This window comes from Nyctereutes procyonoides, unplaced genomic scaffold, assembly GCF_905146905.1.
Source record: "Nyctereutes procyonoides isolate TBG_1078 unplaced genomic scaffold, NYPRO_anot_genome, whole genome shotgun sequence".
NCBI classification, from domain to species: domain Eukaryota; kingdom Metazoa; phylum Chordata; class Mammalia; order Carnivora; family Canidae; genus Nyctereutes; species Nyctereutes procyonoides.
Genome location: NW_026575024.1, coordinates 35,580,495 through 35,652,583, shown reverse-complemented (window position 1 = coordinate 35,652,583; position 72,089 = coordinate 35,580,495). Strand labels below are relative to the sequence as shown.

General features: G+C 39.9%; 2 protein-coding genes and 1 long non-coding RNA gene across 3 annotated transcripts in view; all 3 read right to left on the bottom strand.

Annotated features, from left to right (window-relative positions):
• LOC129496670 (uncharacterized) overlaps positions 1-23,426 on the bottom strand; it is a 29,317-nt gene extending 5,891 nt beyond the window's left edge. Inside the window, exon 1 of the long non-coding RNA XR_008661826.1 lies at positions 23,211-23,426. This is a non-coding gene — a long non-coding RNA (uncharacterized LOC129496670). The remainder of the gene's footprint in view (positions 1-23,210) is intronic.
• An 11,926-nt stretch (positions 23,427-35,352) lies between these two features.
• ANKEF1 (ankyrin repeat and EF-hand domain containing 1) lies at positions 35,353-59,684 on the bottom strand. The gene is made up of 10 exons (XM_055303959.1): positions 59,448-59,684; positions 53,411-53,800; positions 47,188-47,387; positions 46,084-46,233; positions 44,911-45,034; positions 40,576-41,398; positions 39,417-39,643; positions 38,072-38,235; positions 36,524-36,661; positions 35,353-35,687 (listed from the first exon to the last, which is right to left on the bottom strand). Exons 2-10 carry the CDS (start codon positions 53,754-53,756, stop codon positions 35,529-35,531), a joined length of 2,331 nt encoding a protein of 776 aa, XP_055159934.1. The 5' UTR covers positions 53,757-53,800; positions 59,448-59,684; the 3' UTR covers positions 35,353-35,528.
• A 3,526-nt stretch (positions 59,685-63,210) lies between these two features.
• LOC129496013 (E3 ubiquitin-protein ligase TRIM13-like) lies at positions 63,211-64,725 on the bottom strand. The gene has a single exon (XM_055303895.1). It carries the CDS (start codon positions 64,708-64,710, stop codon positions 63,487-63,489), a length of 1,224 nt encoding a protein of 407 aa, XP_055159870.1. The 5' UTR covers positions 64,711-64,725; the 3' UTR covers positions 63,211-63,486.
• Positions 64,726-72,089: the final 7,364 nt, after the last annotated feature.

The window sequence follows — 72,089 nt, the reverse complement described above, 5'->3', positions numbered from 1 at the left end:
TTCCACCACCCCTAGTTCGTTTCCCAGAGTTAGGAGTCTTTATGTTCTATTCCCCTTTCTGATATTTCCTACCCATTTCTTCTCCCTTCCCCTCTATTCCCTTTCACTATTATTTATATTCCCCAAATGAATGAGAACATATAATGTTTGTCCTTCTCCGACTGACTTATTTCACTCAGCATAATACCCTCCAGTTCCATCCACGTTGAAGCAAATGGTGGGTATTTGTCGTTTCTAATGGCTGAGGAATATTCCATTGTATACATAGACCACAGCTTCTTTATCCATCATCTTTCGATGGACACCGAGGCTCCTTCCACAGTTTGGCTATTGTGGACATTGCTGCTAGAAACATTGGGGTGCAGGTGTCCCGCGTTTCACTGCATCTGTATCTTTGGGGTAAATCCCCAACAGTGCAATTGCTGGGTCATAGGGCAGGTCTATTTTTAACTCTTTGAGGAACCTCCACACAGTTTTCCAGAGTGGCTGCACCAGTTCACATTCCCACCAACAGTGTAAGAGGGTTCCCTTTTCTCCACATCCTCTCCAACATTTGTGGTTTCCTGCCTTGTTAATTTTCCCCATTCTCACTGGTGTGAGGTGGTATCTCATTGTGGTTTTGATTTGTATTTCCCTGATGGCAAGTGATGCAGAGCATTTTCTCATGTGCTTGTTGGCCATGTCTATGTCTTCCTCTGTGAGATTTCTCTTCATGTCTTTTGCCCATTTCATGATTGGATTGTTTCCTTGGTGTTGAGTTTAATAAGTTCTTTATAGATCTTGGAAACTAGCCCTTTATCTGATACGTCATTTGCAAATATCTTCTCCCATTCTGTAGGTTGTCTTTGAGTTTTGTTGACTGTATCCTTTGCTGTGCAAAAGCTTCTTATCTTGATGAAGTCCCAATAGTTCATTTTTGCTTTTGTTTCTTTTGCCTTCATGGATGTATCTTGCAAGAAGTTACTGTGGCCGAGTTCAAAAAGGGTGTTGCCTGTGTTCTCTTCTAGGATTTGATGGAATCTTGTCTCACATTTTATTATTTTTTTTAATTTTATAAATTAATTTTTATTGGTGTTCAATTTACCAACATACAGAATAACACCCAGTGCTCATCCCGTCAAGTGTACCCCTCAGTGCCCGTCACCCATTCACCCCCACCCCCCGCCCTCCTCCCCCTCCACCACCCCTAGTTCATTTCCCAGAGTTAGAAATCTTTATGTTCTGTCTCCCTTTCTGATATTTCTCACGCATTTCTTCTCCCTTCCCTTATATTCCCTTTCACTATTATTCATATTCCCCAAATGAATGATAACATACACTGTTTGTCCTTCTCCGGTTACTGTGGCCAAGTTCAAAAAGGGTGTTGCCTGAGTTCTCCTCTGGGATTTTGATGGAATCTTGTCTCACATTTTAGATCTTTCATCCATTTTGAGTTTATCTTTGTGTATGGTGAGAGTGGTCTAGTTTCATTCTTCTGCATGTGGATGTCCAATTTTCCCAGCACCATTTATTGAAGAGACTGTCTTTCTTGCAGTGGATAGTCTTTCCTCCTTTATCGAATATTAGTTGACCATAAAGTTCAGGGTCCACTTCTGGGTTCTCTATTCTGTTCCATTGATCTATGTGTCTGTTTTTGTGCCAGTACCACACTGTCTTGATGACCACAGCTTTGTAGTACAACATGAAATCTGGCATTGTGATGCCCCCAGCTATGGTTTTCTTTTTTAAAATTCCCCTGGCTATTCAGGGTCTTTTCTGATTCCATACAAATCTTAAAATAATTTGTTCTAACTCTCTGAAGAAAGTCCATGGTATTTTGATAGGGATTGCATTGAACGTGTAAATTGCCCTGGGTAACATTGACATTTTCACAATATTAATTCTGCCAATCCATGAGCATGGAATATTTTTCCATCTCTTTGTGTCTTCCTCAATTTCTTTCAGAAGTGTTCTGTAGTTTTTAGGGTATAGATCCTTTACCTCTTTGGTTAGGTTTATTCCTAGGTATCTTATGCTTTTGGGTGCAATTGTAAATGGGATTGACTCCTTAATTTCTCTTTCTTCAGTCTCATTGTCAGTGTATAGAAATGCCACTGATTTCTGGGCATTGATTTTGTATCCTGCCATGCCACCAAATTGCTGTATGAGTTCTAGCAATCTTGGGGTGGAGGCTTTTGGGTTTTCTATGTAGAGTATCATGTCATCGGCGAAGAGGGAGAGTTTGACTTCTTCTTTGCCAATTTGAATGCCTTTAATGTCTTTTTGTTGTCTGATTGCTGAGGCTAGGACTTCCAGTACTATGTTGAATAGCAGTGGTGAGAGTGGACATCCCTGTCTTGTTCCTGATCTTAGGGGAAAGGCTCCCAGTGCTTCCCCATTGAGAATGATATTTGCTGTGGGTTTTTCATAGATGGCCTCTAAGATGTTGAGGAATGTTCCCTCTATCCCTACACTCTGAAGAGTTTTGATCAGGAATGGATGCTGTATTTTGTCAAATGCTTTCTCTGCATCTAATGAGAGGATCATATGGTTCTTGGTTTTTCTCTTGCTGATATGATGAATCACATTGATTATTTTATGAGTTGAACCAGCCTTGTGTCCCGGGGATAAATCCTACTTGGCCATGGTGAATAATTTTCTTAATGTATTGTTGGATCCTATTGGCTAGTATCATGTTGAGAATTTTTGCATCCATGTTCATCAGGGATATTGGTCTGTAATTCTCCTTTTTGGTGGGGTCTTTGGTTTTGGAATTAAGGTGATGCTGGCCTCATAAAACGAATTTGGAAGTACTCCATCTCTTTCTATCTTTCCAAACAGCTTTAGTAGAATAGGTATGGTTTCTTCTTTAAACGTTTGATAGAATTCCCCTGGGAAGCCATCTGGCCCTGGACTTTTGTGTCTTGGGAGGTTTTTGATGACTTCTTCAATTTCCTCCCTGGTTATTGGCCTGTTCAGGTTTTCTATTTCTTCCTGTTCCAGTTTTGGTAGTTTGTGGCTTTCCAGAAATGCGTCCATTTCTTCTAGATTGCCTAATTTATTGGTGTAGAGCTGTTCATAATATGTTTTTTTTATTTTTTATTTTATTTTTATTTATGATGGGCACACAGTGGGAGAGAGAGAGAGAGGCAGAGACATAGGCAGAGGGAGAAGCAAGCTCCCAGCAAGGGAGCCTGATGTGGGATTCGATCCCGGGTCTCCAGGATTGTGCCCTGGGCCAAAGGCAGGCGCTAAACCGCTGCGCCACCCAGGGATCCCCATAATATGTTTTTAAAATCGTTTGTATTTCCTTGGTGTTGGTAGTGATCTCTCCTTTCTCATTCATGATTTTATTAATTTGAGTCTTCTCTCTCTTCTTTTTAATAAGGCTGGCTAATGGTTTATCTATCTTATTAATTCTTTCAAGAACCAACTCCTGGTTCTGTTGATCTGTTCCACAGTTCTTCTGGTCTTGATTTCGTTGAGTTCTGCTTGAATCTTTATTAACTCTCTTCTTCTCCTGGGTGTAGGATCTATTTGCTGTTTTTTCTCTAGCTCCTTTTGGTGTAAGGTTAGCTTTTGTATTTGAGTTCTTTCCAGTTTTTGAATGGATGCTTGTATTGCAATGTATTTCCCCCTCAGGACTGCTTTTGCTGCATCCCAAAGATTTTGAACGGTTGTATCTTCATTCTCATTAGTTTCCATGAATCTTTTTAATTCTTCCTTAATTTCCTGGTTGACCCTTTCATCTTTTAGCAGGATGGTCCTTAACCTCCACGTGTTTGAAGTCCTTCCAAACTTCTTGTTGTGATTTAGTTCTAATTTCAAGGCATTACGGTCTGAGAATATGCAGGGGACAATCCCAATCTTTTGGTATGGGTTCAGACCCAATTTGTGACCCAGTATGTGGTCTATTCTGGAGAAAGTTCCATGTGCACTTGAGAAGAATGTGTATTCAGTTGAGTTTGGATGTAAAGTTCTGTAGATATCTGTGAAATCCATCTGGTCCAGTGTATCATTTAAAGCTCTCGTTCCTTTGGAGATGTTGTGCTTAGAAGACCTATCGGGTATAGAAAGCGCTAGATTGAAGTCACCAAGTATAAGTGTATTATTATCTAAGTATATCTTAACTTTGGTTATTAATTGATTGATATATTTGGCAGCTCCCACATTCGGGGCATATATATTGAGGATTGTTAAGTTCTCTTGTTGGATAGATCCTTTAAGTATGATATAGTGTCCCTCTTCATTTCTCACTACAGTCTTATATCCTTCTGATATAAGGATGCTACCCCTGCTTTCTTTTGAGGACCATTTGAATGGTAAATGGTTCTCCAAGCTTTTATTTTCAGGCTGTAGGTGTCCTTCCATCTAAAATGAGTCTCTTGTAGACAGCAAATAGATGGGTTCTGCTTTTTTATCCAGTCTGAAACCCTGCGCCTTTTGATGGGGTCATTAAGCCCGTTCACGTTCAGAGTTACTATTGAAAGGTATGAGTTTAGTGTCATCATGATATCTATTCAGTCCTTGTTTTTGTGGATTGTTCCACTGAACTTCTTCTTAAAGGGGAGTTTTAAGAGTCCCCCTTAAAATTTCTTGCAGAGCTGGTTTGGAGGTCACATATTCTTTCAGTTCCTGCCTGTCTTGGAAGCTCTTTATCTCTCCTTCCATTTTGAATGAGAGCCTTGCTGGATAAAGTATTCTTGGTTGCATGTTCTTCTCATTTAGGATCCTGAATATATCCTGTCAGCCCTTTCTGGCCTGCTAGGTCTCTGTGGAGAGGTCTGCCGTTACCCTAATACTCCTCCCCATAAAAGTCAGGGATTTCTTGTCTCTTGCTACTTTAAGGATCTTCTCTTTATCTTTGGAATTTGCAAGCTTCACTATTTTTTTTTTATTCATTTATGATAGTCACACACACACACAGAGAGGGAGAGAGAGAGAGAGAGGCGTAGAGACACAGGCAAAGGGAGAAGCAGGCTCCATGCACCGGAAGCCCGACGTGGGATTCGATCCCGGATCTCCAGGATCGCGCCCTGGGCCAAAGGCAGGCGCCAAACCGCTGCGCCACCTAGGGATCCCCAAGCTTCACTATTAAATGTCGAGGTGTTGAATGGTTTTTTATTGATTTTAGGGGGGGATCTCTCTATTTCCTGGATCTGAATGCCTGTTTCCCTTCCCAGATTAGGAAAGTTTTCAGCTAGGATTTGTTCAAATACATATTCTGGCCCTCTGGCCCTTTCGGCGCCCTCGGGAACCCCAATTAAACGTAGGTTTTTCTTCCTCAGGCTGTCATTTATTTCCCTTAATCTATCCTCATGGTCTTTTAATTGTTTGTCTCTTTTTTCCTCAGCTTCCCTCTTTGCCATCAACTTGTCTTCTATGTCACTCACTCGTTCTTCCACCTCATTAACCCTCATCGTTAGGACTTCTAGTTTGGATTGCATCTCATTCAGTTGATTTTTAATTTCTGCCTGATTCGATCTAAATTCTGCAGTCATGAAGTCTCTTGAGTCCTTTATGCTTTTTTCTAGAGCCACCAGTAGCTGTATAATAGTGTTTCTGAATTGGCTTTCTGACATTGAATTGTAATCCAGATTTTGTAACTCTGTGGGAGAGAGGGCTGTTTCTTTCTTTTGAGGTGAGGCTTTCCTTCTAGTCATTCTGCTCAGTGCAGAGTGGCCAAAAACAAGTTGTATTGGGAAAAGGAGAAAAAGAGAGGAGAGAAAGAAGGAAAGAAGAGAGAAAAAGAAAAAAGAAAAAAGGAGAAAAAAAAGAAGAGAAAGAAAGAAAAAGAAAGAAAGGAAAAAAAGGGTGGGGGAAGCAAACAGAAATCAAAAAGCAAAACACACACACACACACACACACACACACACGGGGGAGTATCTTCTGATTCTGTAGACTTTAAGTCCCTTGACTTCCCTGGAACTTGTCCGTCCAGCTGGTCTTCTGGGGGAGGGGCCTGCTGTGCTGATTTTCAGGTGTTAGCACTTGGGGGAGCTGCTCTGCCCCTGCCTGGTGCAGGGCTCAGCGGGGGTTGTTTACCCCGTGGGGCCCCAGGAGGAACAACCGCAGTGGCGGGGCCAGCTCTGCAGCCCTGGAGTCAGCCCCCGCAGTAGCTCCAGAGCTCTCCGTCTGCAGGGCCTGGAGGCTCCGGGGCGGGGCCGCTGATCTGCTCAGCTTGGGGCAGGAGCGTCCTTGCTGTCCTGGGCCCTCCCGGCCTCTGCCTGTCCCGGGGGAGGCCGGATCCTGGGCTGTGTCCCGGCGCCCTGTGCTCCGGGGCCTGCGCTGGTGGATTCGCGCTCCCGCCCCGCAGCCCCCTCCGCGGAGCCGCCCCCGAGCCCCTCCGAGCTGCTCCGGCCCCGCCGTGCGCGCTGCAGCCCTTAGGGAGCTCGGCGCACTCTCCCGGGGTGCAGGTGTCTGTTAGTGTCCCCGGGAGCCCGAGGGCATCCCCGCCCTCCTGGGTCCTGCTCTAACTCCCTGCGGGCCCCTTTCCCCCGGGAAGGTTGGTGCAGCTCCTGCTCCTCCGGGACGGGGCTCTCCTGTCCTGGGGACACTCGCCCCGGCCTCAGCCCGGCTCCTCGCGGGGCCCCTCCCCCTCGGAGGCCTTTTGTTTCTTTATTTCTTTTTCCCCGTCTTCCTACCTTGATAGAAGCGCGAACTCTCCTCACTGTAGCGTTCCAGCTGGTCTCTCTTTAAATCTCAGGCCGAATTTGTAGATTTTCAGGATGATTTGAAGGTTATCTAGGTAATTTGGTGGGGACAGGTGACGTGGGGACCCTACTCTTCCACCATCTCGCCCCTCCTCCCCGGTAAGTCCTATTCTTGATCCTCTTTCACAGAGGGAAACCCAAAAGCAGAGTGAGTTGAAACAACTTCTTCAAGGTTGAGTAGCTTGGAAAAGGTACGGATTTCCACATGACTAATGGCAAAAGGAGATGAGGCACTTGGCAGATGATGCCATCTTCTTCATGAAGCCACATGAATTCTAACCGTAATCCATTTTGGAGAACCAAAGAGCCTCATTGCTAAGATTTTTGATTTGACGTACAAGGGATTTTTCCTGCCTGACAGCCCTTCTCTTCCCTAGCCACAGCAACTTGATTTTTCCCTTGGGAGAATCACTGTCCCTCATCTAAAGCATGTGATTTGAAAAGCAGGTCTGACCCTTTATCTCCAAGGCTGGACAATCAATCAGGCCTGGGGACTAGGTGAGAAATCAGCATCCACCATCCAGACTTTTGTTCAGGCTTTTAGGCCTGCTCTTTCTGGTAGGGATGATAAAGCTGGGATAGCTGGTGGTCATCTTGCCATGGTTGGAGAACCTCTGAGATTTAAAGCAACCCAGGGGGCACTGTTGCTGGGAGACTGAGAGAAATAAATTCCTAATGATGTTTTTTGAGTCCCTTGATTTTTTGTTGTTGTTGTTGTTGTTTTTAAATATTTATTTATTTGACAGAACATGGCCAGAGAGCACAAGCAGAGGGAACCTCAGAGGGAGAGGGAGAAGCACACTCCCTGCTGAGCAGGGTGCCTGGGGCTCAGCTTCAGATCCCTGGGCTGATCATGACCTGAGCCAAAGGAAGACCCTTAACTGACTGAGCCACCCAAGCACCTCCTGAGGCCCTGGATTTAGCCATACTTGAGCTTCTCATTACAGAGCCTGCAGACTTCTTAGTTACTTGAGCCAATAAGGAACGTTCACTGTCAAAGCCAGTTTGAATCAAATTTCTGTCATTTGTGGCAAACCGCCCTGTCTAAAAGTGTACAGATCACTTTTCTGGACCATTCTGCTGCTCTGGGAGCCTCCGTCCTTTCTGCAACAGATCTTGGAAAGTTAGGCTGACTTCCTTTCTCTGAAGCTTCCACCGACATCCACCTATTCTTACATGGAGCTTTGCTCCTTGAACCTTCAATTCCTTATTGACACCAATACCAAGAACAGTTCCTTTTCATTTAAAGGCTGTAGGCTCATCATTTTAAAGAGAAAACAGGTCACATAGAAAATCAGCATACAAAAGTTTGAAAGTGGAAAAATCTCACATGTTCTGACAGCTGTGGCAGTGTTTTGCTGTTCACTGTGGTAGCCGTGAACCATCTCTGTTTACTGAGCACAGCAAATGTAGCCATTGTGAGTTGGAAGCTGAATTATTTATTTATTTAATTTCAGTTAAAAATTAAAGTGCATATTTGATTTAGTTATTGGAAAATATTTTTATGTATGCTTGGAACAACTTGAGTATATGAATTTTTCTTACCTACTGTACTTTGTAAATCTAAATACTGATCCAGTATTTCTGATAAAAATGTAGTATCTGAATTGACATATGGTATAAGCATAAAATACACATAAGATTTCAAAGATTATATTTGAAAAGAAGCAAAAATGTTTAATTTTTATATTGACCACATGTTGAAATATTTTTGATATAGTGAGTTAAAAGTGTTTTAAAGATTTGAGAGAGTGGAGGGGAGGAGCACAGGAAGAGGGAGAGCGAGTGGGGAGTCAAGGGAGGGGCACAGGGAGAAGCAGACCATCTTAAGTCCACTCCACACTGAGCACGCAGCCAGATGCAGGGCTCAATCTCATGACCCTGAGATCATGACCTGAGCCAAAACCAAGAGTTGGAGGCTCAATTAATTGAGCTACCCAGGCCTCCCTAAAAGTATTTTAAAAATTTACATGTTTCCTTTTACTTTCTCAAACATGGCTCACATTATATTTCTATTGGACAGTGCTGGTTTACAGTTTCTGTGTAACCAAATCAGTGATTTGAAGACCCTACTTGTACTATGTAAGGCAGAGTTCACCAAACCTATAGTCATGGTGTTTTGTTCTGACCTGTACTCTGGAAAAAGCATTAAAGAAATGTGTCAGCAACCCCTCTTATGTTAGTCTTCCTATAAAAGTCTAGAACCATCTAAGTAGTTTTATTTTTCATGTCATTATTTGATCAATGAACAAACCTTCTGCTTGTTCTTTATTTGATACTCTTATAGTTAAGGGTATAAAACATAAGTTCCTAAAAAATAAAAAATGGGGTAATATTTAATGCAAAATACTAGATGTTCTAGATTATTTCCAGAAATCTTCCCTTATTGTATTTCTTTGGTTGCTGTTTTGTTAATTTTTAAATTATTTTTAATGTTCATTTTTCATTTTAATTTTAATATTATACATGCCCGATATTTTAATGAAATCAACTGGCAACCCTGGGAAAACTCTGCTTTGTTTCATTTTTTCCACTTTCCAGACATCATCACTTTAGAGTGCTTCTTTCCACTCAAGCTGGAAGATACAATTGCAGCAAAATGGTGAATACGGGCTCAAGCTGCAAGGGACCTGCCAACTGGGAGGCTCCTGGCCCAGTAGGTCCCCTCCTGCACGGCAGAGACTCCCTTCAGATTTTCCTTTTAAGCATTCAAAGATCCCTTGGCACAAACAACAAAACAAACATATGCTCTTCACCCTGGAAAGCTGAAAACCAAAAGATTCTTTGTTTGTTTGTTTGTTTGTTTTTTAAAGGGCTTCATTGTAAATCCAGAATATACCCCTCAAACCATGTGCCAGCCATTTGCCTGCTTGCTCTCTGTTCCATTCTCCACACTTATGCTCTCCTCTGCATTGCAGAAGGCTCCTCCTGCAAGCTACATTTCTCAGACTTTCCAGCCAACTGGCTTCTGGGTCAGTTCAGCCCATGGAAGGTATGGGTAGGAGATAGGAGGGGACAGTACACTGAAGACAGGGAGAAGACAAGAAGCTTATCTTCCCCCCTCTTTCTTTCTGAAGATGTGCCATCTTTGGTAGTGTCTTTTGTGTCTTTAGTTTTCCAGCTCTTGTCAAACAAACCTTTATTCTATGACCTTATACGTAAAAATTTAGAAAAGGCACCTAAAATAATGCTGTAAATTGATTATGGACTTACAGTTAATATTTTAAAAATGGATATGTATACGTGTTGAATTATGATTATGGTTGATGGACTGGATCAGAGAAGGCCACTGGGGGTTAAGATTAAAGGGGACCTGATGTACAACTATAATGAATATTTTATTCTTCTACAAAAAGAAGAGAGGCCATAACATGAAGGAGAAAAGAAAAAACACACTTCTGGACATTTTGGGGGAGAAGAAATGAGCTTTAGCATAATACATTTTTTCTTAAGGTTTTTTTCAGGAATTGTATAAATATCATTAGTTTTCTGTTGCTACTGCAACAAATCACTGGATTTGGTGGGTTAAAACAATACCAACTTATTATCTTACAGTTCTGGAGGTCAGAAGTCTGACCCAGGTCTTATGGAGCTAAAATTAAGATGTGAGCAGTGTAGCCATCCTTTCTGGAGGTTCTAGAAGAGAATCTATTTTCTTCTGTCTCTACCAGCTTCTAGAAGCCAGCCACATTCCTTTTGGCCCCTTTATCCATCTTCAAAGCCAGCAAGATTACACATCTTTGACCATTCTTCTGTAGTCATATTTCCCTCTGACTGCAGCAGGGAAAGTTTGTATGATTTTAAGGATCCATGTAATTAGGTTGGACCTACCCAGATAATCAGGATAATGCCACATCTCAAGAACCTTAATTTAATCACATCTGCAAATCCCCTTTTTGCTATGCAGGGTAACATATCCACAGGTCCTGGGGATTAGGATGTGGACATTTTGAGAGAAAGGCCCATTATTCTGGCTACCATGATAATTTATAATAGAAGATACACTCCATCTGTTACACCAACGGCTCTCTCCATCTGTCTAGCACGGATGTAAACCCCTTCATTCAGCATGGTATTTTTCTGAGAAGGCAACATTTTTATGCATGTTCAAGTCTATAGCAGTGAGGGTGTTCCTTATCTGATTATGCATAGCTGAGCAGGAAACTCGCTATACATTTTTACAATAGAATGCAATGAAAATTTTACCAGTTCGCTAAGATGGTTCTCATCAGGACAGCCAGGCAGGTCTCAAATTAAAGTTATGACAGAGCTGCCTTGCAGATATTTCTCCCAATGAAGAGACAAGCATCACTTGCTCTAATTGTTGCTTTGCTATCGCAAAATCATTTTGCGATAATGACAGACTAACACAGTTCTATGAGATATTACACTTTGTACTAGTTGCAGAGATTCTGCTGAAAATAGGTCAGTTTCTTATGAAGTAAAATTTTGCTGAACTGGTTAGTTGTCTAGAAACTGGGGCTTGGAACTAATTATTAGAAAATGCTCATGTTCATTGACCTATGAGGAGCAAGCCTTCCTTCCCAAGCAGATTAACTTCTCTTTAAGGAGAGAGGTAATGAAATTCAGAACTTTGCAAAGAGATCACAAGTAGACATTTGATTAAGCAAACAAGATAAAGCAAGAAGTTGGTAGATAATCACGAAAACAGTTCTTGTCAAGTCTTTCCACATTTCACTGAGCAATTGCATTCCTCCAGCAAACAAAGGAATAACACATTAAGTGTTCAAGAAGTTGAATTGTGCAGTTAACCATTAGAAATATTCAAGCTGCTCTTCCAGTTTATCAGAGGTTAACTGCTTTTTTTCCTGTCATCCTTTTGTAGGGCTTTTGTATGCTTTGTTTCTGAAAAGTGATTTCAGGAGCTAGAAATTGTTTCGAAACTTAAGATATAAGAAAGGGGACATTTCTCTGACTTCATAGCTCAAGTCAAACATTGTTCATGAATTTAGCAAAACATCTAATCATAGTTATTTTTTTTCCTGGCTGATTTTTCTTTTTCTTTTTCTTGGACTAGTGGAAACCAAGACAAGTAGGGGTATTGCTACTGGGCTGCAAAGACCTATTACCCATCCCAAATTGAGCTGGCAAGTTGTGGGCAGCTGTATTGTCGGCACCTGCTTTCTCTAGGTCCAGCTGTAGGCTGTGAACTTCACAACTGCCCCCAGGATGCAGCGTTCTTGGTTTTAAACTCATTCTCATGCAGCCTCCCTTTTATGGATGCTTCCACTTTTGAGGTATACAGAGTTGAGTCTTCTATTCTCCCATTCTTGAGAAATTCAACCCTGTCCCTGGCCTGGCTTCTCTGTAAGGGAGAAGGTGAAAATTGCCTTTACATTCATTCCATAAATATTTATTCAATTTCATCTTAGATTAGGTTCACTCAAAACTAGACCCAGAAAGAAGATAAAGTAAGCAGTTTTTTTGGGAGGTGATCACAGGAAACACTTAGTAGGTAAGTGGGGAATGAGATAGGAAGGGAGGGCAATGATAAAGACTGCATTACCGGGATGCCTGAGTTGCTCAGTGGTTAGGTGTCTGCCTTGGGCCCAGGGAGTGATCCTGGAGTCCCGGGATTGAGTCCCACATCGGGCTCCCGGCATGGAGCCTGCTTCTTTCTCTGCCTACATCTCTTTCTCTCTCTGTCTCTTATGAATAAATAAAATCTTTATATAAAAAAAAGACTGCATTACCAAGTTAAGTTACCACTGTGGGCATCTGGAGCCCAAGCCCACTGGGGAACTCTGGGAGCCATGTAGAAGACCCAGAGTTGATCTGTCTAGGACAGGGGAGCTGGGCTGTATATCCACCAGTCCCTAAGGATTGTTGGTGGAGGCCTACCAGTAATTAATTTCCCAGACTGTCAGTCAACTGTGCTGAGGCCAGAGTGGCTTTCTGCTGTTTGGAAGAAAGCCCTCTGGCAAAGAGATGCAGATACTGGCAGTTGGAAGTAGAGCAAACTCACATTGTAGTGGTAAAGTTTGAGACAATGAGACAAACAACTTTGTGTTTCAGCCTGAGTAAGGCATTGAAATAAGTGTTGGAGAAAAGGCTAATCTACTCCAACTGGCATGTTAAGCAGGAGCAGCTATGTTTTGCTGTGTGCTCAGAATGATGCAAGGTGCTGTAGAGGAAACAGCAAAAGTAGGAGGCATGGTCTCTCCCTGATTCTGAGGTGCTTATCAAATAGCGAAGATAGCCCTGACTTCATTATGTAATCTGGGTAAACGAGCAAAATATAATGCTGCTATAGGTGTTGGGTAGGATGGGAAAAACTTCATGGAGAAAGCAAGAAATAAAGGAAGCAAAGTGTTTGCAGAAACAGAGACAAAGCCCGTGTAGCTGGAGGAACTGCAAAAAAAAAAAAAAAAAAATTCAGCATGGAGACAAAGTTAGCCTAGTGTGTTGATAGACAGTGAACAAGCCCATGTGATTGGAGTAGATGAGACCTGTTCAAGAATGAGAATCTTCATGCTGTAGGATAGGGCCATCCTGAGAGGTTTGAAGGCAGAACAAAAAAGTCTTGGCTACTATTCTCCTAGAGATGTCTGTCATTGCCTTAAGCCTATAATCCCATGTGAAAAAGTCCACTCATGCCACAGTACTGCTGAAGAAGTGGCTGTGTCTCAGAAGAGGACCCTGCTTCCACAGTTGCATCTGATTGAGATGGGGAAGACATCTGACCTCAGGTGGGCTAATTAGATTCTGATGTTTGGGTTTTGGGGTTTTGTTTTGTTTTTTTTTTCCCCCCTGGTATTTGACATTTGGACCTAAGGCAGTAAGAGTTCGAATAAGCTGGTTTTCTGTAGAATGAGGGCAAGTGTTTTGTTTCCTTAGTAAGCCACAGCCATGTGCAAACAATTACATTAAAGCTTCACAGGAAATACTGAACTGCAGCAAAATGAGTTTATGCATTGAGAGAATCAGAGAAGGGAGGAGACCATGTGGCCCCCAAAATTTACAGATAACTTTCTAATCCCCAAACCCCAAGGCATGGTATATTTCTGTAAACTTCCCATTCAAACTGATTAGAGTGGGTTTCTCCTCCATGGAAATCAAGGACCCTTGACTAAGACAAAATGATAGCCATTAATTTGCATATTGCCAGTGCTCCAACTCTTTAGTCTTAAGAGTTGACCTCCTAGCTGGTGATCCACAGAAGAAAACCTTGAGATGAGAATCATGTGCAAATGGTTTCTTAAAGGAGAGCTCCAGGGAGACCATAAAGAAATAGAGGAAGCAAGGGGGGAGGGAATGAAGTCAAGCAGGGTGTGGATTCAGACTAAGTTGGTGGAGCCTGCAGGAGGTGCTGCAGTGGAAGTCAGGTCTCAGGTTTGCTTTCATCCTTAACCCCAGGCAAGGGTGGTGTTTTCACTCTGCCCTGTCCCAAGGATGCATTTAGGCAAGACCCTTGCCCTCAACTTCTCTGTAGCCTAGTAGCTGGAGATGAACTTGCAAAACACATAGGCAACTAGAAAAATGGCTTCCAGGTGGTAGAGGAAATCTAGACCCAAAGGAAGTTCTCTGCAAACAGTGAATCCTTTAACATCTGTGTGCCCCACCTTCACCCACCCCAAATAGAGAACCAAAGAACAGCATAAGTGTGGCTGATTCCTCCCGGGTACTTTCAGGTTTTCCCTCTAGAAAGCAGGATTTCCTGAAGGATGACTGTTGAAGGAATGTGATAAGGATCAGCCAGAGCCCAGTGTACACTCACAGCCTTGACCCAAGAAGAGAGAAAAGTAAATATTAAACCCAACATCAATAAGACTGCTGTGTGCTTTTCATTTCCTCTTTTCCCTAAAGGCATGTTTGCTCTTTCAAAGACTAGGAACATACTGTTTTAAAAAAATAAACAGGGTCAGGCTGCCAAGAAAGCAGTGGGCATTTGCTTGCAGTAGTGGGGTTTTTACCCAATGTGACCTCTATGTAGGGTGGGAATTGTCGAAGTATGGACCAGAATTTACGAGCCTTTCAGGAGTCTTAAAGGCTCAAACTGATGAAATGTTGAGAGCTTTTTCTTTATTATGAGCAAATGATACACCATATGTCACTTTATTTTTTTATATATAAGCAAGTGCTATATACTAGTAAACTACTATATGAAGAATTCACTATTACTAAACTTTGGAATTCGTATATTTTAGGTAGTACACTATTGAAGTTTACTGAGAACAGTAATTCAGGATTCCAGTGAAAGTCAGCTTCCACTAACTATTTCACAGCTGCAAACAGGTGGATAGAAGGAATTCCCACAAGGCTTGGGGAAACCCTGAGAAGTCCTCCCCAGTGGGATCATTTATAGCTCTTACTTGGAGCAATGCTTGCTTCTTAATCATTAGCTGTTGTTGGCTCAAACTCCTCTTAATCTACTTTCTTTAGCATTTGGCTCATTTTCTCATGTTGTTCTCCCCAAAAGTAGAGTGTGAGATAAGGGTATAAGTGCAAGTAGTTTATATGGAGAGTGGTCTTAGGAAGGTGAAGTGAGTGTGAAGGTGAAGTGAGGTGGTAAGACAAGGAAAGGAGGAAAAGCCATCAAAAGTGTGTTAATGAGCAGAATTAACCATGGTAGGCAGCAGGAGCTCGGGCCTTTGGAGAGATTTTGCATGAGATGCCTCAAAGTTGCTCTACCAGAGAGGTGAGGATTGGGGTATTTACCCAACACTTCCCACTGGCCAGGTCTTAAGAGCTACTTCTGGAGGCATCAACTCACAGATACTTCCAGCCTTCCTTGCACACTGGATCGTCCTCCTGCAGCCAGAGAAAGCCCTTAGGGAGAGTTGCAGATGGTTTATTAGAGACTGTTCCATGAAAATAACAATCAGAAAAGAGGGCCAGCAGAAGCTGGGCAGGGCACAGGTGTGAATGCATATTTCAATGAACAGAATTTGGGGCAGATAGTTTTCTAATCATTTCACTTCGAAACACCTGTGCTTTGCATTCCAAAGAACTATGTAAGCCCACGTTGCTTAGTAGTCATGGAGAACTTTATGTAAGGATATAATTTTAATGTTGAACTTGGAGGATGGGAAGAAGCTAGACATATGAAGAAGGGAGCATGGTCCTAAAATCTTGGGCATTAGTTTGTCCATTCAGTTTTTGAGTGTAGAACATGGAGATTTATTTTTTTAAAGGTTTTATTTATTTATTCATGAGAGACAGAGACACAGGCAGAGGGAGAAACAGGCTCCATGCAGGGAGCCCAACGTGGGACTCGATCCCGGGTCTCCAGGATCAGGCTCTGGGCTGAAGGCGGCGCTAAACCGGGGAGCCACCCGGGCTGCATGGAGATTTAAATCCTAGATTGCTTGAAGAGTGATTCTTAGCAATCCTGTTCTCATTCAGAATGAAATTGTTTTGTTTCTAGCCATCTCCTGCAGGATAAAATTTCAGATTTTTCATTTGATCCCATTTTAACATTGTGCTTAGCATTTATCTATGCCCACCCATTAGTCACATTTGCCAATTCCATTTTCACCAATCACTGCTTTGACAGTTTCCATCTTCCATCCTAGGTTTCTCTAATCTAGTTTTTTTGTTTTTTTAAGATTTTATTTATTTATGAGAGAGAAAGAGAAAGAGAGAGAGAGAGGCAGAGACACAGGCAGAGGGAGAAGCAGGGAGCCTAATGTGGGACTCGATCCTGGGTCCCCAGGATCAGGCCCTGGGCCTAAGGCAGCGCTAAACCGCTGACCTACCCGGGCCGCCCTCTAATCTAGTTTCTTAGAAAAAAAATCTCATTGGAGACACAGAAATTCTCAATCTACTCTAAAACATGGTGGGAATGATAATTCAGATACCTGGGACTGGACTTGCCCCAATTTGTCTGGTTATAAACTTTCCCGCTTTGTCTTGCCCCTCAGCCCAAAGGTAATTCCGTATGTCTCAGATACTTATCTTGAAATTTGTCCTAGGTTCTTGATACTCTGTGAGTAATTGCAGGGCATTGAAAAGGACTTAAATGAGAAAGAAAGTCTTCCCCAAAGACCTTGTGCCACAGATTTTTTTTCTTGCAATGGGAGTCACTGTCAAATTGCCTGAGTCACACATCTTTTCTTTCCAGTGTAACACACTCCCAGGATGCTTGTACATCCTGAGCAAATTCAGTCAGCAGTGTTAGAGGGAATACTAAAAACTTTAAAGAATTACGAAGCCAGCTCAGACCTCAGTTCCTAAAAGATTTCCTGAAATCTTCCAGGTAGAGACAGCATTACTTGTCATCAGACAATGGAGTGTCCCCTTCCATCATATTCCACCATTGATGGCATTGCCCTTCCTTGGGCTTTCTCTGATGATTCTGACTTTTGAAAAAATCATAATCTCCAATACACATAATGTGTATTTGGACTTGTCACTCTCTCTGCACATGATGGTTTTCTACTTTATCACACTGTGATGAATTTCCTTTGATGGAAAACTGTTTTTACATACTATTATAGATTATTTCCATCAACTTTTCTTTCATTAAAAAGGCTTTACAATGAGAATAGACACCTGTACTCTATCTGTAATTTGATTCAATTTTCAATAGCCCTTTACTGTGACCTATTTTTTCCGTATCTAGACATAGAGTTAGCTCTCAATTAAGGTTGAATGAATAAAACATTTTCTTCTTTATAAGAAGATCCAACCCAGTCAAGCTGTATGCAGACTTCAAATATTTGTGTTTAAGGAATTCTAGGTATCCGGGTTTCTGACCTTATATCTGAAATCTCATACCAACTTCATTGACTTTGTTTATGTGGTACTGGAGAACAGGAAAGAAAAAAAGTAATAAGCATATCTTTACATAACTACAACAGGAAAAAAAAATCCTCACCTCAAAGCTGCAAACCAGTATTTTAATACACCTAAAACCTCTCCTCCTGTGGTTTTTCAGCCCTCTTAAAAAAATACTTCCAGTGATGGCAAGCTCATTATCCTCCTCAAGGCAATTCAAACAACTTTCAGTTTAAAGAAAAGTATTCGGGGGCCAAATTACAGACAGTTGTAAGTGCTGTGCTAAAATATTTGGATAGCTTTCTGTGTTGGTCATCTTAATTAAGGGAACTCTGCAAAGTAAACCACATTACCAACCCACATGGGAAAAGAAAACAATTTATATTGAACCTCAGTGTCTCCTGACATCTGTGAAATCCTCATCCCCTAACCAACGTATTTGTTTATCCAGCAAATGTGTACCCATTTGGGTCACCATCTCATTAATGACTATGAATGACTATGATTCAGTAACTGTATTGAATAGCTTTACTCTCCTTTCAACCTGAAGCTCCAATAAAATCATCCTGACATAAAGGAGTATCTTTTTTTTTTTTTTTTTTTAAGGAGTATCTTTCTAGTTCTGCAGTGGTCACATTGCTCTAGAAGGGTCTTTGAGGTAACCAACCCAAGCCATTTGTTCTCCATATGTGATCTAGCACAGGTTCCTTGTGTTCTGATTTCAATTATAGTCAACATCCAAGGTTGATCCCCAAGGGGCACATGAAGGGGTATGGGATACCCTAAGCTTCTTTGACAACCCCAGTAGTCACTGCCACAGCTGCCTTCACACAGGCCCTCTCCATTTCTAGTCTGAACAGTATCATAGTTTATTGTGCCCCCTCACCACCCCCCCTTGCCTGGTCTCTCATCCCTTCCTACTAGAATGCACTCTCTTACATGCACATCTGATCATGTCATCTTAATTGTTTGCCTCTTTGCCATCTGCATAAAATTCAGACTCCTTACTATGAAAATACAAAGTTGATGCTAACTTCTCCCTTCTTGATCTATCTTCCAACCTTGTGGGGTTAACTTTGTTCTTGGGTAGAATATGCTCCCTGCTGGTTCTCTTCCTCCCAGTCTTTGGCTACACCCATCCCTCAGAGCAAATCCCTACTGCATAGCTTCCAGGAAGCTGGTTTTCCCTCACATCTCCTTCCCCAGCAGGATAGGTTTATGCTCCACTGCATCTTGAGCTTATCTCAAATGCTAGCACTAATCACTCTGTATTGAAATAATTTCCTACACTACATCTTCCCCAAACCTGGAGTTTTTGGTGAGAACAGGCTGGGTTTATCTTGTAACATCAGGATGTAACATAGTGTAGTTGCCTCATATTGTGAATTCATGATGAATGCAGGTGCTCCAACTCAGAAGTGAATAAATATTCAGCACACTGGAAAATCTAATCATGCTGCTGAAGACAGTTCTATGGAATATATACCTTTTGATTGAACTCTGAAGTAGCTAGGTAATGATTGCTTTTATTGGAAGCACTAAAATATTGGGATCCCTGGGTGGCGCAGCGGTTTGGTGCCTGCCTTTGGCCCAGGGCGCGATCCTGGAGACCCAGGATCGAATCCCACGTCGGGCTCCCGGTGCATGGAGCCTGCTTCTCCCTCTGCCTATGTCTCTGCGCCTCTCTCTCTCTCTCTCTCTCTGTGACTATCATAAATAAATAAAAAAAAATATTAATAGTAGTGATCTCTGGTAGTTTTCCCCTGGATGATGTCTTTGTCTTAATTTTTATATTTCCCCAAATTCTGTATAAGGAGCCAAATGGATTACATTTATAACTAGAAACAAAGGTTAAGAAACATTATATGTTATTTTGCATTTGCATTTACCTTTATGGCAAATGTGTGCAGAGCAAAAAGACTGGAATAAAGTCCTTAAGGGGTGATCAGTGGTTTTCTCTAGAATTGGATAAGAGGTGACTTTTTCTTTTTCCTTCTAATTTGCATTTTTCCTGTATGAGTATGTATTCCTTTTATAATAAAAAAGTTATATTTAAGTATTTAAAAATTAAAGAACATGATTTAATAATTGGAATAGTCAAATAATCAAACCACCTTCTATCAAGAGATTACTGAACTTACTCAAATCATTTTTATTGTCAAGCCACTTAGTTATTCTGAGAACCCATGGAAAACAACATACATACAAGAATCTATCATTTAAAATGGAAAAATATAACTCTACAAATTATAAATCTAAAAAAAATTGTCTTAGACTTTTTGGAAGTTAAGTGTATCATTGGACTGGGAAGAGAACCTAAGTCCAGTTGTGAATTATAGAGTTGGTTTTTAATGGAATGTAACTATTTCTGTTGCCAAATCTATTATCCTTTGGTACATGATACACCAGAGATTAAAGTTCCATATATTTAGTAAAATATTAGTAAAAAATTAGTAAAATTAGTAAAAATTTAGTAAAAATTTACTGTGAAGCAGTAAAAATAGCTTTAGTCATAATTTATACAGGTGCATATTTATAAGTAGAGCATAAATATTTGAGAAAAAAGCAAAGAGAAAGGTAGAAACCAACATTATTTTAGAATTTCTTTTTATTTTCTTCTTTAAATCCATATGCTTTGCATTTATTATGAATTAAAACTAAACACTCCTTCACTATCAAACAAGACTTCTCTCAATTGCATTTGGTGAGAATGGAGTAAAAATCAGTTGATTATGGTTATTTATTGAAAAGGAGATTAGATATTAGTTTTTAGCCATTATGAGTTGTCTTAAAGTTCTTGAATATTATCAATTATCAATCAACTATATTATTAATTATTGATAATATTGAATTGAAAATATGATTTACAAACTCATCAATTATTTTCATGAATGATTAAATGTCAGAGTAGACACTTCTAAAGTGTCCTCTAATCTGAGGCCTGAGAATGCTATCCTTAGAGCTACACAAATGCTAATACTTAGACACGGAAGGCCAGCAATGATTGAACAATGGAAACATGGATGTACTTAGTACTTCATAGTGGGCTGGATAATATTTATTGTCCCACTGTGTCCTCAACACAATTCTATGAAGAAAGTCTATTAGAGTAGTCAACACCTTGTAATCTTAGCTGCTTATAACCTACCATGACAGAACCTCTTTCTGTCATGTCCATTGACAGGCAGTTCTGGACCTTGCTCTGTGTGTCCTGGGCTGACAGAAGAGCCAGCAGCAAAGGGAAGTGGAGCTTAAAGACTCTCAAGCCTCCGACTCAAAAAAATTGCAGCCTGGCCATGACAAACATTACTTATGCTCACAACTCATTGTTCACCACTAGTTGCCCAGAACCACCCAACCATAAGAGGGCAGGACAGGAAGTACAGTCCTACAGTGTGTGGGGACAGTCAGGAAATATTGGTGAATAGTACTAGCCACTACTACGGTGAGTGAATGTCACTAATTTACACAGGAGGAAACAATCTGCGAGAGGTCAGTTTGCCAAATCATATAGCTAGTAAGTGAAAGGGCTGAGATGCTATTAAGGAATTAAGTGTGAATTCCAAGCCTACCAATTCTATGCCATCTAGAAAGACATAGATATATTAGAAACTGAACAGAGATTAGCAGGTATCTCACTGGTCTCACTTTTGTGAACTCTGAAATCCCTTACCTATACTTCCGGCTGCCTGCCTCAAAAGCTGGAGACTAAAAATAGTGACTTTTTTTTTTTTAAGATTTTATTTATTTATTCATGAGAGAGAGAGAGAGGCAGAGACACAGGCAGAGAGAAGCAGGCTCCACGCAGGGAGCCTGATGTGGGACTCGATCCCAGGACTTCAGGATCACGCCCTGGGCCGAAGGCAGGCACTAAACCGCTGAGCTATCCAGGGATCCCTGTGACTTTTTTTTTTTTAAAACCAGAGCTGAATTCCTTATGCTAATGTTCTGGCCCATGGAGTTCTTGGGTAATTTATTGACTATCAGGAGCAATGTGACTTGCAATGACTTGGAAGATGTTGTTAGCAAGATAAAGCCAAATAACCCTCAGAAGAGTCAATACTATCCATCCAATTTGCTTCCGTGATGTGTGTTTTTCATTAAGATGACTTACAGACAGGGCTGTTGCTTGCTGTAACTCCAGGAGCACAGTTCATATAGTACCCTGTGGTCCTGGCATAGGGTTGTGCAATGCATTGTTCAAAAAACATCTGTCCTCCTCCAGGGCACATGTCCTACTTTCCCTCTGATTTCAGCCCCTCTCCTCCATGGCATTTCACCTCTTATTAAGTAGGTTTTAGAAGGGAGGAAATTATCAGTAAAGCATTGAGAAGTCTATACAAATTTTGCCTTCCTGTTGAGGGAGGACTTAGCCAATGAAAGTTCTGTCATTTCCCTTTTAGCAGTTGACAACTTGTGACTTTCAGCACCTGCTGTAGATGGTGCAGCACCAAGCAAAAACACATTCACATTGCTTCTACATAATCTCCAGGAAGTGATCTCCACCTAGGCCGCACAAGAATACCCCAGGTGTTTTCAGAAAATCCCCCTGCCCTTTTCCCCACCCTTGGGATCTGATTTGATTGGCCTGGGATAGGGCCACGGATAGTTTACAAAGCTTCTCAGGTGGCTTTAATAGTAGCCTCTGTTGAGAATCACTGATGTAAGAAATAGTTAAAAAGTATTCTGAGACAAGATTGCTACTATGAAGTTCAACTTCCTAGACGACTGTACATTGGAGAACTATAACAGTGCTCTGTGAAAAAACAACAAAGAAAGATGAACCGTAATAGATTTTATTACTGCACCTACCAATTTGGTGTCTGGCCCACAATTTTGCCGAAGCTCATTAGTACAGCCACATTGCCAAATATGTTAGATCACTGGTTCTCTCTCTTTTTTTAAAGATTTTATTTATTTATTCGTGATAGGAAGAGAGAGAGAGAGAGAAAGAGAGAGAGAGGCAGAGACATAGGCAGAGGGAGAAGAAGGCTCCATACAGGAAGCCCAATGTGAGACCCAATCCCGGGACTCCAGGACCACGCCCTGGGCCAAAGGCAGGCACTAAACTGCTGAGCCACCCAGGGATCCCCAGATCACTGGTTCTCAACTTTGTACTTAATGGTGGTTGTGAAAAGCTTTTAAAATTCAGACACCCTGTCCCTACCCAAGCCCAATTAAAGCATAGGCTTTCTGGGTAGAGGACAGGTATGTTTTGTTTTGTTTTGTCCTTAAATGTTCTCTTGCTGATTCCAAAATGCAGCCAAAGTCAGGAACTGCTAGTTACTTTTAGTCAATATTGTACTAAACTTCATAGCAACTTTTTAAAATTGGCTCTTCCTTCTTCATGGGAACCAGTTACCTTGGCTTCCACGACTCCATACTCTTCTGTGTTCTTCTTTTCTTCCAATTTCTCTATTTTACGATGTCACTAAACATAACACCTCCCAAACAGGACCCTTGATCTCAGATAGGTGCTTTTTGATGCCTTCTTTGCTTTCCTATGCAATGCAATATCTCCAGTTGTATAAGCCAGAAATCTGGGAGGTGATTTCAGTGCTGTCACTCCTCAGACCTCACCCACAAATCCAGGCCTTAGTCATATCCCATCTTGTCTACCTCCAAACACACTTCAAAGCCACCCTCTTCTCTATGCCTCCATAACTGCTTTAGGCATTTCTTGTCGCATCTTGTTGCCCTAAAACCTAGTGCCTTAAAACCATGAATGTTTTATATTGCATACAGCTTCTATTGGTCAAGAATAAAGGAATGGCTTACCTGGATGATTCTGGCTAGGGGTCTCTCATGAGACCAACATGAGATATTGGCCAGGGCGGCAGTCTTCTGAAAGCTTGACTAGCACTGGAAGATTGGCTTCCAGTGTGGCACACTCACATGGCTGGAGGGTTTGTGCTAGCAGGTGGTGGGAAGCTTCAGTTCCTTCCCACGTGGAACTCTCCACAGGGCTGCTTGAGTGTTCGCAGGACATAGAGGTTAGATACCTCCAAAGTGAGTAATCAATAAGAGAGCAAACAGGAGCCTGCAGTGTTTCTTTTGGCTGATTTTTAGTAGTCACACGCCATCATTTTTGTATGGTCTTATTGGTTACCCAGATTAACTCTGTTTAATGTTCTAAGGAACCACACCAGCATGTGAAAACTGGGAGGAAGTGGATCGTGGGGACTGATTTGGAGACTGGCTAACACAACTGCCAATACTCTAAGCTGTGCTACAATCATTTCTCACCAATAATATTAAAATACCCTGACTGATCACTTCTAACTTTGTCATTTCAGCGTTTTCTATAAAGCAGCCATAATGATGTTTTTTCCCCCACAATGACCTTTTAATAGAATTGGATCATGTCATCTGTCTGCTTGCACCCTTTAAATGCCATTATATTGAACTTAGAAAGTCACACTCCTTACTCTTCTCTGCAAGTCCTCAACATCTGATTCTAGCTTCTCTTTCAACCTCATCCTCCACTCTCTCCCCTCCACCACTGTCTTTGTTCAAGGCCATTCTGGTCTTCCTTGGAGCGTGCTCCTTACCAAGCCAGGCTCTCTCTCACTTCAGAGACTTTGAGGTGATTTCTTGTGTACAGATTGCCTCCCTCGCTCTCCTCTCAATCTGGCAGCTGCCGCTCATTCTTTAGGTCTTAGATACTTTCTCAGAGAAGACCTCCCTGCCTCCCAATCTAAAACTTCACCCAGTTACATTCATCACAATTCATAATGATACTTTGTGTTTACTTACTGTCTTTACCCATCATGGCAGCAGGTGCCAAGGGAGCAGTGAGTGAGCTTTGTTCAGATTCTACACCAGGTGCCTAGAATGCTGACAGGAAACTAGGAGATCCTTAATATTTACTGCAAGCAACGAATGAACGAATGATTTATAGTCTTTAAGTGAGGATTCCACTTGAACTCCCCCAGTTTCAATTTGTGTTTCTCTTAAGCTTTGCCATCAATTCCAATGCTAGAGGTGAGAAAATAGAGCTGGGAAAACCAGACACAAACAGAGAAGTTTAGACAAAAATGAAAACTATTCTCTCTTTATTCCGGTAATACTTTTTCCTCTAAAGCCTGAAAAGGATTAACCTTTTTAGACTATTGATTTTTTAAAAATGGTGCAGAAAAGATTTAAGAACATTCTGCTCTATTCAAAATGATTTCTATAAGTAGAAAAGGTGATCTAGAAAAGCCCCAAACCAATTACTGCATTTGAATCGATAAGTACATTTTATATTTTTTTTTGTCAGACACTTCTCACCAAATGGCTTAGAGAATATCATCTGTTCTTGTTTTTTTGTGCATTCCTACTCACACATATCAAATGAGGAAAAGCCCAAGGCGAGGTGCTCACATTTGCATCATAAAACACGTGGCACATTTAGAAATTGGCACTATAAGAGTAACTTTCATGCTGCAGAACACATTTATCTGCTGATGTGTGGTCTAGGAAGTGTTTTTATCCTACCAGTTCTGCCTCCCACCTTACCCTCCAAAAAAGAAACACTCTTTTTTTAATATATAAAGATTTTATTTATTCATAAGAGACACACAGAGAGAGGCAGAGACATAGGCGGAGGGAGAAGCAGGCTCCATGCAGGGAGTTCATTGTGGGATTTGATTCCAGGACCCCGGGGTTACACCCTGGGCAAAAGGCAGCCTCTCAACCACTGAGCCACCTAGGCATTCCCAAAAAGGAAACACTCTTGCAAAGTCATTTGTAAAGGGGTTTTTGAAACCCCTTGCTCGCTGCTAATGTGCAATTCCTTCATTTTTCAGAATGATTGACAATTTCTATGCATATTGGAGCCTGGGGTAGAGTTGAGACTTAAATAGAAGCATGGTGGAGTAAGGGGAGCCCTTGACCAGAGGGCACTGATTTAGAAGACTTGTTTCAGACACATACATAGCTGTATTAGGAGTGGCAGAGGGGAGGGCTAATATAGTCCAGTAGAAAGAAACAAGGAAACACCAAGAAACAGATGCAGGAACTCAGGAGTGTAACAGGGATGGATTAGCATAAGAATAAACCTCTCTACAGGGGACCAGGCACTAAGGAAGTAGTACATGCATGATTTTCAGTTGCTTACCAAGACTAAAATAATTTAAGTGTATATTACCTTACATTTTTGATGTGGCAGGAAAATCCCTTCAGGGATTTATAAAGCAACCGTATGGATTTGGGTAAGTATTTGATTCCTATTTAATTCTGCTGATTCTCCCCTTACCCTAGGAATTTCCTTGATTTTAGTAACACCACAGTCGCTGGCACTTTTCAAAATGCTTGAAGGGCAGCCCTTTTGTACTAGGGCCCATAACACAAACCAACTTAATCAAAAGAGAACGTGATGGCCCATGAAGCTTAGGACCTCCAGGGGTAGACCCAGAGAGACTGCACATAACACTTGAAGTGTGTCTCCTTCCTGGGCTTGGGGGCAATCACTCTCCAGTTCCCCTGCTCCTTCAGCTCTACTTAAATTTACATGAGCTCCAATCTCAGACAGAATGTGCCTGTACCACAGCACAGAGGTCCACCCATGGCTCCAGGCTCACAACCTGTCAGAATCTCAAGTGAAGAGGTAGTCTTTCCCAATCAGGTCAGTAAAAACCCTGGTTGGGTTTTCAATGGATCTGGTTTGGGCTTCTTTCTCCACCCAGTTTCTCTTTCTGTTCTCATTAGACTGCCTTCCTTTCATCTCTTGGAACAAGTCTGCCCTGCAAAATGCTATTCGTTCCATCAGACTCTTCTCTTCCATCAGGACCAACTTAATTCCCCATCCTTCAGATCTCAGCTAAAATGCCATTTCATTGGTGTGAAGTCATCTGATGTTGTAGTGACTCTTTCTACATTGTCTCAGGATAGGGTACCTTGCAGCTATACAAGGCTAGCACTGTGCTGATCTCCTGGGATGCCTCTGATTATGAGAAAACATGACATCTAGGACTTTATAATGTATGGTTTAAAATTCAAAATTCCTCTGGAAGCAACCTGTATTAACTAGACTTTCTAGGATGTATAGATTGATAGTTTGCATCTGTTTTAACAGGTCATACACTCTCCCTGCGTTTTCATATGCCTAGTGGTACAAAAGACCCTTCAACAAACATGTATCTGGGCCCATGCTTCTTCTTCTTCTTCTTCTTTTTTTTTTTTTTTTAAGATTTTATGTATTTGAGAGAGAGAGAGTACAAGTGGGAGTGAGGGGCAGAAGCAGAGGGAGCAGACTTCCTGTTGAGCAGGGATCCCAATGCAGGATCCCAAGATTATAACCTGAGCTTAAGGCAGATGCTTTCTTTTTTTTTAATTTTTTTTTTATTTATTTATGATAGTCACACACACAGAGAGAGGCAGAGACACAGGCAGAGGGAGAAGCAGGCTCCATGCACTGGGAGCCCGACGTGGGATTCGATCCCGGGTCTCCAGGATCGCGCCCTGGGCCAAAGGCAGGCGCCAAACCGCTGCGCCACCCAGGGATCCCAAGGCAGATGCTTTAACTGATTGAGCCTCCCAGGTGCCCCTGGGCCCAGTTATATTGATAGTATATAATCTGAAGATGAAGTGTATCCTATCCTAAGTAACTAGGAAAGGCCCTGGGGGGTGGAGGGTGGTATGCCTGGAATCTTAAAGCCATATATTATTGCCTATGCTCTGTCTTGCTATTATCATACCCTTTACCTGTATTAAAACCTATCATCAGCATTGGTGAGGATGTAGAGAAAGGGGAACCCTCTTGAACTGTTGATGGGAATACAAACTGGTGCAGCCACTCTGGGAAACTATATGGAAGATCCTCAAAAAGTTAAAAACAGAACTACCCTATGATCCAGCAGTCACACTACCAGGTATTCCCTCAAAGAATAAAAAAATACTAATTCAAAGGGATACCTGTATCTCAAAGTTTATAGCAGCATTATCTACAATAGCCAAATATGGAAATAGCCCAAGTATCCATAGATTAATGAATAAAGTTGTGACGTATATCAACAATGGGATATTAGCCATTAAAAAATGAAATCTTGCCATTTGCAATGACATGGGTAGATCTAGAGAGTATTATGCTAAGCAAAATAAGATAGCCAGAGAAGGACAAATACCATATGATTTCACTCATGTGGAATTTAAGAAACAAAACAAATGAGCAAAGGGGGGAAAAAGAAAATCAAACCAAGAAACAGACTCAATTATAGAGAACAAACTGATGGTTATCAGAGGGGAGGGGGATGGGTGGATGGGTGAAAGAGGTGACTGGCATTAAGAGTACACTTATAGTGATGAACACTGAGTAATGTAGAGAATTGTTGAAACACTATATTGTATACCCCAAACTAATATTACACTGTATGTTAACTAACTGGAATTTAAATGAAAAAAAAAAAAACCTTACATGAGTATATGCTGTGGAATCTTGTCTTATGATAATTATCCAAACTTGTGTGATTATCAAATATGTATTTTGTAGTTATTCTATTAAAACATGTCTCTGCTACCGAACTGTAAGCTCTACAAGGCAGGAGCTATGCCTGATTTTGCATTTTATTTTCTCCTCACATGCTTGATACGTGGCGAGTCAGGATTCAACCAGGGAAACAGAAAACCACTTTGAGTACAATCGGAGGGGAAATTAATGTAAGGATTTGGTGGTGCAGTTGATAGAAGTTGGGTAGCTACTAGGACACAAGAAGGCAGTCCAGATATTAACAAGCTGGCATCCCCAAGCTGGAGGGACAGGAGGAGGTGGTGATACCCCCAGAACCCAGGAACCAGTTTCACCTGGTGGGACCTGTAACCATGGTGGGGTGGTCAGGGGGGAGCTAGTGCCACAGGGAGACAGATACATCTATTGCATGGGAGCTGCCCAAGGCAAACAGAAATTTCTCTTATTCCTTTCTTTTCCAATCTTTTATGAGTGTCTGCCTTTGCCTAAATCCATCTGGAAGCCTGTTGATGCAGAAACCTGGGTATCTCTCCCTGATAGACCACGTGGGGAAAGCAAGAACAGCTCTAGGATTGTCAATATCAGTGCTCAATAAATATATGCTGAATGAATATGACCAAATTGTGTGCAGAGAAAGTGTTGCTGGTTGATTCAAAATTCTAGTGGTGCAGTCTTGAAAAGTCGAGATCTACAACAAAAATGCACATTTTACAGAGAACAGAGCTCTCCCATAGAGGGCAGAATCTGGAGACACATACTTCTGCCTGGCTGTGGTCATGTCATGATAATTCTATTCTGACCAATCCTCCTCCTGGCTGACACTCTTCTTTCTTTAGTTGTGCAATATGTTGCTTTAGCTTGGGATCCATTTAAACTTGTCAGGAATACTTTTTCTATTGCTCATTACATTCTTTCTGTCTTAATTTCATTAATTTTTGTGAGGGAATTCTTATTTTTCTTATTTCCAAGTTCCTTAAGAGAGGAGCATCATGTTGGAGCTTCCATGCCTCAACAACAAAGAACATAATAATCTCTCAGGTTTAAAGACATACATGGATATGTCAAATCATCTTATAAAAAAGTCACTAAACCTATGGAAATCAAATCATCTTTTATGTATTAGTTCTTTAAAGTCTTATTATTGAAGATAAAAGGGAAAGGCCATCATTATTAATCCTGAATACACACACACACATATGCATCACATAATACTCAACTATTTATCCGGTATAAAAAAATTCTCCAGTGAGTTCCAGAATATTAACAGAATATTCAGTTCTTCTTTGCCCAGATAAAATTCATGATGTAGTAACAATTACCTAAAGATCTAAGAATGTTAGCATGAGCTTATCTGATGTGCACAGATGCCTCATCTGCCTTCATTTATAAATTCCCCCCAGGATCCAAATATTTGGAAAATAATAACACAGTTCAGATGACTATTCACTTCAAACTTATAACTGCATGTAGAAAGCATCTAAATTCTTCACTTTCTTTCTTGTTATACCACCTTCCTCAAAAACAAACTACAGCCTGAGTGGTTCTCTTGGGCACTTTCATGGCTACATAAGGAATATGCTAAACTGTGAATTCAATAAAAATCGCTAAATTAACTGCACTAGGAGTGATTCACTTGTACCAATTAGACATGACCTTATTCTGAGCATGGGGTTTGAATTCCTCTGTCTCTCATGGTTATAATTTTCAATGATTGATAATGCTCAACTCAAGCTTGAAGAAACAAATTATTTTCTCCTTTTACATAGCCGCTGAACTGGTTCTCATTGCTGTACTTACTCATTCTTTATCCTATGGGAATGATTTCAACAAGTTTGAAAGTTTGTAAAAGTTACATTCTTTTTTTTAAAGAGCTTGTCGGAAAAAAAAATAAAAAAAAATAAAAAGAGCTTGTCATACAAAATGAACCTCAAGAAGTCACCATCGAAAACTTTACGCCCCAACTTTGCACCCATAAATGTGTCCCTTGTAACAGATGCTACCAGATTGCCCTTATCAGCTGGCACACCCATTGCTCTATGGCTGTGGCTGGCAGCTCAGAGCTACCTCCTCTAAAGGACTGTCTTTGGCTGACCAGAGCCAGCTTGTCTCTGTGAGGTTTCTGCCCCCCAGGAGGCCGGCCAATGACTGATGCAGGGTAGACACAACAGCCAGCCTCCTTCCCTTGGGCAGGGCAACCCCTGTGGTACAATTCATCCTCCATGGCTCCCTATGGAGTCAGACAGACTCTGATTTTCTTTTCCTTATGTCCTCTCCCTGCTTTATCCTGGCATCTCTCAGGCCCAGTCCCCGCTAGGAGCACTCCTGCAATAAAGCATTTACACAAGAGTTTCTATCTCAAGCTCTATTTCTACGGAGCTCAAACTAAAACTCCATTTTAATAACCTAACTATTTTGATTCTAGAAGAAGTTGGTTTGGCTCTAGAAACAAAAAAAAAGTCAATGTTTGGGCCACTAGAATTAGTATGGCTGGAATTAGTAACTATTTTCATAGCAAATGGACAATGTTCATCTTTCTCTATTAGAAACCAAATGAAGAAAATGTCTATGTGTTTAAATCATTTCAACTGACAGTCTGAAGGTTATTCTGCTTCAACAAACTTTTACTCTTCTGATTCTCTAGGTCTGGATCTTCATCCCTGTGACTTCTTTTGGTTTACCTTGCCCCTAGGGACTGGAAGAAGGTAAAAAACAAGTCATTTATTGAGCACTAACTGTGTAGACACAAAAGTAGAAACCTTACACGTGTAACTTCTTTGAGTCTCATGGCGGTTTGTTGAGGGGCAGATTATTATCCCTACTTCATAGAGGATGACCTTGGGATTCAAAGACCATTTGTAACTTGATCCATGTATATGCAGCTAGTAAATGGTAGAGTGAGGATTCAAATCCAAGTCTGCTGACTACAAAAGCCACGTTCCTAACCAATTTACACAGTGTCAATTTAAAGATAAGAACAAGCATAGAAGAGAGTATTTCCTTCTAAACTTAAGCATCTACATCTACATTTCTGCATCAGTGTTGGTGTCTCTTTTCCCATACTGCACCCACCCTTAGCTTCTGCATGCTTCCTAACCAGCAGTTCCCACATGACCCACAATTCAACTCATTGAATTGCTGTTGAGCACTGGAATAGCCTTACCAGTACCCCCAAGGCTAGTTATTAACAGATGTAGGAATCTAAAAGCTCAGTCCTTTTTGCCTGTTCTCTATAGCTCCCCATGGGTTAAAATGAAGCTGGGGCTTCACCAGTAAACTCATCCTTATCTGGCTTCTTTAACTTCTCTGTTTTGTTTACCTTTGCACCCCAACTGGTTTCCTCAGTTGCATTTTCTCAACAAATCACCTGCTCCTGAATTCCTGGCTCAGTGTCTCCTTCTGAGTGAATCATAACTGAGTCAATATACATAAAGGAATAAAACGGGCAAATACTAATAAAATCACCTTGGCATTCTGGACTTCTGGAGGAACTTGTTTTGTTTTCCCAAGAAATAATTTTGTTGTTAATTGAAAAGTAATTCACACTCATTGTTAAAAAGGATAAAAATATAAATTAAGACAATAAAAGTCCATTCAGAATTCTAAAGCCCAGAAAAACTACTATTTGAGTGTTGCATATTTACACGTCTGAGATTACTATACATACCATTTATACTGTTTTTTTTAAAGATTTTATTTATTGGAGCACGTGAGTGCACAAATGGGGAGAGGGGTTAAGGAGGAAGGAGAGAGAGAAGCAGACTCCCCACTGAGCACAGAGCCTGACTTGGGGCTCAATCCCAGGACCCTGGGATCACAACCTGAACCGAACCCAGATGCCTAACTGAGCCACCCCCAGTGCCCCTATACTGTTTTTTAAAAATTTCTTTGACATGCTGTTTTTATGCCAATAAAATTTCCTTTACAAAATATTTTTTAAGCTTACATAGTGTTCTGTACTATAATTTTTGGGGGTGGGACCAAGCCCTCAGGTGATGTTGCTGGTCCATGGACCACTCTTTGATTAGTACTGATGGCCTTATAGGGCCATCAAAGAACTCTGGCTTTGATCTGTTTGGGTTTAGTGTTAAACATGAAATAAACTTGGACACTTGAATGTTCTCTCAAACAATTTCCATTCAGACATGTTGTTGAGCCATTTAAATGAATATAAACATATTTGGGAAAGAGAATTAAAGAACTTGACATTAATACTTCCTCTCGGTGTACATTTGTAAAGGGCTGAAGGTGATCACAGAAGACCACTATATGCAACTAGCACTGAGGAAGTGTTGTATTCACTAGGGTTACAGCAGAAAGTTAGACCCTTTGAAAGTCTGCAATACCAACTTGTTCCTGAATAAAACCATGGGTAAGGCATTTCTCACCATATTTAAGAAATAAAATGTCCCCTAATTATTTGTGGAAACAATTTGTCTTGTTCTCAGGAGCCGCCTTGAAGGGGCTTCCACTAGCCAAATCAGGGAAAATTTGAGCATCAAAATAATGTTAATAAAGGCTGATAACTCATTTATTCTAAAAAAAGGAATACATGGGTCCATACTGATTTAAATATATGAGTTAATGGGGAAGAAGAAATAGCTGTGTCCCAAAGTAGACAGCCAACTAAGAAATGTAGAACGAATGATGAAATTAGAAAATCATGACAGCTATCACCATAATAACTATTTTTAGGCAAAAATCATGAATGTTAAAACTAGGTGAAAATTATTGGGGTAACAGAATATCTATATAGTTTTATAGGTTCTATTCATAAGATACTAAGTGCAAAGGAAAAAATAATTTTACAATAAAGAAATACCACTTTACCAGATGGATACCACTTTGACCAAGAGATTAAAGTTCACAAACTTCACATCAGATATCAACATCGCATGCCTCCTGATACAATGTACTGAGAAGGGCAAAATCTCACATCTGTGGTATTCCTGCCTAAAATGTATCACTTGAAACTATCTTGAGGAAATATAAGACATCAAAATTGAAGGACATTTTACAAAATAACTGACATATATTCTTCTAATGTGTCAATGTCATAAAAAAAAAGATTGAGGAACTGTTTCAAGTTAAAGAGATAGATGGGACACTAAATGTAGCCCATGATCTGGGATTTTCTTTTGCTCTAAAGGATATTTTTGGGACAAATAGCAAAATATGAACAAGGTCTGTAGACTAGTTAATTCAAATATTAATTTCCTAATTTTGACAGGTATAATATGACTTTGTAAAAGAATCTTTGTTTTTTGGAGATATGTACTGATGTCTTTAAGGTAAGGAACAACTTATCTTTAACTGACACTCAAGTAGTTCAGAAAAAAATCGCACACACACACATATATGGAGAGAAACAAAGAGGTAAGCCATGCGATTAACATGTAGGTAATCTGGGCGAAGAATATAGAGGAATTCTTTGTAAAATTCTTGCATCTTTTCTGTACATTTGATGTTAACTCAAAACATTAAAATGACTAAGAATAAGCATCTACATACAAAACTCATAAAACAAAGTTTAGTTCTGTTTAATAGCGAACCCCCAGGCTCCATACTACAAAACTTGTAAGGAACTCCAACTTCAGCCTGCCTCAAGGGAAGGTGACCTGGTTAGCTTCTCTCTTACTCATCCAGCCTCCCCACCCCACCCCACTCGCTAGCTCCATTAAAGGTTCTTCCACAAGTGGAAAGTGATGGAGGGGATAAAGTAAAGGGCTTTTGTCATATATGGCTGACAGGGTTGTAACCTAGAGTTGATGCTCTCTGGGAAGGCAATGTACTAAAGTGAACTCTTTCTGTCAATGGGGCTTTTGCGGGTAATTTTGAAGCTCTTGCCCAGCACTCACTGCATTTCCTACCGTGGGTTAAACCTCACCTAGCTTTTTACTCAGTAGTCCACCTCCAGTGATGGTTAGTTTTATGTCTCAATTTGGCTACATTATATTTCTCAGTTTCTCAGCCAAACAGTAATTGTAGGTATTGCTATGAAGGAGCTGTGCAGATGCAATTAACATCTACAATTAGTGGACTTAACTAAAGGATATTATCCTCCATAATCTGGGTGAGACTGATCCTCCCAGTTGAAAGGCTTTAAGAGCCCAACTGAGGTTTCCCTGAAGAAGAAGAGATTTCACTTATGAACTGCAGGGACAGCTTTCAACTAAGAGTTTCCAGCCTGGACTTCCTGATGGCCTGCTCTACCAGTCCCCACAAACATGTAAGTCAGCCCCTTGCAATAAATCCTATCATCTATCTATCTATCTATCTATCTATCTATCTATCTATCTATCTTCTATCATCTATTACCTATCTATCTACACTACTGGTTCTATTTCTCTTGTAGAATCCTGACATATCTCTTTTCCAGGTATAAGGCCCCTGGTCCAGGTCCCAATGGATAATTGTAAAGTTTCATGGTGAGTCTTTTAAATCCTGCCCTCTTTATCCCTTCCCCCCCCCCACCCCCCCAGGCACTTGCCTTGAGAAAAAGCCACATATGATGTCTGGTCATTCTTTATCATATATACATTCTTTGGCATCTGGAGATTTTGCTCGAAGTTTCAGCTAGTGTATGAATACCATTTAAAACTGCTTCTCAATTGCACGAGACCCTAGGGGCACATCCCTTCTTTCTGGGGAAATGCTTATTTTATAGTAAACAGAAGATAAGGGAATGCACTTTTGCAATATTTGCTAGGGGGACTCAGAATTATAACTAGTACTGTAGCTGTTATCTTAGTTTGGGTCCTTCCAGAAGGAACCTTGATACAAGGGTTTAGGTATATGTATTTCAGAGGTGATCTTCAGATAAAGACCCGAAGGTATGAGAGAAATGTTAGGAGGATGGGGGAGGGAAGGCAGCCGATGGGAAGGGAATATTATCAAACTACCACTGTGGACAATGTGATCTTAACCTCTCAGGGGAACCTCTAGGAACAAGCACTTCCAAACAATCCAACCAGAGCAGCAGGTTGCTGGGGAGTTAATACACAGCATCTGTTCACTCACTGGTTGAGAGCTGCTTCCTCCAGGAGGCTCCTATTCTCAGGAACTTGGGTCCTACTGTACAAAGTTTAAGTGTCAGAGGCAGCCTTCCAGCATTTGGAAGTCAGGCCTGCTTCAAACCCAAAGCTGAGGAGAAAGGGGTAGAATGCTGACAGCATCTACCAGAGGTGCTAAAGTTTCTTTGACTCCAGGTGTCTAGTACATCCCAGTATCTAGTACATGTGTTGTTGTGTAAAAAACAAACTCCTTCCCTAATGTATTACAACTACTTCTCTTCTCTACTATTAAATTTTTTTCATCAATTTCCACTAGAATTATATCTTTATCAAACATAATGATGTACATCTTGTAAATTTTTGACAATAATGCTATGTTTATGAACAAAATGCCATTTATTCCATGACATCCTTAAAGAAGATGAGTGGGTTTGTCCAGAATTATATGTAATTCATTGCAAAATAGAATACACATTCTCTAGACAGCTCAGAATATTTATAGTTGTTAGAGCAAAAACAAATATTTGGTTACAAATTCTTAATTTGCCGATTGCTTTGGCTCTGATGGAAATACCAACTTTCTCTCAAGTCTGGTCCCCGGGCCTCGAAATGTTGATCCCAAGAAGCAACTGCTGTGATTTAGGTCTTGAAGGTGGCTTCTAAGGCTTTAGCTTTTTCTGTGATGTTCTTCTGAAAGGGCATCATGAAGTCTTCAAAGTCCACCTCATAACTGAACCTCTCTCGCTGCAACTCCCTTTTCCTGATCAGCTCTGCTGTTGTGGCTTCAGGACTCCAGGTCTTAAATAAACCACCATATTCAGAGCAGACATGAGTAGGAGAGCCAGCAAACATGCCAGTATCCAGACAATGTCCAGTATGGTTAATTTAAAACTGTCAAATTTACTTCTAAAACAATATAACTTATGTTTTCCTCTTATGTGACATCAAGTGGTTATATGGGCATCACTATTTCTGATGGTGACTAGTTGGACGACCAAAATGCTTTTCAATTACCTCTGATGATCCTCTGCTATTCATTTTTAGAATGTCAAAACAAGGAAGCGATGGAGTTAGAAGATCATTTAGGTGTGCCACCTTTATGTCTTATGGGGAAGTCCTAAGAAAATTATTCTCATAGTAGAAGGTAGAGGGGACTGGTGGTCTCTTATTCAGCATGGTTTGATGGGCATTGGTAAGGCCACACTTGTTCTCCAAAGATGTCTCCAACTCCTTAATTGTGGATATTTTAGGAAGCTACTGAATTAATCCAGTGTTGCTTAGTATGAAACTCCCAAGTGAGGTAGTAAGGGTACAAAGAGGAAGGTTAAGGTCTGCTAAGTACCAAGAAAATATATCTATAGATCTCGGTGACCAAATGGCTATAGGGAATGGCATTGATCATAAAATAATTTAGTTTTTCAAGGACAATTTAAAATGTCACTATAGAAATGGTGACAAGGAAAGTAGATATTGGAAGCTAAACAAGTTGGATTACTTGAGTCAAGGTAGCAGGACCTGGCAAAAGGATACCTTTAAATTATCTTTGGACATTTGTTTGGGTGCTCTGCATAAGAAGTATTTGAAAAATGATATGAGTTTATACCATGTTATAAAGATCTTTCCAAAGTACTTACCCTCCGTGGAATAAATGTGATATCCACTTTCTTGGTATGACCACTGGTAATCAATGAATTGAGATAAACCACATTGTCTTTACGTTTTTTCTTTTCTTCTGATACAGTTGGCACAGTATAAACTGATACAAGTGGTTCCTGGAAGTGAGACAAAAGAAAAAACAACTCTATCAATTGTAAAAACCGATATATACTTTCTAATGTTATTTTTTGTTCTATAAAGATAAGAATAAAAATGTTACCAAACAGGGACACCTGGGTGGCTCAGTTGCCTAAGCGTCTGCCTTTGGCTCAATTCATGTTCCCAGAGTCTCAGGACTGAGCCCCACATGGGGCTCCCTATGCAGGGAGAGTCTGCTTCTCCCTCTGCTCCTCCCCCTGCCTATGCTCTCTCTCTCTTGCTCACACTTTCAAATAAATAAATAAAATCTCTTTTAAAAATGTTACCATATAAATTAAAATTTGAAATGAAATAGAATATTATTTTAACTTTGGACAGGGAAAGATAACTAGTTTGCTTTGTTTAACTCTTATGTAATTAGTAGTATCAGTGACAGATCATATAAGTCTTCAAGATGTCCATCCTTGACGTATGGCCATTTGACTAATTAGAAGAATTAAATTATCCTACTAAAAAGATAATGACATATGTAGTAGAAGCTTAGCCAACTGATCTTCCTTTACCTCTGGCCATCCTTATTCCCGTCTTCCATGTTTATTACTCTCTACTGTTTTTTGTCCTCCATGTTTGTTACAATCCCTTCACCCTCTCCACTTCCTACCACCTACATTTCTCCAACCCTTTCCGACTTGATAACGTTAGGGCTTTTCCTTTTTGAATTTCATACCTGTCCTCTCTCTGCCAAGAATCTCCAGGGATCCTCTGTTTCCCTAAAAGAAGCTTCTAGCCTAAAAATGCACTCAGGTGTCCTTGCTAATGACAATGTCTTGGTCTCTCAGTAAATTCCCTGGGAAAAACTTCAACCTTCTGCTGGTAGTTTAGAAGTACCACATCACTCCAGATTACCAGGAACAGTCACTTTGGCACCTTTAAAACTTCCTAGAGTCATTCTGCAGGATATCTAAGTCATAACTGGCCCGATATCCCCAGGGTTCAGTGGTAGTTATTAAAATTCCTTAGAAGGGGGTTAAGGTGGGTCATGAAAGATTGAGACCAAAATTAAGGAAAATGGTGCTTTGCTTCATTCCTCTTACCCGCCTTCCCTGTCTGGGCCACCTCACAAAATCTGTATGACTCAGAATCCAATATATACATATCCAACACCAATTCCTTTTTCAATGTTCTAATTGTATTCAGCTGAACCAAATTGGCTTTTACATGGATTCTATTTGCAATGAGCATTTTTTAGACTTTTCAGTAGCAGGAATTTCTTTGCAGAACTTTTTTTCAAAGTACTACATAATAGTGCTGAATATATGGATTGCATATTATTTTGCCTATGTTGTGTAGCATAGTGATGCTGCACTACTCCCAACAAGTTTTTAAGGAGTTCCAGTTACTAATGGGTAGTTGATCACTTTTCTTACCTCTTCTTTCTTAATTTCAAGGCCTTCGCTCTTCACTTTAGGAGGTGGCTTGCCTTTCAGTTTTTGATTTTCTGCTGGTTTTGGCAAGTTATCCAACTTTTCTTGAATCAAACTAATTATTCTATAGTCAGCGTATGCCTTTGCAATATCCATGGCGGTATGTCCTGTTGAAGACATAAGTTCAGAGTTGCAATACACAGACTGATAATAAAGAATGCAGAAAAACCTCAGCATATCAGCCCTCAGCATGAGGTAGCAAGGGTGATTACTACAGCCAATAGTTATGTTCAGATACCCTCTAAGGTGGACCGAGCTCTGAAATCTCATAATTTAAAGTACCATTTACTGGCAATACAACTTTTTCTTGTTAATTTTTTGAGCATGTTTCTTGAAAAGTGGGTAGGAAATATTGGTAGAATCTTTACATTTGAATATTTGACTGATGGTTCTCTTCCCGTCTTGCACACATTTCCTTTTGTGTGACAATTATCCTCCCCTTTCCCTGATATGAGGAGGTATATCCAAAAAAGCCTGGGGAAGCAGATGGCTAGGTATTATGACACCTGTAATATCCTCAGGCAGGCCTGAAACAATACTACCAGTGACTCAGGGGAATCCTGAAGCAGCCAGAAATGTTAATGCTCTCTTCTCATCAAAAGGAAGCAATGGCTTCCACTATAAGAGAATGATACCTCCAAGAAATGAGGTCAAATATTTATTCAAATGTTATTTATTTTTCAGTTCATGATATTTATGACTTAAGAAAGGCTTCCCATCTACTTCCTAGAGAGAGCCTCAAACTCCTAGGAATTACTTTGTTTAGCTTTAGAGAAAATCCAAATTCTACAGCCTTTAAACTCTGCTACCTCCTCCAAACTTCCAGTTATGACAGTGATAACTCAAGGTATAGTCTGGAAACTGGTGCAAGCTCACAAACTAATGCTTCCTGAGCCACAGTGAAATAACTACAGAAATTAAGACTGGGCGTTTAGAAATTTTTAGATGGATTTGATAGAAGAATCTTCTGTCACTTTAGTGATTTAAAAAAAACCTTGTATTTCTCCCCCCCCCCCCACTGTATTTTCTAGTAAATCACTTTTTATTGAGCTTTACAAAAGTCTCCATCCATGACAGATTGCAAACATAAAGGACTGGTGCTTTCACACCAGTGATTTGTGAGGCTCTGTGTATAAAACCAACTTTTACAACCATCAACTTAGGCTTGTATTTGCAGTAGTGACTTGAGGGGGAAATGCAGCCTTACAAGAATAGAATCAGAAGAGTTTTGGAACCTAACATAAATTATCCTCTTCTGACTCTAGCCATTGATAATGCAAACACTCACCCTTTCTATTTTCCAGCTGGAAGTTAGCCCCAATATCAAGGAGGTATTTTACAGTATCCAGTCTACAGCTCTCGATGGCTCTAGTTAAAGGAGTGGAATTGTTGATTGAGAGAGCATCTATCACCGCTCCGGATTTAACAAGAAGCTCAACGATGTCTTGTTGGCCTGCATGGCATGCAAAATGAAGTGGAGTCCACAGGAAATTATCTGTTGCATTAACATTAGCCCTATAAAACAAGATAGATGCACAAGCTAAAAATAGGGGTTGTTCTAAGCACCAGAGGCTGAAAATGCAAAGCAAAATTTCATATTAGTTGTTCAACTTTAAACAGGGAAACTCTGAGTAAATATTAGTCCTTTTTAAAAATTCACCATCCAAAAGTTCAAATTCTCATTAATTGCTTTATACTCCCTCTCGATATACAAATCTGAATGTTTCTTTGACCCTAACCAATATAGTAATAACAATAATATCTTTTATCAAATATGCAATTGCTCATTTAATCTTCAAAAAATCTGCAAGCTGAATCCTATTAGAGCCCCCACTATAAAAATGAGAAAGGTGAGACACAAAAAAAGAAACTTATCCCAGGTTATTCAGTTATGGTAGAAGAATTAAACCTGAGTATTTACTTTAGATTACAAAGTTAAATAAAAAGTCATGCTTTGATATTTTGAAGGAAAAGACTGCTCCTTTTGGAGGAGGGAATGAGACCTGTCCTTAGTCATCATGGCCACTACACCTCTTGTTTGAATTTGTTAGGATCCCTCCCCCCCACAACACAGGAGACAGATTAAAAAGCAACACATAAAATGAATAAGTTCTAGAGATCTACTATACAATATTGTGACTATAATTAATACTGTACACTTATAATCTGTTAAGAGGGTAGATCATGTTATCTGTTACTATCACATAAAAAAAAAATTCTTTTGGTAATTTAAAATAAAAAGCAACCCCACACCATATAGGTAAATCTCTAGGTAAAGCAACTTCATGCATAGTTGTTATTGACAAATTATGTGTACACCCATTCCCGGGTTTCTATTACCCCACCTTCCCATACAAGATCTCTCTGTAATCTAGATGTCAGGAACGAAACACTTTGTTTGTCCTAGAATTCTGGAGTTGGATGTGAACTCAACCAAGAAAACATACCCTTTTTCAAGAAGAAACTTGACCGTGTCTATGTTTCCACTAGCACATGCAGTCATCAGTGGTGTTTTGTAATAATTATCCTTCATATCCACAGGTATTCCTGATTCAAATGCCTTTTTCAGAGAAGCCAGGTCTCCCGCCTTGGTGATGAAATTAATATTTGAAAATACTTTCCCTGGGTCATCAATGTACCAAGCGGAGTCATCCTGAATGGGATGTTCTGGTGGCCGGTCTCGGTTAAACCGATTGCAATCCGTTACATTCTTGTAGGTCTCAATCATGTAATAGGGTGGCCCACCGTCACTCCGGTGGGGAAATACGTGGTCGGGGATGATGCAGATGGGGAGGGGTAAAACAAACTTGCCTTTTCTTACTTTTTTAGCCATTCCTTTTTTTTTCTTCTTAGGCCCATAGGATCCCAAGACATAAGACTTACTTAAGTACCTGGTTCCTTTAAAGAAATCATTAATGCTGACCCCACCTCCCCGCACTTTTTCATGAAATTGAGCTATTGTAGCCAGCTGTTCGGAGGTCACAAAATCTTGCCTCTCCTCTAGCGTCAACACAAAATCCTCCTTGCTGACTGTCCCATCGCCTCTGTCCACAAACGAAAAGCCTTCCCGAAGGAAAGTCTCATGTTCTAGCGACCAGTCATGAAGTCTAAGGGCCCAGAGTGGATTTGGATTTTTGGCTCCTGGCCATGCCAGCTTAGCAGCAGTTCGCTCTGCCCGCCAGATTTCTTTGCTTGCTGCTTTGAAGCCACCTTCCCTGGCCACAGTCCTGGGTGTTTTGTGGTCTAAGTTTTTCCATTTCAGGTCACATCCTAAAACATGAAGCATCAGTGCTTAGGCATCTGCAGGGCTCTACAAATGACACTCATGAAACCATGTTCCTAATTTTGAACTACTGGTCAAAAGTTTATCCCTAAATTATTTGTATATAGAGATGAGCACATTTTACTATTATAATTACAAAATTAAACTGTGATTTTTTTTTCTGGAAGCTTTACTTTGGTGAATTCTGAGGGAAATATGTTTCCAATTTACGTTCTCTGTCCCTAAAGGATTAGGACATTAATCGCCATAGATACTTGAAATAAATTTCATATTGGGGTACTGGCTAAGGAGACTTCATGCCGAACAGAAAAAGAGTAAGGGTGGTATTTGAATTTGGAAAGAAGCTGAGTTCAGACAGCTTATTAGGCCCTTAGGAACTCAGAATGCTGAATACCTGCTTCTTTTTGAATGATTATGACTATAAATTTGTGTACAACCTCAAACTCTATTTATCTGTATTCTCCATGCAATCAATGTAATTTATATTGATCTGCTGTTTTTGTGATAGGTCATGTGAACAACCTGACAGAGGAAAAAGTAATTTGTTCATCAAATCTGAATGGATTCCAGTATGATGTTTGTGCAAATTAGGCACTAAAATTCATTTTCCTTCTTGGTCCCTTCCTTAAAATGACGATACCGACAGTTATGTAAGTTTTCCCCAAATAAATAAGCTTCTCTGAGTGCATTTGGGAGTCTACTTAGTGCCACTAGGTAGTCGTGCTGTCTGGAAGTGTCTTGAGACATTAAAAATCCATTATGTAGATAAGCAAGTCAGACTATGAAGAAACTCTTTCTAGCATTTTGAATCCAAAAGAAGGTTTTCTGTTGCTTTGCCAACATCATATAATCAAAAAAGATTGCTACTCAATCAGTATGTCTAGCAACCAAAATCTATAGGCATCTGCATGCAAAAATAAAACATGCCCCTCCAATACTTTATAGTTTTATTCTTTGTCAAAAAGAAAATGAGTCACACCAGTGCTTTTTCAAGATTATTACTTCTTTTGGCATTGTCAAAATTTAAAATCTGTATTAAAGACTGATAATTTTACTAGTGGTAGAAGACTTCAAAAAGAGTATTAGGACAACAATAAGGATTCAAAAATGCCCATATTGAACAGTTTTAAGAAAAGAGACTTATTGAAAAGGGGACCCGAGACTGGTCTCAATAGTATAATTCCATAGCCATCTCGAGAATGCTACTTTTACTTAGCATTTTTGCTTATTCAAGGTGTCTAGGTGTTCCCAAGCCACTCCTTCTATATTCATCTCTAAGGATCAAAGGATTTTAAAGCTATTTTATCTTGCCTCCTCCTGCTCCCACTTTTCTCTGAGTTAGAAATCTTTATATGGGGGCACCTGAGTGGCTCATTGGTTGAGTGTGTGCCTTTGGCTCAGATCATGATCCTGGGATCCTGGGATGGAGTCCCACATTAGGCTCCCTGGGGGGAGCCTGCTTCGCCCACTACCTATGTCTCTGTCTCTCTATCTGTGTGTTTCATGAATAAATAAATACAATCTTAAAAAAAAATAAAACCTTTATGTGGATAGAAGAGTGCAACATCCCAGCTTAAAGATCTAAAGGCATTTTGCCTTGGGACTTTTTGTCTTCTCCTTTATAATTAGTAAAAATTAAGATCCATTCATTCCCTTTGTGATTTAGGATCTTTTGTGGTCAAAGGTACTCCCCTTACAGCTGGTGTGCTGCTGCAGAACACCAGTAGCCAAAGGCCCTTGAGAAAGAGAAGTTTCACAGGGGGGCTTCCCTAGAATTGCTCCAAACTCTGTTTATGCCCTTGGACATGGCACTTGCACTGTAAATTGCACCAGCAACAGGACCAGGGGTAAAAGAGGAAAATACTGAAGAAGATAGTTTAATGTAGGAACCGAACCCAGCCTTCACATTTAAGTATAGAAGACACTAAACCCAGGGAGTTTACTCAGAAATGAGGATTTCATTGCTAATGCATTGTTTGTTGCTGTTCTGATTGCCTTAGATCTAAGATTCAAAAGGTGGACATATAACTGGTTAACACTTCTGCTATGGCACAGCGTCACCCACATAAGATCTAATGGAGTGGTTCTACTTCCAAACATGCTACAGAACTTAGAATGCTTTTGGACACTTCTTTTAGAAACATGATCCAGTCTTATGACTGCCAGGAAGATGATACTTTTTTGCACGTTTGGGCAATGCCTTTGTCGTGGTTCAAGCTCTGGCCAAATGTGCTTCCCAGTTTGCTTTCTGTGACTATTTCCCAGGAGTACATAAATAATAGAGTATGTTTCTGGTGATGTTTGTCCCAGCATTAAAGCAGTCAACATGTTAAAGTTGAAGAAACTTGTCTTAATCTGGGTAGATCTTTACTTTTTAGAAATATGAAATGTTAAAAATGAAATGTCAGAATAAATTGCTGATAGTGACAGATTTGAAAACAAGATTGATGAGACAACTTATTGGGGCAAAAGCATGATTTGATATATTTTCTTTATTAAAAGTGTTTATTATTGGGGGGATGGAGGGAGAATATAAGCTTTTATAGGTTTATAAAATCAATTATTACACTATTAGTTATGCAGGCACATTAGTCCTATTTATATTAGTGGGTACAGTATAGGATCTTTAGGTCCCAGGGACTTCTAAAATTCTCTGCCTGTGTAGAGGACTGAGAAACAAAACACTTTGCTCTATTCTAGAGTCATAGGATAGACTCTAAGTTTTGGTCTATTTTTCAAACTGGAAAAAAAGAAAAAAACACTACCATAAAGTTCAGCAGAATGCAGTTCCACTTCTAACAAAGCATTAAAAACTTTTAATATACAGCCAGTAAGCATGTAATTAACACCAAATTGATCCATAAACTTCATTAGCTAATATTACCATTTTAAGGAATACATTAAGCTATACATACATACTTTATATGCTGAAATTAATACCTAGAAACTACAGGGAAATCTAAACTATTACTTACATTTCAAATATTCCATGAAAATTTTTATTTTATTTCATATTTCTCCCTAAAGTATTTTCTCCCAATTTCAAAGTATTTAGAAAAGTTATCCTTTGCACTTGACACAATTAAACATTTTAAAAATAAAATAACTAGGGATTCAGACTAAAAGGCATGGTTTTAAAAAGAAAAGACATGGTTTTTAGTGTTTGTCCTTCAGATTGAAGTTGACATTTTTAAAAGGCTTTTAATAACTATAAGCATTTTAATTAGTTGACCCATGAATAGTCCTGTTTAGATTTTTAACAATGACCTAAAAATATTTGAGAAAACAAGTTTTCATCACTTTAAGATCAGATTCATGATTTGACAGAAGGTAGAGTAAGAAAAAGTTTTCAATTTTCTTTCTACATATATAACTGAGATTAGTCTATTGAAAAAGATAAGCAACTGACAAGTGATAGGCTTTGATTCATGGGTAACTCATGTTGTAGATGAACACAGAATTTAAGCATATTAGGTATAAAATTGCTAGACAATTTTACCTCGCTGAGCTATGTATTTACAGCAATCTGCAAAACCACCCATGGCAGCATAATGAAGTGGTGTGTTCCCATTCATTGCAATCAGCCCCATGTCTCCGTTGTAAGCAAAAAGAAGCTTCAATATCTGCAAAATAAATAGTAGATATTGTAGAGGAATAGCAAGGTACATTTATTGAACGAAGACTGGCATCTAAACCTGTTTTCCAATAGTTGCTTAGGCTACATGTGGCTATTTAAAATTAAATTGAATTAAATAGAAAACAATTTTTAAAAAATCCAATTCCTTAGTTTCACTAGCTATATTTAAAATACTGAAAATCCGCATGTGGAGACTGTTTTATACAGCACAGATATACAACTTTTCCACCATTGCCAAAAGTTTTGTCAAATACTGTTGATCAAATTTAGAAAATTCTATACTCAGCTGGGGCACGCATCTTGGTGAATTCTAACAATTCTAGAAAGTATCGGCCTACAGGAAACATCAACAGGGAAGCAAATTCTTTACCAAATGTGACTTCTATTATATGTGTATTTTTATTACAGGGAAGAGACTCAATGACAAAAACAAAGATAATTGTTAAAACTCAGAAAATTGAGTCAATAAATTTTAGATGTAAATCAGAATTTAAAAAAAAATCAGATAGCATTGATTCCTAACTCATTTCTGCAACATCACTACATCTATGAGATATCTCTTTGCTGGTATAATCAGATAACTGGAATACTTGAGAGTTTAAAATTGAGATGAGTCATTAGATGCATGCAAAAAATCAGGGAGATAAGAGTATGTTGGAATTGTTCTCCCCACAATTCAATTTTGCCATATTTTGAAGATTCTAATAAGTAATGGAGGCATAAAATAAAGTAGTCTTCATTGGCAAAATTTTTAAATTGCTATAGTTAAGAATGCAGAAAAACATTATTAGTAATATTAAATGAATAAACTTGGCAAGCAGATAAAACTGAATAAAGAGCTAGAAAATGTTTTTAAAAAATAATATTTGGTTTAAAATATAATTTTAGAATTGTTCAGGGAAATCAAAATGGTAACTTGGAAAAATTCTTAGTGTAATCTATGTATTTAAAAATTTTGAAGAAAGGGAAGAAATGGGGTGAGCAACAAATTTTAAAGTAAAGAGCAAAAAAAAAAAATAAAGAGCAGATTATTACATCAAAAAAGCCTCCTTTGGCAGCAAAATGTGCAGCACGTTGTCTGTCATTGTCAAAGGCATTCACTTCACCTCCTCTTTCCAATATCCCTCGAACTAGTTCTATCACTCCTTCTCTTGATGCTTCCATTAAAGCCGTTCGACCTGTGGACTGGATGAGAAACAGATCAAACGCTGGTTAAACCTGTCATCTTAAACAATACGTTTGCTATAAATATGACCTAAATCCATTTGGCTTCAGATTCATACTAGCATGTTTAATTCTCTACATCTTTATTTTACATAGCAAATAGGAAAAATGAAATCGGCATAGAGGTCAATATAGAGAGTTCCAATATCAGAGTCAAGGGTATACCAGATGTCCCCGTGAAAAAGATCAGGCTAAAAAGTTAAAAAGTGCTTTTTTTTTTTTTTTTGCAAAGAGAGTAGAACAAAAGGGAGAAAAGAGGGTAAAATATATGTTAAAATTAGGTTATAGGTGTTTTTTTTTTTAATTATTTATTTATTTATTTATGATAGTCACAGAGAGAGGGAGAGAGGCAGAGACATAGGCAGAGGGAGAAGCAGGCTCCATGCACCGGGAGCCTGATGTGGGATTCGATCCCGGGTCTCCAGGATCGCGCCCTGGGCCAAAGGCAGGCGCCAATCCACTGCGCCACCCAGGGATCCCTATAGGTGTTTTCTAATGAGAAAAAATTTGATTTCTATTGTCTGGAAATGCCTATTATGTAATTAGAAAACTCAATAAAATGGGCCAAATGAGGAGAGGTAGCAAAATGGATAAAGGAAATAGCAGAACTACGTATTTTCCTTCCAAAAAGATACATTTTTATTAGGTATCAGTGATAGCTTTTCTATTTTCTTTAATGATCTTTTACTGTTATGCATAATAAACACCAATTTTCTAAATGTAATTAGGAAATAGACTGTAGAATCACGGCAATATAAAGATAATGGGAGTATATCATCTTAAAAACATTTTGAATAGAAATGAAGGCTATAAGTTAACAGGATAATTTTACCATATTTAAATGCTAAAATTACACTACTAAAACACTATAACTGAAAAAAAAAAGGAATATTATAATCACAGGAATAGTCATACTGAGTTTATAGCATTTGGATTGGCTCCTTTTTCCAAAAATGTCAGACATGTCTCTTTAACATCATGTGCTTCTTCACAAGCTCTAAGAAATATTGGTTTTCCTTCATAGGTAGAGTTGTTGACATCTGCACCATGTTCCAGGGCAATCAATGCACAGCGATAATGCCGCTTAGTAGGTAAAATGCAGTAAAACAAAATACCTGTAGAAAAATAGAATTCCCAAAGAGAGCTTAATTAATAGCGTCTATATATTTGAACCAGATAGCAAAGAAAAATAATTTTGAAATTCATAATTGCCTAATTGAAGGTGGCCAAGCAGAGGTGTAGCTGCCTTGCTTTTCCTTCTGAAACCAACTGAAACAGAGACAGAGGGAAAAATAGTCAACCTCTGATAGAAAACAGTCACAATCACATGTGATAGGACCTGATTCAGGGAAGAATGTGAGTGTTGATGTGAGCCCCTGTCAACCGGGTATTTGGCATCTTGCAGTCTGTATCCCACATATAGGACTGTGTGTGCCAGAGGGCTATTGGTGGGTTGCTTTGTGCCCTCTGAAACTGCAGAGTGACAAAAGAGATGGTACTGAATGATTAAATGTGCAGACCAGCTATGTTTATAAGAAGCAGACTGTTAGCTACATGCAGAAGAATGAAACTGGACCGTTCTTACACCATACACAAAGATAAACTCAAAATGATTGAAAGATGTAAATATGAGACAAGAATCCATCAAAATACTAGAGGAGGACACAGGAAGCAACCTTTTTGAACGGGCCACAGCAACTTCCTGTAAGACACATCTATGAAGGCAAGGGAAACAAAGGCAAAAATGAACTATTAGGACTTCATCAAGATAAAAAGATTCTGCACAGCAAAAGAAACAGTTAACAAAACTAAGAGACAACCTACAGAATGGGAGAAGATATTTGCAATTGACCTATCAGATAAAGGGCTGTAACCAAGATCTATAAAGAACTTCTCAAACTCAACACCCAAGAAACAAACAATCCAGTCATGAAATGGACAGAAGACATGAACAGACTTTTCCCCGAAGAAGACCTACACATGGCCAACAAGCACATGAAAAAATGCTCCACATCATTTGCCATCAGGGAAATACAAATCAAAACCACAATGAGATACCACCTCACACCAGTTAGAATGGCAAAAATTAACAAGACAGGGAACAACAAATGTTAGAGAGGATGTGGAGAAAGGGGAACCCTTCTGCATTGTTGGTAGGAATGCAAACTGGTGCAGCCCCTCTGGAAAACAGTGTGGAGGTTCCTCAAGAAGTTAAAAATAGAGCTATCCTATGATCCAGCAATTGTACTACTGGGTATTTACCCCAAAGATACTGCTGTAGTGAAACCATGGGACACCTGCGCCCCAATGTTTATAGCAGCAATGTCCACAATAGCCAGACTGTGGAAGGAGCCTCGGTGTCCGTCAAAAGATGAATGGATTAAGAAGATGTGGTCTATATATACAATAGAATATTACTCAACCATCAGAAAGGGCAAATACTTACCATTTGCTTCAACTTAGATGGAACTGGAGGGTACTATGCTGAGTGAAATAAGTCCGTCAGAGAAGGACAATCATCATATGGTTTCACATATGTGGGATATAAGAAATAGTGAAAGGGAGTATAAGGGAAAGGAGGGAAATCGAGCAGGGAAAATTAGAGAGGAAGACAAACCACGAGAGATTCCTAACTCTGGGAAACAAACAAAGGGTTGTGGAAGGGGAGGAAGGTGGGGGATGGGTAACTGCGTAATGGGCACTAAGGGGGGCATTTGATGGGATGAGCACTGGCAAACTGAATTTAAATAAAAAAAAATTTTAAAAAAGAGGCTGTTAGTATAGCAGCATTAAGAAGAAAAAGTAGATGACAAAGGGCTCTGCCATTTTGGCAACTCGTTTTGTTCCAATGAAGAGAGGAAAATGCCAAATCTCCCCACCTAGGAACTCTGACATACAGGCCCTCCACATAATCCATGTAAAAAATGTACTACAAGTTAGGGGTATTATGTAATCTGAGCAAACAACAGTCAAACCTCAAACTGACTTTGTAATAACCTCACTCTAAATAGAGGCTTCATTCAAAGAGGAATAGTAATCACCAAGAAAACCAGCATATGACCAATGAAAAACACAGATACTATAAGAAAGAAACCTGATAATAAATGCTAGGCAAAAAGTATATATTAGAACAACTATATGCATGAAACAACTATATGCATGAAAATTATTGACTGACCTATTTCTATTAGAGCAAAGAAGTTAAATATACTTTTTTCTTTTTCTTTTAATTATTTATTTATGATAGTCATAGAGAGAGGCAGAGACAAGGCAGAGACATAGGCAGAGGGAGAAGCAGGCTCCATGCACCAGGAGCCCGACGTGGGATTCGATCCCAGGTCTCCAGGATCGCGCCCTGGGCCAAAGGCAGGCGCCAAACCGCTGCGCCACCCAGGGATCCCATAAATATAACTTTTTTCTAAAACAAAAGTGCAAAGATAGACCAGGAGTAAAAGCAGGGCTGTTAGGACAATAGAAGATAAATAGAAGAAAAAGATGAAATTAAGTCAGCTGAATTTAGGAAAGAAATGGTAGAGGAAAAAATAAAACCACCAAAGAAAGGAAAGTCAAGCTGGAGAAAGGAGAGCAAAACCTTGGTCTCAGGCATGAAGGAAAAACTCTAAAACTAAGGAAAATGGTAGAGCTGAAATGGTCTAGAGAGGCAAAAAAAAAGTTAACATGTATGTAAATTGGCATTCAATAATAAAACACCATGTAGAACAGAAAAAATGTAGAGATATAATAGAAGAAAACTTTCTTGAAGCAAAACCTTGAATTTGAAGATTGAAAAAGCATACTGGGGTCTCAAAAAAAAAATACATGGATTAAGAACAGTCATCAAGGCATGGTAAAGCAAGGTAGAGGACTTGTCCCGTGAACGTCTGGGTAACCATTCAAGTCATCTAAGGAGAAAAAGTCAAGCCAGCCTCCAGATTTTGCCATGGCAACATTCAATGCTAGAAAATAAATAAAGGATCTCTACAGTATTTCTTAAGAAAACAGGGAGTTTTTTTGTATCTATCAAGCTGATTGTTCATATATAAAAGCAGCAGACATGTAAGTTTAAGGATGCAAAAGGTTATTGTACTAATCTCTTCTTTCATCACAAAATGTTAAGAATACCATGTAAAGTGCTAATTCAGTAAACAAAGGTTTATGTATATGGATATGAAAAGCTATCAAACTTGCCATTAAAATAACCAAAAAGAGTTCTCTCCCCAAGAAAAAAATCTGTAACTATACATGGTGACAGGTGTTAACTAGACTTATTGTGGTGATCATTTTGCAATCCATACAAATATCAAATTATGTGTATACCTGAAACTGATTATACCTCAATTTTTAAAAATTAATCAGTAAATAATAAAAATAAATAATACCTCCATTCCAACAACCAAAAAATAAAAGAACTAAAACCAGACCATTAACCTTAGAAAACATGACACACACACACAACAAAATAAAGAGCATATGGACCATATAGGAAAATATTTTCATATGTATTTGTTTATATATTTATATATGTTAAATATATTTTACCTTCATTATATAAAAATGACCATTCTGTAGCCAAACCTTTGGGCCATCTAAATAAATATAAATTGGAAGTAATTCTACCATTAAAAGCCACAATTTATATAAAAGCAAAATCTATATTTCATATAAACTGATATATCTAAAATAGGGTTACTCAGAACAGTTAAAAATGGAAATATGGCCAAGGACATGGTTGAAAATAGAAATTCAAAGACCCAAACAAGTCATAGTAGGCAACAGTGGACCAAAACAACAACCAACAGCAATGTCACCTGGAGAATACCAGTTGAGGCTGAATTCATTAGAAAAGACCCTAAAGTACTTGGGAAATGGATATTTATAATGAGGCATGTGCAACTCACAGTTGAAGTCTATCTGGGATGACTCTTTAGGCCACAAGAACATTAATTAACATTCTAAAACTGAAGCAAAAAAGAGGGCAAAGATGGTAGACCGTAGAATTCGCATACTGCAGTGAGGACTGGGTATGTATTCCTATAAATGGGAGAACCAATGGAATGGGTGCTGTTAGCAGCTAGTCTAGCTTTCCCCTTAAAGAGAACAGACAACACTCTTCTGTTCTCCAGAACGGACAGACACGAATTAATCCCCCAGGACAACATACAGGAAAGAGCTTCTTGGTTTAGAGATTTACCTTTTCCATGTTCTGCAAAATTGTTCAAAAGCACAGTTTAGCCTAGAGTATGTCCCACATCCTTCTAAAGACCCAGTAAGTATTTTAACCATTTAAATCTTGGCTTATCCTTTAGGAACAATTTGCGGTGAGTCATATGTCAATCCCTGGAAAATAGGATGTTAATGGCAGAAAGGACTGTGGAATAAGCAAAGCAATGGGGCTAGTGGCAGCCAAAACTGAGAGCTGTGCAAGGCGAGCTAGATTTGTTGATGTGGGGAAGTCAGGGCTCTCCGTGCAATAAGCATTACCGTGGGTTATATAGAATCAAGTCTCTATGGGGCAGTACTAACAAGGTGGTTATGTATGTAACAAGATTTATATTTGTTCCAAGTTTTATATTTTTAATTCTTCCTATGTGATTTATCAGATTGTTTTCTCATACATTCATCTCCCAGGACCTTGATAGGTTTAATATTAATTTGAATGAGCTTAGAAATTAACCATATGGCTGTTGCATTTGCTACAAGAATTCACTTGATCTTGTTTCTAATTTTACTTGCTTAGTTTTAATTTTATAATTTTAGAATTTTATGATATAATATTTCTCAACTTTTTTTAGATTATATTTGATTCAAATTCCAGAAGGCAAACCATTCACCACTACAGTTTCTCCAAAGTTTTTTTTTTTTTTTTACAAAATTCCAGGTATATAATATTCCATAAGGAAAAACTATTTCAAGTGTCGTAGACAAATGGATAATGTCACTGTCTTTCATCTGTCTGACAAATGTGAAATCAACATGTCTCTGTTTTATTTAATGTTTATCTAACAAGTTTGACAGTAGAACCAATTTTGCATGTAATGCTTATCAACATCCCAGTGATTCAGTGGCTTTGGGAAATGATATGCTATAGTTTTGAGAGGCTTCTTTTTTTTTCTTTTTCAGAATTTAACATTTTAAAACACATTTGACCCCTGAATACATCTGACATTCATTTCATTATGCAACACTATTAAGTAATTAAATGAATGTTCCTTTTCTTGTCCTCAGGTTCTATTGTTTTAAGAAAGTCACTTATCAAATACCAAGTCTGAAGAGAGTTACAAAAGCAGATTTTGTTCCTCTCAGAAAACATTAACACTTTTTAGTGTTAATGGAATTTATTTCTCCAGCACAGGACTGATGTTAGTGGCTTTGTATTTGAAGCAACATCTTGGAACAACTGATTAAATTTACCAATTTATTTTAAGCCAGGTGGTAATTTTCATGAGGCTGTGTCAAGTCCTTCTGGAACCTTGAGTTATTTGGGCAAGAAACTCCCAAACATGGTGTTAAGATGAGATTAGGAAGAATAGAGTGAAGTGGGGCAGTTTCACCTGAAAGAGCATGGAAATGCCATGTCTCCAGTTTCAAGTGCTATTTCCAAATACATTTCAACTGACCCTAAAAAAATTGGATTTTATGCCAGAATTCACCTTAGCCCTTCCAGTTCCCAACTACAACCCCTTTCTACATCAGACTGCTATTGAAAGGGGACAAAAATCCTTTTGGAGTCCAGATCTAGTACTATTTGAAGTTCTAAAGTATAAAAAGGAATAAGAAATAGTCTCCCCTCATCTTTTGTTCTAAACAAGAAATTTTATATTTTATAATTGGTGATCATGAATCGTGAATTTGGTAATACCAAATTTATTATGCTAATAATTCTCCACATTTTGAAAAACCACCAAACACAGATTAATCTAACTCTAATATTCTTTTTAAGTGAGTAAACTCTCAGCACCTAAGACCATTTTCAAATTATAAGGAGATGGGGTCCTTAGGTATAGCAGTGAGAACCTGGCTTTTCACTTAAACTCATGAGTAATTCACTTCTAAAGCTGGAAAGCAAAAAAATCCACTTTATTGATTTCTGGCTACAAAGTGGATTGCGCCTGCCAGGTGGAATCTTGGGTTCTCTTACCTTTTCCTTCATTATCCACTTTAGTCATGTCAGCCTTTGCCTTGGCTAATATTTCCAGGGACAACTCGTGACCTAGTTCTGCAGCCCTCATTGTTGGAGTACAGCCCATCTTGTCTTGCACATCAGGATGAGCACCAAGGCTAAGAAGAAAGCTGACCATATCGATGTCATTGGAAACAGAGGCCAGGTGCAGAGCACTGTGTCCATTGATGGGGTCTGTGAAATTGATTAGTTCAGGGTATCCAAGCCGGATCAGCTTTTCTATCTGCTTCGTGTCTTTGTTCCGAACACACTGAAGGACTTTGTAGATTTGCAAGTTCTCGAGTCTCTTGTCTGCTAAAGCCATACTCGACCCCTTCTTGAAAATGCTTCTCTAGACCAAAACTAAAACTATAGCAGCAAAAACAAAAAACAGAAACATACAACTCCAAGTTAATTTTGTCATCTTTTTGGGGGGTTAAATAATATCAAGTCTTCCCTGAGACGCTGTTTCTTATGTTATTACTGCAAGTTATTGCAACCGATTTTATGAAAAGGATAAATTACACATAAATACAGAGAATTATTCAGCTAGCATAAAGTTAAATATTTCAAAATAAATCTTTCATCATAATTAATATTAGCCTTGGCAATGCAGCTTTCTTGTTAATTTCTTGTTTCATTTAATCCTCCTTCCTTGGCACAGCCTATTTTAGCCATGAAGGTAAGGCTAACAAAAGTGCCAAGGTAAGAATTTGAGCTCCCCACTCTATGGCTCTGTACCAGCATGTCCTCCCAATATAGAGACCATTCAGGCTTTAGTAGTTAACAAATGTTATAAAGAGCATGTGGAATTCTGAGGTGCTCATTATAAGTAAGAATCTACTGGGCTTGGTGAGACACCAAATGTGATGGATGATTACTGTGTCATCTAGCACACGAATGAGGTTAGGTCAATGATCGAGAGACAACTGTAATTCTCCTAGATAACCCCACTGTTAAATTGTGATGAACATTCTAATATGTAATTTTATGTCCTTCTGCCAATGGAAAAACAATCTTTTGAACTGAGTAGTAGGTAATACTAGGTATGCCCAGCTTGCTTTTTTTTTCCCTCACTTTTTCTGGGAAAGGTACCCCATTACATATTGGGAATCCATTCCAGATCCTGCAGTCATGCTATCCTAGGCCAAATCATTGCCACGGACTTCTAATTTGTCTCACTGCTTCCACAATTGGCCCCTAAGGTCTATTCTCTGCTCAGTCCTCAGAAGAATATTTTTAAAATGTAGATCAGATAAAGTCAAGCAAGCTTCAGCCCCAAAATTTTGGATAGGGCTGCCTCTTCTATCCCCTGTGATAGGAATGGGTCTGAGACTGAGGCTTCACCAGTGTGAGTGACTTCTCTCCCCCAAGGTGCAGTGAATTTCTCAAGCATGTGCTCAGGAAAGTCATGAGCCAGTCAGCATTCTATGAGATGCTTCTGCTAGAACTATATGGAAGACTGCTGTGTGCTGAGGCAGTTAAGCAGCAGGATGAGGGCCGCGGCTACATGAGCTGCCGTGCTGGCTGTCAGGAAGAGCCAGAGACCGAGGGCAGAGGTTGCCCTCAGGACATGCCCTCCCCACCCCTCTTAATTTAGTATAAGCTAGTCAGCTGAGTTTCTGTTGTTTGCAATTGAAAAGGTTCCATCTTACTACAAAATCTCAAACTACATCACGTTCTCTCCCACAAACATGCTCCCTCACCTACATCCCCTGTGGCAGTGAGCTGCACTGGGGACCGCCTGCTCCTCTTAACTGTGTCTCTCTAGGCAACCACAACATCTCCGTTGCCTAGTCCCCTCCTCCCTCACCACCCACTCTTCATTCTCCTTTTCTGGCTCCCCTCTTCTGTCAGAAGCCTAACTGTTGGGGTGCTCAGGGCTCAGCCCTTAGGACTCTTCTCTATTCTCACACACCGCCCCAATGGTCTCATCTTGTCTCATGACCTTCACCCCAATGTGAGGCGTCTGGTTGCTCGATCTCAGATTCACAGACATCTCCAACTCTCCGCAGAGCTTCACAGTGATGTCTCTACCCGTCGACACTTCATTTTCACATGGACCTCTAATAGCCATTCAAAACGTAACATGTCCGGAGCAGGACAGCTGATAGCACCCTGACTTTCTCCAGTTCTCCCCACTTTTGATATTGGCATCACCATCCATGAGTCTACTCAGATGAAAATACTAGAAGTTATTCTTCATCCTTTCTTTCCCCATAGATCCCCTACTCTTTAAATCCATCAGCAAATCCTGTAACTCTACCTTCAGAATATAGCCTGACACCAGCTGCCAGTGGTGCTGTCCTAGGCCAAATCCTTGCCACAGGCTCTAGGTTGCCTCACTGCTTCTTCAGCAATCCCCCAGAGCCCCTTCTTTATTCAGTCCCCAGAGAAATCTTTTTAAAATGTAGATCAGACAACTCCACCTCCAACATTTTAGTATAACTATTTTTGAATGTAAAGAAAAGTTGAATATCCATTTATCTACCACTGAGATCCTATTGTTAATGCTTTACTTGCTTTATCACACCCATCCCTCTGTCTATCCACACTCATCCATCTTATTTTTTGATCCATTTCAAAGTAAATTGCAGGCCTATTCCAGCATACAATATCCTTATCTGGGGTTCGATATTTGCTTACAGTTCTTTTTTTGTCTTTTGAATATATAATGAAATTACAAGAATTAAGTGTACCATTCCATGAGTTTTGACAAATGCATATATCTATGTAATCCAAACTCCTATCAGGATATAGAATATACTTTCATGCCAGAAACTTCTCCCCAAACTTTTAAAAGTAGTTCAAGGGACACCTGGCTGGGCTCAATGGTTGAACATCTGCCTTGGGCTCAGGTTGTGATCCTGGGTTCCTGGGATCAAGTCCCACATCAGGATCCCCACAGGGAGCCTGCTTCTCCCTTTGCCTATGCCTCTGCCTTTCTCTGTGTGTTTCTCATGAATAAATAAATAAAATCTTAAAGAAAGAAAGCAGTTCAATAGCTTTTCGTTGTAATCAGAATAAATCCAAACACCTCATGATGATCTTGTAAGAACATTTTCTCTGCCCTTCATCATTACTCCAAACTCCCTTGATAAGGTGATCTCCAGCCACACTGGCCGTATTTCTGTTTATGGAGCAGAAGTACATTCCTGCCTCTGCACCTTCTTGTTCCCTCTGCCTGGAGTGTTCTTTGCCCTGAAACCAACAGGTTGGCACTTCTCACCATTCAAACTGCAGCCACCATGTCACTTCATCCTTTTTTTCCCTTCATAATGAAGTGAAACATTAGTGTATGTTACATTTCTATAGATCTCTAGATACTGATATATTCAATTTATGTATTGTGTGACTTCCCCACAGTTCCCCTTCATAGAGCAGAAGTTTTTTTTATTATAATGACCAAATTATTTCTCCATCACCCAGAACATGGCTCATGCAAGGTATTCAAGTAATGGTTGCTCAATAAATGATGACTGAAAAGTACAAGATTGAGGAGCAGAAGGAACCAAAGAAAATGCCCAGAAAAGGACAAGCTTTCTGGCTTGAGCAACTGGCTACCTGTATCTGAGATGGGGAGCTCAAGACACAGTCCAGATTGTTCAGAGAGTGTAGACGGCTATGCGTGGGACATGCTGAGTCAGAATCCACAAGACAGTAGGGTACAAAATTCAAGAGAAAGAGAGAGATCTGAGCCTGGCCTATGGGGGCACTGGAGGTTTTAGTGGCTGCAGAGAAGCCTGAGAAGGGCCTGAGAAGTCAAGGAGGAGAGCATGGTAAGTGAGAAGAGTGACTACCACTGTCAAATGCACATTGCTGCCTCGTCCTTTTCTTTCCACTTGTCTGCCTGCTGGCTTTTCTTTGTGTTTCCTCCTTTGCCCCTGGGACGTCAGTCATCACATGGCCTGTGGCTTCAATGTCCTGTTTGCTGTAGCCCCTCTCTTCCCTTCTAATCTGTTTATAACATGTGATGGACTAGGAAACCAGATAACAGCTGGTTAGAACTATGTGTGTAAATAGGCTCCCACTGAGTCCTGAGCTGCCCCACGTCACTTGGCCTCTGCTGCACGTCTGGGTGATATTTACTTTAGCAGCTGTGTATGGTTTGTTCTGTTATTACCAGCCATATTCTAGGTGGGTGCCGTGTCATACTGCATACATAGGCACAATATACGCAACAGGATATCGTGCTTCCAAATAGCTCATTGACTCTCCTGAATCTATGTCACCTCACTTGTGTGAATAGAGACGTCCTAATCAGGGACTTGACCCCAACAAAGAATTAGCAGCATGCGGCATCGTCCAGGCAAACCATAATGATGAATCCCATAGTCCACGGGCCAGTTCTACAGTGTGCACTCTTCCAGCTAAAGCCCTGAAGGGCTGGGGAGCGAGTGGTGCCCTGTGCGGATCTTCACAACCTGCTGCCAAGACTGACCAAGAGCCTCGCCCCACTGGAGGAAATAACAAAAGTCCTGCCCTCCTGTTCTGGCCTCTTCAGTTCGTTTATTTATTAGTTTTAGAGGTAGAATTTAGTGATTCATCACTTATATATAACACTTGCATAAAACAATTGCCCTCCTAATGCCCAACACCCAGTTACCCCATCCCTCCACCTTCTCCTCTCCAGCAACTCTGTTTGTTCCCTATAGTGAAAGAGTCTCTTATGGTTTGCCCCCTCCTCGGTTTTTATCTTTATTTTTCTTTCCCTTCCTCTATGTTCATCTGTTTTGTTTCTTAAATTCTGCATATGAGTGAAATCATATGGTGTTTGTCTTTCTCAGACTGACTTATTTTACTTAGCATAATACACTCTAGTTCTGGCTTCCTCAAAAAATTGTGTAACATCTCTGATCTTCGGGGGGGGGGTTCATCATATATACATATGCTCCACTATGTATACTTTACCTTTGTTTGGCCCTGGAGCCACCTTGGCATACCCCCATCAGATCATCTGTATAGACAGTCTCAAAAGACTGTGGAATCAAACAGGATTTCTTTTTTTTTTTAATTCTTATTTATGATAGGCACACAGTGAGAGAGAGAGAGAGAGAGAGAGAGAGAGAGAGAGAGAGAGAGAGGCAGACACACAGGCAGAGGGAGAAGCAGGCTCCATGCACCAGGAGCCCGACGTGGGATTCGATCCCGGGTCTCCAGGATCGCGCCCTGGGCCAAAGGCAGGCGCCAAACTGCTGCGCCACCCAGGGATCCCCCAGGATTTCTTGACCCAAGGTCAATGTTTGGGTCTGAAACCTCTAAAATTATTTGACAATCTGCAGTGTGTGTGTGTGTGTGTCCAGGTCCATTTTCCCCCTGTGGGGGATCCACAGAACTTATCAACTTCTCCAAGGAATCTGTTATACAAGGGTGGTTTGCTAGAAAGAGGAATGAAGGGAGCCACGCTTGGAACAGTGGCGAGTGTGGAACTGCGGGCAAGGAGATCTGGTTGTTGGTGATTCCTTCCTTCTCTGTCATTTATGCAAACTGGTTGCATAAATCTGGACATATTATCTACATGGTTTGTGCCTCAGTCTCTTTATCTGTGAAATGGAAACGACAGTACCCACTCCATGGGGCTTGTAAAGGGGAAATGAGACAAGCTTGGTAAAATATTTAGCAAAGTCCCTTAACACAGGCTGGTTATGAATAAATCAAATTTCTGTGGGTTTCAACTCTGCCGTAAGCCACAGTGTCTATTTCAGTTTTATTTATTTTTAAGACCGTATTTGAGAGAGAGCAGAGCGAGCAAGAGGGAGGGAGAGAGAGGAGGAGCAGGCGTGAGGGGCAGAGGGAGAGGGACAAGAGACTCCCCCACGGAGCAGGGCTTCAGATGGGCTCTATCCCAGGACCCTGAGATCATGACCTGAGCCCAATGCAGACACTTCAGCAACTGGGCCACCAGGCGCCCCTGTCCCTTCAGTGCTAAGTCTCAGAAAAACCCGCAGGGGAGGGAGGTTAAGAACTAATTTCAAGGGAAAGGCCAGGTGGGCAGGGAGCAAGATGCCAGGCTCACCTCCTAGTCGTGGGGGTGGTCAGCAGCGGCGGATGGCCAGGCCCCCCCCGCCCCTAGGCCTCTGCCACCGGGCGTGGGCCCCGGCCGCGACCTCGGGCTCCCGGAGCCCGGCCTGGGCGCCCAGGCGTGAGTGGTGTCTCCGCGGGCAGAGCAGGCGAGCGGGCGCGCGGGGCAGCAGGGAGCGGGGGTGTGTGTCCATGGGCCCCGGTCCGCCGTGGCGAGCTCGCCGCCAGGTGAGCGCAGGGGGCGGCGTGGGAGCCCCCGGGCCTGGGCGATTGTGAGCCGCTGCCACGCCCGCCCCGCTGCCAGGGCGACCGCTCGGGGGCGCGGCGGGGAGGCGGGGAGGCGGGGAGGCGGGGAGGCGGGGGGCGCCCGCCAGGTGGCGCCCGCGGGAGGCGCTGCGCCCCCGACGCCGCGGGCCTGGGCGGGCGCCGGCTCCGGCTCCGCAGTCCTCGTCCGCAGCCTCTTCTCCCACCCCCTGCCCTCCTTCTAAAAAGCACTTAATCCGAAACGGAGGCCTCCCATAGTGAAACGAACCAACCAATTGATTACGATATAGAATACAATCATTTTAAAAGTAAAGTTAAATGAAAGATACAATACCTCGTACAATAAAACGAAAAGAATCTACTTGTCGGAGACAACTGCTGTCGGTTCTTGTCAATCTTCCCAGAATTTTCCTTTGTATACTCTAAAATTAATGTAGGCTTGGACACATTTATGCAATGGTGTAAGTGTATGCAAATCGATGTAGCAAATGGGAGCAAGTCTATCCAGGAGACCACTTTATTTCAGGGCCTGCAGGTGTGAGCTCACATCCCAACCCCCAACACACACTTTTTTTGCAGGCCCAATTCTGAAAGCTTCTGTTAATGTGAGGGCAAAGCCTGTATGCTTTTAAAAGTAACGTGCAATAGCTTCTGATTAGACACAATAGTTCTCTCATTCCAGTCTATTCTATTTTCTACCCAGAGATTGTGTTTGAAAATATGATTAAAGACTATTTCATGAACACAAAGGAATATACTATATAACATGTGGAAAGTATGAAGAAACAAAAGAAACCATGGCTAAAGAAGTTTGCTTCCACTGCTGGATTCCCTGTACATTTCTTCTCCATATCGTGACCTCCCACTCCTGTCCCCATAGGTAACCACTATTTTGAAATTGGGATTTATCACCTCCTTGCCCTTTTAAAAATATGTTGCTTCATATGAATGCTTCCCTTAAAAATGTGTATTTAGTATTGCATATTTTGAGAATTTATAAAAGTGGAGTAGAAAGGTATGTATTGTTTTGACATTTTTTGTTCCAACATCTTATTTTTGAAATATACCTTTTTTATGTTTGATTATAGCTCTTTTTTTTTTCAAAGATTTTATTTATTTATTCATGAGAGACAGAGAGAGAGAGGCAGAGACACAGGCAGAGGGAGAAGCAGGCTCCGTGCAGGGAGCCCAACGTGGGACTCGATTTGGGGACTCCAGGACCACACCCCGGCCAAAGGCAGGCGCTAAACGGCTGAGCCACCCAGGGATCCCCATAGCTCTTTTAGCTTAATAGCTGTATACTATCCTATTGTATTGCCATTCCATATCTCTTTTGAATCAACTCTATATTGATGAACATTTGAGATTTATCCGATAATTGGTATTATAAGGAATGCTGCCATGATCATCTTTTGTACGTGTCTACAGATGCATGAATTCAAGAGTTTTTCTAGGGTGTATGCCTAGAAGTTAAGTTTCTGGGTCATAGGTTATTTATAACATCAAGATAATGTTGACTTGTTTGCAAAGTATATATATATAAATTCAGACTCTCCATCAGCAGTGTGTCTAGGCCAAAACTTAGTTTCATCATCCTAAACTTTCTGCCAATCTAGTGAGTGTAAATTGGTATTTCATGATTTTATTTTGCATGATCTGATTAATAACTGTTAGTCTGAGAGCTTGATTTTTTGGAAATATTTGACTTTAACTTTACTAGCAAGTGACACTATTCACCCTTACCTATTTATCACATAACTCTCTTGGGTATTTTAGCAGGATCGGTGTAAACTGCACTTGAATTTATCAGAACTCTGGTGCAAATATTGAGTAACTGTAGGGTAGACATTTGTTAGTTGAATGAAATCTGGGAGATAACTAGCCTGACTCACTGTCCTCACTTGGTTTGGGGACATTTTTTCCCCCTGAAGGGATATGCTCTGAGTTTCACAAAAATGCCTTTTGTTTTTATGAGCAAGTAACTGAAAAGTAGCTTCTCAATGATAATCCTATTTGATTTCAGACTTTTTGCAGTCTAAGGAGGCTAGGTAAACTGAGCTACATCCAGAGCTGCTTCCTGTTAATGAGGGGACAGGCATAGCATGGGTGAAACGTTAGAGGTCCTGCAGATTGGTAAATAGACACAAACTTTCCCCTCTTTCACCAGAAGTCTTCAAACCACTGAAATTCTTAACTTGAACTTTGTTTATATTTTTGCTTTTAGCCATTTGGCAGTGGAGTCATCCAAACTTGAGTAACAGGAAGAATGAGAGTAAAGGGAGATAATAGTCCTACTGCTTGAAATAAAGCTAACCGACTATGAGACAGACTAATACGTGGGCTAAGTTCTCTGCCAGTGATCTTTATCTGGGGTTCAATTAAATTTTATCTTTAAGTTACCACTCTGCAAAGTGATTGTACACTTAGTACTTCTTATGTAGTCCCAGACATTCCGTAAAATGGTAAATAAAGTGATTCTATTGAATTACTTCCCACATCTTTTAAAAAGTGTCCTTAAAATCCACTAATAAATTGCATCAATTACCAGAGCCCTTGAATTCTTATTTACTTGCCTGAAAGGCCAGCCACAGAGTAGTTGTTCCATAACAATACTATGTTAATTAATTTAAATGTGGAAATAATTGAAATATGAGTTAGTAACTGGTGTGGTATACCAGTGGATGATGGTATATTTAACCGGAGATAAAATCTGTTAAATTGTTATGGATCTTTTCATAAAATTGAGGCAAAGTTCATAGAGCTTATTGTTGTTACCTTTTCAAATATACTTACAAAATGCGTCTTTTATATTGCCCACGTGTTAGTGTTTTCTCCTTCTAAAAATAAATCTTTCAGGGTGCCTTCAAATTATGGGGGAGACTGTTTACTATTTGTACTGCACATTGACTTAAAGCTTTATGTATTGTACAAGTAAATGATGGATTGCTAACATATTTAGTTGTTTCTTTCCAAAAGAGAAATAAAAACATGTCCAAAAGCTTTGAAATGGAAAATAAATTCTTTGAGAACATAGAGCACTGCTTTCTACGTTCATTAAGGATTTGCATAGCTTCTTTTATATCATAACAATTATGAAACACCTCTTGAAGGAATGAATGTCAAGCAGGAATAGAAAAGTCTGTGGATAAATGTATTCATATCAGGATCTTTACTTTTCTCTGGCTTTCTAAGATCATAGAGAAAAATGTTTGTGAACCTGAAATAAACACCTCAAAACTTCTCTTGTCCCTGAGCATTTTTCATATTTGTAGGCTACTGCTATATTATTCAGATTTCTTAAGTACTTGTTTATTTTTAAATTTTGTATAAATCTAATTCTTAGATTATATTAAATCTCTCACAGTTAGTATATTTTATCAAGTTCTTTTTTTTTTTTTTTTGCTTTACAAGAGTCGTCTTTATTACATGCTTAAATGAACAATCACGGTTACACTTCCTCATTAATACACTATCAGATCGTGTTCCCCTTCGCCTCCTCTTTCCACAGCGTAAACACAACCAACATTGGGGGTAGGAGGTGTATTTCAAAAGCACTCTTTAAAAAGGAAGGAGGGTTCAGGACTATACTATTAAATTCACATTTATCTTTATGCTACCTAATTTGAACACCACGAACAGGACATTACTTTTGAAAGGCATACTTTTGCAGGAAAATATCTGACTGAAATCTTGACCAAATCTGAACTACCACTCGGCTCGTCAACAAATTTCTAACAAAAGACAGAGAACTATATGCTTGCAACAGGTTTTTATAATAGTTTATATTTGCACACAAAGTCTGCCACATTGTTCAGCACCACCAACAAAAAATTCTTAAATTTTTCACTGAAAATGAAAAACCCATCCATCACCTGTTCCCAATAAAACATTGATTGTTCTACAAAATCAGCTGATTTAGTCAGATAGGAACTGAAGTTTGAGAGATGGTCTCTCCAAATTGTGAGTTCATCAAATAAAGATCCTTCTAGAAATATAGTGGGACCAAAGAAAACAAAAAGGCCGAACAGAAGGACCACCACAAACAACTGATAAAAGCTCCAGGGAATCTTGCTAATGAATGTGCCAGTGTCTTGAGGCAAGGAAAGTTTATCCACATCTACTAGTTTTATGTCTTCCCACTGACTGGTATCAAAGTTCTTCATTAAAGGACTGGTGGGCAAGTTAGAGGGAGGTAAAGGAGTCTCCTTGATTACTTTTATTTTCTCCCTGAACTCCTGCATCTGTTGCAGAAATATGATGGGTTCTGACACGTCTTTGAAAGCCTCAGCAATGTTAAAGGCCATTCGTTGTTCCTGCAAGATAGTGTTGAGTTTGTTGATCTCTGGGTCATAGGCTTGCATAACTGCAAGTTTCATGGTCTCAAAGTCAGACAGGATTTCATTCTTCTTTTGATCTAATGTGTGTTGTGACTTCTCAAAAAACTCCTTCACCTTATCTGAATCTCTAGTCAGTAACTGTAGAGATTTCCTTTTGCTAGTTTCCAAGGTATCCAAGCGAGAAAGAGCATCTCCCCGATGCCAGGTCTCAAAGCTCTGGAAGAGCGACTCAAAGGCCTCTCTTTCCTGAGCATAGGCATCTTCAATAGAACAGAAGACGTGCTTGGTGTGGTCACCACGAGTAGCACAGATCCCACAAATGAGCTGCATATCAGTCAAGCAGAAAATGTTGAGAGGCTGCCCTAAGTGTCCTTTGCACACTGGCATTTTGGGAGAGATCTTGATTTTGTTATACTTTTCCACAATACCCTTCAGGGAGTAATTAACCTGCAGGCTATTAACTCCAGTAGCTGACGTTTCCTTACGGCACGTAGGGCACTTGAATGGAGAGGCTCTCCACAAGGAATTCCGTACAGTTCCCTCTAAGATACCTTCTAGGCATTTTTTGCAAAAGTTGTGTGAGCAAGGCAAAACTCGAGGATCATCAAACAGACTGCAACAAATTGGGCACGTGAGATCTTCCTCAAGCAGCTCCATCACATCCTCCGTGCCCTGCGAGCAGGTGTGTGGTCGGGCTCCGGGCCCCGGGACGCAGCAGTCGGGTCTGTGGGGTCTTCCTCCCGCGTGCGGAGGACAATGCGGCGACGCTACCCCCCCCCCCCCCGCCCCGACCTCCGCCTCGGGGCCGCGGGACCCGCCGCCGTGGCCACCTCAAGTTCTTCTATTTCTAGTAATTTTCACTGCCATACTGTGTGAGCATATAGATTTATGACATATCTCTTCCTAGTTTTGCTTTTTAGTATCATGCAATGTGTCTCCTTTTCCTAGGGGGTGTCCATAACCTTTCATTCCTCCTTGTCTAATAATCTTTTTGTTTGCCTTCTGTCCAATGTTTTATTTTTAAACTCTCATTATCAATTTACAGATGTTTCTGTAAATGCTATATAGCTAGCTTTTTCTATTATTATATCTAATCTATCTCTGTCTTTTGATGAAAGAATGGAATATATTGACATTTAATGTAACAAGGGATATACTTCATTTTAGTCTCTTAATCCTATTGTTTATTATATCATTTTCTCTGTTATAACCATTTTTTCCTTATTTTTCTGGTTGGCTCAAATTCCTCCTTATTAACTTTGGAAATCCGATGAACTTTTCCAGCCCATTAATAATCATCTTGCATTTTCAGGTGCTAATATTCTATTTTTTTTCATTTTTTTATAAAAATAAGATAACTCTTCCCCACTTATTTCCGGATGCTCTGTTCACTCAGTGCTTTTCCCATTCTCCTTTCCTGAAATACTCTTCTACGCTTCCCTAAATACTCTTCTACTCCTAGATCTTGGGGATGTCACATTTCTCCACATCTCTCTAATGAGTTGGCACCAACTGTTGAGTTTGGCCAAAATAACTTAGAACTTCTAATTCCAGGTATTTATTATGTTATCACTGGCAGTATGCATCTTCCATGTCAATGTGTATGACACTTTTCTAGGCAATCTAACTTTTTTCATTGAAAGGCAGTTTCACATTGTAGTATGAACTTGGGCATGCGAGTCAGACTCCTGGGCTTGTGTCTCAGTACCTCTGCCTACTAACTACATAAACTTGGGGAAGTTAAATAACTTTTTTGTGCCTCAGTGTAGAAATAATACCATTGTGGTGAGTTAAAATGTCCACACATTCTTTGATCCTCCCCTCAAATAAATAGAGTCTAATTCTACCCCCCCCCACCTGCATACGTGCTGGATTTTGTCTCTTGCTTCTAGTGACTAGAATAAAGTGGTAGTGACATTATGTGACATCTGAGATGAGATCATAAAAGACATTGTGGCCTCTGAATCTCTCTGTCTCTCACAATGTTTGCTGGCTTCTCAGGGGGAAGCCAGCTGCCATGTCACAAGGACACTCAGGTAGCCCAATGGAGAGACCCATGTGATGAGGAGTTGAAGCCTCCGGCCAACAGTCATGTGAGTAAAGTCATCTAGGAAGTAGACCCTTCTGCTAAAGTCAAACCTTCAGATGCCGACAGCAGTGGCTGACATTCTGACTCCATCCTCAAGAAAACCCTTGAGCCAGCACACTATTCTCAGGTTTGTGACCCATGGAAAGTGTAAAATCATGACTGTCGTATTAAGGTGCTAAATTTAGGGGTACTTTGTTATATAGCTAAAGATAACTAATGCATCCAGTTCCCAGAATTGAGATGAGGAATGAGTAAGACAGAGCATGTAAAGAACTTCACTATTATTTTTATTATCTGACCCAGCAAGTTGTGTTGAAAGATTCTTTCCTAATCACTTTCTCCTTTTCATCTCCCTCTCTTGACATTTCTGTCTGAGTCTTTTGTTTTTAGTTAGAGTTGTGTCTCCAGAATTTTCCACAGCTGGGTACATAAATGCTAGATTTTTCTGAATCTTTGCATATTTTTGCAAATATTTTTAGTGTACCCTGACAGATATTTTAATGCACCTTAGTTGTGTATTGAATTTCTGGGGTAGGCCTTTTTCTGTCAGCACTCTGTAATGTTATACCCTACCTTCTAGCTGCTGCTCCATTTCCCTCTAGTGAATAATTATTCTACTCCTGTCTAGCGGATGATGTCTGTCAATAGTTTTTCCTTTTTGCTTTGCAAATCAGTTGTTATTTCTTTCCTCCAAGTTTTGAATATTTCCCTTTGTTATTTAAATTTTGGAATATAACCAGGGTGTGTTTAGGTTGGTATCTTTTCTTACCAATTCTGCAAAGAAGTCAGGAACCTTGGGGATCCCTGGGTGGCTCAGCGGTTTGGCACCTGCCTTTGGCCCAGGGCATGACCCTGGAGTCCCGGGATCAAGTCCCACATCAGGCTTCCTGCATGGAGCCTGCTTCTCCTCTCTGTGTCTCTGCCTCTCTCTGTGTGTGTCTCTCATGAATAAATAAATAAAATCTTTAAAAAAAAAAGAAGTCAGGAACCTCTTTCAATATGCGAACTTGGGTGTTCAGCCCAGATTAAGTGTATTTTTTTGATTGTTTAATTATTGCCTTTAGTTTCTCTGAACCCAGAAAAGCCTAGAACTGGTTAGGCAGTGCTTCTAAAATTTTAAAATGCATAAGAGTTATCCAAGGATCTTGTTAAGATGCAGATTCTGATTTACAGTATGTTAAAGGCAAGTACTTGTTAGCTAGGGGAGTCAGGCACTCTGTGGCAAGAGATAAGTCAGTACTAAAACAATATGTACATAAAGTTACTTATGATATGCACTGGAGACATGGGGCTTTTTTCTCTTTCAAGACCATCCCATGACCCAGATGACTCATGGCTAGGATAAGTAGGGACTGCCACAAAACGATTGACTTGTTTCTATCCCATTCCCACCGATGACACAGGAGGTATCAACAGGAAATAAGGGAGAGAGAAATATTCTGGGGGAGGCAGAGTTTAGGGAAGTTAGTTTGGTGCCTGAACACATCCTAAATCCAAATGGATCAATCGGAGTAGGCAGAGGCCTGAACGTAAAACTTTTGAAGTGTTCGTGTATTCCAGACCATGTAGATGGTACCTCCTCCTCATCTGGAGGCAAAGGTCTTCAGGAAGGATCTGAGCCAACAGGATAGGCTGGGATCTCAAAGTAAGCAGTCACTCATCCCCTCTTCACTCTCCTAAGCTCTTGGAGGGCAGAAAATTTGACCTCACACGTTTCTGCCTTTCCAAATGGGAGATTTCTGAGCTGAGGAGCAGGAGTTGTGGGCTACTTTGATGATGGTGCAATGGAACAATGGGAAAGACCCTCAGAGGGAGTGTGAGAGATTTATGAGTTCCAAAGGAAAATGCAGCCAAGATAAGGCTAAACGGAGGTCTAGAAAATCACGTCCACCAGTTATGTTGAAACCAGCATGTCAGTAATAATTTAAAGATCAGACACCCCTGGGGCTCCAGGGTGGCTTATCAGTTAAGCGCCTGACTCTTGATATCAGCTCCCATTTTGATCTCAGAGTTCTGAATTCAAGCCCCATGTTGGGCTCCATTCTGGGTGTGAAGCCTACTTTAAGAAAAAAGAAATCAGACTTCTCTATCTGCCCAGCACCTGGGCAGGACCAGCTGATGACTCCAGCAGTAGAAGATAGCATAGTCCAGCTGTGTCCACAAAGGTCATCATCACTCATTCAAACAGATTCTCTTTTTTCCCTTTCCTCCCCTCTCTCTCCAACCAGCATATATCAGGGATGGACAATGTGCTAATTCTGATAATACTTGGATTTCATTCACTAGTTGCTTGTGACTGTTATAACAGGATTAGACAGAAAAACCTAGATTAGATTAGATTGTTGAATAGGAAAACATTTAATTTCCCCATCACTAAGTGAAAATGACCACTTTATTTACAAAGAAGGATATGATTGATTAAAGACAGGGTGATCCTGTGTAAATGGTTTGACTGGGACAAGCTAGTTTACAACTTGTATTCAGGTTTCATTGTTAGGAGGTACTGCAACCATTAGACCATGAAGGGACTGGGTGGCGGGCACTGAGGGGGGCACTTAATGGGATGAGCACTGGGTTTTATTCTGTATGTTGGCAAATTGAACACCAATAAAAAATAAATTTATTATTAAAAAAAAAAAAAGACCAGGAGGGGATGAGCCTCACGATAATAGCCAACCAGTTAAGACTAGCAGAGCAAATTCCAAGAATTTGGAGGCTTTACTTAACTTGAATTAACTTGGACCAGCTCTCTCTGACTTCATACTAACTGAGATAAAAATTGCCTATATTTTTAAGCTATCTTGAGGTGAGCATCTTCTTATAGACAAAAACATCATGACACAGCATCCTTTTGGTACTGAATAAAATGCTCATCGATGATGCATTTATTAAATAAATCTTTTGATGTCTATCTTTTCCATATATATGATAATACATATGATCTGAATATCTATCTAGAAGTTTTGGCTGGTCTGAAATATAGAATTACTATAGGCCCTATATTAATTGATGGTTATTCCTTTTCAACCTTCTTTTACTATTCCATATGGCAGAGTAAATCTGCATTATTATGTCAATTAAACAAAACATAGCAGTCAAATCAGGAAGTTACTCTTCATTGTACATATATATCAGTAATGGAAAAAGCCAAAACCTTTCTCTCTTATTTAAAACTTCTCAGTGGGGCTACTGGGTGGCTCAGCAGTTGAGCATCTGCCTTTGGCTCAGGTGGTGATCCTGAGATCGAGTCCCACATCAGACTGCTGGTGAGGAGCCTGCTTCTCTCTCTGCCTGTGTCTCTGCCTCTCTCTGTGTCTGTCATGAATAAATGAATGGAATCTTTAAAATAAATAAATAAATAAATAAATAAATAAATAAATAAATAACTCTAGAAAAGCAGTTAAGATAAGCTAGTATAATTCTAAAATAATTTGTGTACAAAATACACCAGACATAGGGATGTACCTACAAAAAATATAGGCACAACTGTTCTAGAAATTAGATCTTTGTGAAAAAAAAACTTAAATGATTGACTAACTCAAGCTGATTAGATATTTTTATTAAATTCCTACTTAACCAGAGCTTCTTTACATGCCTGCAATAATTAAAATATAATACATATTCAAATCAGTAATTGAATTTGTTAAAAGAACATGCTCAACTCAGTGAAGACCTTTGAATAAATAGAATTCAAGTCCCATGTTTTCATACTTCATAACACTTGCTTCATCTTAATTTAATGATTGCCATGTCTTATAAGATTTTATTTTAAATTCCTTTCATGCTATTCATAAACTCAGATATATGTGAGTACAAGGGTCATTTAGGTGTAACTGTGGACTGAGAATTTGTTAACTGCACTTGAGATCAGAAATATTCTAGAGACAGTCTGATGAGTTTTGCATATTCTCATATTGCCCACTCCCTTGTCCAGCTTTGCCAGTAAGACCCATGACATTTTCATGTCATACGACCAAGCAGTGAAATGATGGTTGCATTGAGAATTTTGTTTGTTTTTCTGTGCTAAGTTCTTAGAAGTTTAAAATAACTCATGTTCAAAACGGTGAAGGAAGTCTTTATAAAATACTTTGGAAAGTATTGGAGGTTGCTATTCTCAGTATATTAATGATTTAAAGTGTCTTTCAGACATTTTAGGAAGACCATTTAGGAAAAAAATATAAATATTAAACTCCTATTATGTTAAACTGTTAACATTTTTTTTCTCTTCAATTCCTTTGAAATTATCTTTACGCATCTGGTGATACAGAAAGAAGAATCCAAGAGAGTAACATAACAGAGCAATATAAATTTGCGTCCCAGTTCCTATCAGCTGCATCCTTATTCATATCTAAAAGAGATCCAGCCATGACACAAAGCCATTACAGTGGTTAAGGGTGATGGCCAACAATAAACTCAAGATTTTGGTCTTCATTGCATTATCATTTAGCTTTCATTGGCATCACAGCAATTCACTCATCATTCATTTTTTTCTAGGGAATTTTGAATAATTGAAAATTTTATTTTATTTTATTTTTTAATAATTGAAAATTTTAGAGATGAAGTTCTGTGCACAAGGATATTTACTCATTGACTCACTCATTTTACAAATCATTATTAAGTACCTATCATGTGTCAGGCACTGTTTTCGACACTAAGGATACAGCAGTGAACGAAAGAAATGCCTTCTCTATTCTCACAGAGTTCATAAACATGCAACAAAAACACATATGTCAGGAAATGATAGGTGCTATGAAGAGAAGTAAACTGTGGTAGAGGTTACATAGAGTGCTGGGTGGACATATTAGTTTATATGGGTGGCCAGAAGTCAAACTATAAAAATTTATTTATTTTTTTTAAAGATTTATTTATTTATTTATTTATTTATTTATTTATTTATTTATTTATTTATTTATGATAGACATAGAGAGAGAGAGAGAGAGAGAGGCAGAGACACAGGAGAAGGGAGAAGCAGGCTCCATGCAGGGAGCCCAACGTGGGACTCGATCCCAGGACTCCAGGATCACGCCCTGGGCCAAAGACAGGTGCTAAACCGCTGAGCCACCCAGGGATCCCCAAACTATAAAACTTTTAGCAAAAATATAGGAATGAATGTCCATGACCTTGGATTAGACAATGGTTCCTTACATGTAACATCTAAGTACACCTAAAGTACAAGCACTCAAAGAAAAAATAAATGTTTTAATAAAATAAAAATTTGTTCATCAAAGGACACTATTGAGAAAGTGAAAAGGCAGCCCATACAATGGGAGAAAATATTTGCAAATATATGTCGGATAATGTTATAGAACCCCCAACATATAAAGAACTCCTACAATTCAACAATAAAAGACAAGTGAGCCAATTTAAAAATGGCCAAAGGATTTGAATTTTCTTCTCCAAAAGAGATCTACAAATGGCCAAGAAGCCCATGAAAAAAAGTTCAGCAGCAATATCTAGTGGAAATGGAAGGAGTTAAGGTAATAAATCCAAGAGAAATTGGACGCTGAAGATAGCACAAGAGGCAGGACTGAGGATAAGATTACATTTTTTTGACCTTAAAAATAAGCATAATGGGGGTGACTTGGTCAGTTAGGCAACCAAATCTCAATTTCCACTAGGCCATGATCCAGGTGGGGGCTGGTGCATGACATAGAGCCCCACCACAAGGGGCTCAGCAGAGACTCTGCTTAGAATTCTCTCTCTCTTGTCCACCTCCCCCCCCTCCTGCTGCTCATGCATGTGCACTCCTCTAAAATAAATAAATCTTTAAAAAAAAGTAAGAGTGTAACAGAAAAACTAGAAGTAGGGTCCAGTCAATAGACACAATGGATGTGCTGCTTCTGGTTGCCCATGCAACAGGAGCCCTTTCCTCCTTCTAATGATATCTGAATAATTAGAGGTGGAGTCACACTAGGTCCAGGGAACTACCTTTGGAAAAGACAAAAAT

What these genes read in the sequence shown, in the direction of transcription:
- ANKEF1 (XM_055303959.1), bottom strand. Translation starts at nt 53,756, where the DNA reads ATGGCTTTAGCAGACAAGAGACTCGAGAACTTGCAAATCTACAAAGTC. An exon ending in AGTGGATAATGAAGGAAAAG is followed by an intron (nt 47,388 to 53,410) that starts GTAAGAGAACCC and finishes ATTTTTCTACAG; the next exon opens with GTATTTTGTTTTACTGCATT. An exon ending in TTGAAATTAAGAAAGAAGAG is followed by an intron (nt 36,662 to 38,071) that starts GTAAGAAAAGTG and finishes TCTCACTTCCAG; the next exon opens with GAACCACTTGTATCAGTTTA.
- LOC129496013 (XM_055303895.1), bottom strand. Translation starts at nt 64,710, where the DNA reads ATGGAGCTGCTTGAGGAAGATCTCACGTGCCCAATTTGTTGCAGTCTG.